Source organism: Styela clava, chromosome 3, assembly GCF_964204865.1.
Source record: "Styela clava chromosome 3, kaStyClav1.hap1.2, whole genome shotgun sequence".
Lineage (NCBI taxonomy): Eukaryota > Metazoa > Chordata > Ascidiacea > Stolidobranchia > Styelidae > Styela > Styela clava.
Window position 1 is genome coordinate 19,079,908 of NC_135252.1, and position 72,089 is coordinate 19,151,996.

Consider the following 72,089-nt stretch of genomic DNA (forward strand, 5'->3'; position numbering starts at 1 on the left):
TATATTGTAACGTACATGGACTGTTTCATGGGGTGGCAATTTTAAGGGTTAGTTTGTGCCTTATTGCCTCTAATGAAAAATGTTTGAAATGAGATTTGAAAAAAACACCCCGTCAAGTTTAAATAACAAATTATTATTCATACAATTTGGGTTAGGGTTAGGATTGATTTGAATAACCCTAACTAGATGAAAACTAATTGTCACATTTTGAGTGTTAGTAGTTTCTCCATTTTGGCGGGGGCTTCGTACAAAAAATCGCAAAAATTTAACAGTATATCTACATAATACGTGAACATGATAACAGAGACGGAATACATTTGCAAGTTCTTACTGGCTTAATTTGTGGACAATTGTGAGACATGTACACTACAAAAACAAGTATAATATATACCATATTCTGTTATTCTACTTTTAATTGCTTATGTTCAATCTTTGTTATCGGTATTCTATTTATTGGAGTTCTAAACAGAGGTAGTCTTCTACACCAATGCAGAAAGGTCTCTGATTTTTCGTATTTTCCAAAAGCAAAGTTTCAGACAATTCTGATAATGTTAGCCTAATCCTGTAATCCTTAAAAAGCAGAAAAGGGTTTACAACAGCCTACTAGCAGACGGGTAAAATTGTAATTCCAGTTACCCTGCGATTTGAATTGACTGATTTGAGATTTGGACTAATCTAAAATAAAATACATCTGGAAAGACATCTCTGGTGAAACTGCAAGAGTAGCTACTGCAGTAGACAGTCATGAACTTTTCATGCCTATATCATTTTCATACATCTTCAATTTACTGATTCTTTCCAAGTCGAAAGAGGAAAAACATATTCTGCCATTTTACCTCTGTGGCATCCGCATTTGACCCTTATCGAGGGTGTCATCGTATCAACACCACAAACGAGTTTCTGGAAAGGTGAGAAACTGGTATTCTATTGGTGTTTCTTTTTTCGATGGCAATGGTATGGACTTAACTGTCTAATAAATCAAAGCCTTGCTTATAAATATGAGCATTTCATATTACTGTATATATTGAGCCTCCTTGCACTAAGTTGATTTTTGTGCAATGAATGGGCAAACAAATTCAAACATAGATTTTTGTTTTTTTATATAACAATTTTCATTGCTTGGAAAGATAATGTTATAATTGCGAGCTTCAGAAAGGATCAATAATAAATTAAACTTCTTCTGAGCATTGAATATAATATGAATCTACCACTTTGCTAATGGAATCATTTTACCCCACCAGATCAAGTTATAACATATGTAAATATGTTGACTTCTCACTCAACTACTTGTTTGTTTTTTATACCAGCTATGTCATTTTTTTCAGCCGAATTGCCAAGATAAACAGCCAGTGAAATCAAAAAGTGCAAGAAAAAGTGAGAGGGGCCACTAAAATGTTGAATCTATTGGATGGTTTCCATTATATTTGAAGAGATGAAATGAACTATTTTGCTGGCGGAGACAATCACTTCTCGAGTGTATTATATACTATTTCGTTGCCGATATTTGATCACATATTTTATTGAAAGTGATTTCTTTTCGATTGTATTTCATTTCTTCAGGTGGTGGCATGAGGGTTAATCGAGTAATTTTGTGGATGTTGTTTTAGTTTATAATTTGTTCTTGTAGTTAAGGTTAGCATCGCTATGGCTGTAAAAATCGGAGACATCCAACCCACTGCTTTTGCCTAGTACATACATTTGGGTGTAAAATTACCATCGCTTGCAACGATCCAATAAATCTGAAGTTGTATGCGGTGTTTACAACGAAGTGCATGGCATCTCTGCTGCCGCGCGTTCGGTTGTGAATCGCCCTTAATATTTTTCACAAGGTAGGCAATATGTCCGAAACAGGCGCGGGTTGCACCTCTCTCCGCTATATAAGCTATGAACCCGACAAGTTTGCAAGCTTTGTTCTTCTAAGTTCGCGTTCGTACTGCGCCATCGCGCAACATCAAACCCAAGTAATCATTTTTTACTGGTACTGTGAAGTCTTCCTATTCGATTCAAAAAAAGTATTCTATTATATTTTGAAATCATCAGGTATTTGAAAACGCCTAATATGGAACATGCTCAACCCGGAGTTCAAAGCATTTTTTATGTTTCGCATCTTTGAAAACTACACCAGTGGTTACATTAAGAAATCTACCTTCGCCATATTTGAAGAAAATCGAAAGAAAAAAAAAATAAACGAAGACCATAATTTGACAAAGCGATTATTAGCTAATGATGAAACAATAGATGCAACAGAAATATAAACAGATTCATGCCTATAGTTTGAGAAAATCAAAGAGCTCTAAGATATGCGAAGGGCGGAATATATGGAAAATATTTGGAAATCACTGGTGTAAAGATCATTGACCACAAAATAAAAATATTCACTCACATACAGACTGCATACCGTATAATATCATCATTTCAATGCAATTACCAGCTTTTCCGACACTTTTAATTCTAAATAACGAATTGACGCAGTTTCACACCTAAAATACACTTATCAACCTATATTGTCAATGTATCCAATTTCGCTTAAGGTTGGGATATTATAGTCAGAGGAACTCTTTTGTTTGTTTCGCTTTTTTATGTAATCGGGAATCGGGAGTAATAACCTCGGGTCGTAGTTTATCATTGACAGATAGTGAGTGGTATGAGTTGCCTTATTACTGGATTGGCCAGGGAGTTCACCAGGTCCAGACGTCAGATAGTTATCAGAAAAAGGTATTCGGGCCAAGAGTTCACGACACAGGTCAAGAGTTCATGACAAATTGTAAAATCATTGGTTCCCAAACTTTTTCGTTGACTTCCTCCTTTCGCCTATTTAAAAACTTTTTATTCCTCCTAGCTATGTATAAAGATGATTCATTCGATCTTTTAATCAATCATTAGCTATAGTGTTATGCGTAAATCGCACTCCAGATATTATACAGTTCAAGTAGTTTATAAGTTGTGCATAAATCAGTATTACGTTACTAAAAATAGCTAAAACATATCAGTAATACCACATCAAATACAAACAAAAATCCTCATAAGAACGAACAAATTCCTTCCTGGGGTAAATTTTTTCCTCGTTTGGGAAACGTCAGTGTTAACAGAAAATTTAGACTGTACGAAATATCAAGTCTACAAATTGCATTGCCGATAAATCCTTATCTTAATCGATAGAAATTATTTTTACCCATACACAAGGACCACAGTCATTTCAGCAAAAAATTCGGACCCCTCTCGAAGTATGCAAACCTAGATTGCGGACACTGGAACGTAGTATGTGTACCAATTTAGGGTTAGGTCATAATTCCAGGTACAAATACTACGGGAGTCACTTGGCTAGTCCCCGAACTCGTAATAGAACTCAAATAATTAAAATTGGAGAAAAATTATGGCCCAACCCTAACTTGGGACACATTCTACGTTCCGGTGTCCGCCATCTTGGTTCACATACTTCGGGAGTACCAAATTCGGTAGGGTTACGGCCAATATTCGTTTCCTGATTCGACTCGGCTGATACTGAAACTACTATACCCAGAGAGTGATTAGTTAGAAAAGGGAAATATTTGCCATGATCGCATTATATTCGTATACCGTAGTGGTTGTTTTTCCACAACCTCGTTCAGTTATTTCAAATCAACAAACAATTCCAAACAGACAGGTTGAGAAATTTTAAAGGTTTTATCAGCTAATAGTATTCTTATTATGTAGTGAGATGCTCACAATCTCATCGTTCATATAAGTAAAGAATAATATTGTCAATCGGATCATGGCACATCAAAGTTCGCGATAGAAGGGGTAAAAATCATAGATATTTAGGTTTAATTCGGATAATCCACATAAGCGCCTTCATATTATGATAACACTGTAAATTTTTCTGAATTTTTCGGCAAATGTATTTTAAATGTGCTGCCAAGTCCCCTAGGTTGAGAAATTTTCAGATGCTATTAGAATTCTGACTTGGCATCGTTTTAAAAAGTAAAGAATATTATTGTCAATTTCGCGATAGAAGAGATAACAATCGTAAATATTCTGGGTTGTTCCCGATTAATCCGCATAAGCGACTTTTTATTATGATAAAACTGTGAAATTTTCGCAATTTTCTGGCAAAATGTATTCCAAACGCTCTGCCATGTCTGCTACTTTTAGAGATTTTCAAAGATTTTGTCAGCCATTAGAGTTCTTACTATGCAGTGAGTGGCTTCCAATCTCCTCGTTTATATAAGTAAAGAATTTCACCGTCAATTCGGATCATGGAACTTCAAATTTTGTGGTAGAACAGACAAATCACAGATTGGTTTATTTTATCTCAAATATTCTGCGAAACAGGCCATGTTTTATCATGAGAATCAGCGATGCTATGGCAAATGTGTTCCAAGCGGACTGCCAACACCACAAAGCTTTGCTTCAGATTTGAATCGTATTTTGTACCAAAGGGTTACACGCGAGTCGCATTGCCGCGTATACCGGAACTCATTACACATTACGCATGCTTCAATACACGACGATCTTCAGTTGCCTCGCTCGTCGATCAGTCTTTGAGTAGCTTCGTCGACGTAACGCTTTGTTTACAACAGCACACGGCGTGACCGATGAAGCATAATATTTAGGGCCTTTAGTATAGCTTTGGTCGACGCTCGAACTAGTGAAGAATACCCGTCTGTTGAGAGATTAGCATCAAATGGAAAAGGCAATATCAAAGCGAAAAGCTTTAAGCGTTATTTGAATATTTTGGCACAAAGTGAGGGTGAAGCAAAGTTTAAATTAGTGGCTATTTTATGGCCACGGTCATCATTGAAACTCACTTCATACATAGCAATATGAGACATAACATGATATCATAAAAAAATCGTAAACAGCGGTTGCGAAATGGACAAAGAACGCGTCGTTCAGTCGTTAATATGTAAGTATGCATATCTGAGTATGGTCTTATGGTTTATTGTTAGCTTATTATGTTACAGCCAGTCTTCAATCTGAACTCAACATTCTGAAATATCGTGGGCGCGTCTTGTATTAGGGTGATTGAGACAACCGGGCTATTTAAAGTCCAGTCAGCGCTAAGGGACTAGAATGTGTCATGTCTCATCATGAAATGGACTTATGGATTTACCAATTGAAGTCCTAAATGTATTTTCAACACTGTCGCATTAGAGTATGTGTTGAACTCAGCTGCCAATCAAATGGTAATTTCAGATCTGTTTCCAGACTTTATATCGTCGCTACCAATCTGTTAATTTCAGTTCCCAAAAGACGTTGGTGCGAGTATTAGTGCTTAAAAGTCGTCCATGTGTTGGAAGTCTTTTTGAAAATCGACAATAAAAATATATACGAAACTTGACCGAATGGTCAACATAACACGTACAATGTTATTTGACTTGCGTACTGTTCAAAGTTAGGAGAAAATAACAGAGAAAACGGTACAGTTAGTTCACTTAAACTGGTGACACGATGTTGTAAAATTTTGTGGTAACTGGTAATACGATCAAAGTTTATATCACATTTTGTACATTTGTTTCGCAATATTATTACCATTAGTTGTCTCAACCGGTTGTGCTCAATAGTAATGACGCTTTTGACCTACGTTTAATTTGGTAACAGCTTGATAATTCCATATGTTTTTTATACGACGGCGTCGAATAGCCTGGAGGTATACGGTCCAGACTGATATCCTATCGCTTTAACAAAGACTTACTTGATTACTTCATTGTTCAGCGATTGAAGATATCAGTGTTACTGTTGATTGTGTAAGAGTGATTTAATTAGGCTGTAACTAATATCGCTAAATAATACTACTTCGCTGATATCGCGATAACTTCAGTTTATATAGCAGACATATAGGTATATTAATGCAAGTTTATATGTTAGACATAGTACGAGAAAAACGTGTCTTCGATAGATATATATATGTGATATTTTGCGACAGTTATAGCCGATATATCAGCTAGTCTGCTCAGCCGACTTTGACCCTATTGTCAGAATGAATTAGAGGTGCTTCCGCGAATGGTACTGTGCAGGAGAGCTCAATTACTTTTTTGTGTGATTTTTCTTGTCGGGAAAGGAAACTATAAGAGCGACTTACCATACATAAGCTTGATATCGACATTTATATTCACCAAATTTGGCTAAAAATCATAGACCGAGGTTAACCTCCATTATCCATGTTTGACGACGAACACCGGAACGCCGTAATTCGATTATTACAATCCGAGTTTAGTCTAAATATCGGGATTACGTTAATTATTTTGCGGAAGATCCAAAGTGCCTGGTTATCAATGATCAGATTAATGTTGGAATCCGAGCGAGAATATTATATTCCAATAACCGTATTTCGTATATAAACCCTCCAACGTGCTATTAGTTGTTCAGGTTACCAACTAATGTATTGAGTTTCCTTTTGTGTTAGTTCGTATCTTATAGTTTGCTATTTATACCACCCCGAGCATGTGATATATGCCCCCGCAAAACTACGTATTTACCCTATTACGTTCAGGAAAAGGCTACTTAGATCAGGCAATTATAAATAGATATCTGGATCTGGAAGTTTTCATTTTTACTAAAGAGAGGTCTGCCATGGCAAATTATGTTCGCTTCATACTCGACGCATCCACGTGCTATGGAACTTTGCAGTTTTAGTGAGTCGATAGAACGCATAGACTAAATGTCGATTAATTTAACACGGGGAAAATGTTCATTAACAATCCTAACATTGGAGTCGCCGAATTGCGTTGATTTACTTTCAAGATTCTGCAAAATTGTGGTAATTTTATTTGTGATGCCTGGCCTTCTTCTAAGCTAAGTGAATGGCTAAAAGTGTCAAGTATATGGTCTTTCAGATGTAGCCATACCCCTACCACCATTACCGATGTTGGTGTATTGTCATGACGAAAATTACTTAAATAATATGTATCGAATCAGGAAAATGTCAATTATAGCTATATATACCTAAAAGGCTTCAAGTGGCATACTAACGACAAAAACCATAACAGGAAGTGGCGTAATTGTTAATAAAATGTCCTAACCCCTTTAGTTGCCTCCATGGCATACCGTAAATGGGCGAAGGGGAAATGGCAAATTGTGTTATCTCTTCTATACTCGTATTGAATTTCAACGCTATCTTTTTACAGATTTAAATCACTTTAGAAATGTCGAATGACACCGCATTAGAGGTGCGGTACACACCTAAAAATCAATCCTCCGGAGTACGTGGTATAGTGGAAAGCAGCAACGTTACTCGCGAATTAATGGACGAAAATTGCATGGAAAATAGAAATGCAAATCCAGAACGTGCTCCGCGCTCTGTAAGGGTTGCAAATGACACATGTGGATATTGTTCTAACTGCAATAAACAATGTTGCGAAAATGGCGCGTGCAAGCGATCAAAACGAGATGACAAAATGCGGAGAAACAGGAATGATGAGACGAAACCTTGCTGTTCAGAAAAGAAGAAAAAATCAATCTTTTTCAGAAAATCAACAAGTTTATTACTGTCTGGATTCTGCATGTTAGGAGTAACTATTATTTCAATCGCCGATATTGCAACAGATGTATTAACAGCACGTAAGTACACTGATTTCTTCTCTCAACAATTGATAAACAAACAAACTCAACAATTGATAACCATAACTGACAGTGACATATTTTATATGTTTTAGAATTTAATATGGCACTTAGTTGTTACTACCATAATAAAGCTTGAAATGTACTTACTACTTGTGAATAACATATGTAATGCGGTTCGGTGCGCCTCGTAAATTTTAATAAAGTTCTATTTATTGTAAGTCAGTTACTAATCAAAATCAAAAGCACTGAATTTGTATTTTAAAAGCATGATCGTTCTCTTTGCTTAAAACTAAGAGATGGAAATATGCTTTTGAAGATGCCATTGATATTATATTTTGGCTTAATAATAGTGCAACACCCTTGGAAGTTTGAGTTTTTCTAGTGTTGATTATGAACAAACTAACCTACCGCTTTTAAGATTCCAGATTTTTCTATCTCTGGCAATATAACTGAATATGCGTGTAACCCAATATGCGACATTTTGCAGCCAAGAATAGGGATGGATATATGGTTTCCAATCGCCATTTCAATGACTAGTGTGGTTTGTTATATATAACAAATCGGAAATTTACATATATACGTATATTCCAATCACAAACATGCACAGTTAGTTCTTTTGCGTCTTTTGTCTATTATGTGTGAGTAATGGAAAAATTCCGAAGTAGCAGTGCTATATAGCCTGCATTCTTTGTGTGACTGGATGTCAGCAAAAAAGATTGGAAGTGGCGTTTTTAAAGCTTGTTGTATGCTAATTGGAAGGTATCGTGGCCCAGCACATGGTTTCTTTTTTTTTTACATCATATGCTTCTAATATAAAAATTGCGCGAGAAAATCAAAATTTGGAAGCTGTACCAGATTATACATACATTATCCGGCTTTTTCAGCTTCATCACTTGGATTATTTTATAATAAAACGTTTGCGTCCACCGCATAAGACCGAATGACAAAAACGAACTGAAAATGATATTTACATGATGTTCTATGTCACAATTATAGAACGGCATGTAATTGAGTCAATGAACCAAGTTTAAGTTCAAGTTTAAATTGAATTTAATGTTTCTATCCATTACTAAAGAAATTGAAAATGGGAATTAAAAATTCTCTATCTTCCAGGTTAAGATTTCACATTTTTTTTTATTGATGCCTGGGTTTGTACAACAGATCAAATTTTCGAGGCAAACATACACAAAACATACATTAACGTACGGTAATGGCTCTGAAGCTTGTCCGGGGAAGGACCGTACTTAACCTTGAAATTGTCGCCCGATGAAATAGCCCATGTTCGTTACATTATACGGGTAATATTAGATATTGTCTTTAGAACTTTACTGAAAGACTTGTTTTTGTCTCCGTCAAACTTTTTCGTTTTACGGACATTTGAACCCATTTTAACCCAAATCATGGGTTTTAGCACCCGCATATAGATTGAACCCGCGGATATACACATGGTACGTGGGTTTGAATGTACGGTCACCGAATGAAATAGTCTCAATTCGTGTTGAGCAACTCACAACAATTAACTTGCTTTGTGTGTTCTGACTGAGTTAACTACGCCGTCTATTGTATTCATTGAAGTTCCGCTTCACTGGTCGACACCAGCTTAAATATTAGTCGAAAGCGTCCGCGCTCCACACGTAACATATAATTGACTTTTTATTTCGCCTTCTTATATAGTCATAACACTTTAAACGAGTGCTTTTTAGGGCAAATCCATTATGCAAAAAATAGATGAACGGGGAACGGTGCATTTTAAGTTCTATTCGTCCGAGCATGTAATGTCCTAACCATTAGCTTGGCAATGTCATCATTGAATGTATATTGCGGGTGTCACGAATATTCGAATTAAAGACATTCAATTCAGTGTTTATAGGGTATGACGGAACTATCCGTGTTTATTATATGGCTTTGTTTGTAGTTTACGGTGTCTACACTACGGCATTTTTTTAACCTTTCTTGCCGTGTGTTCATTTGCAGTGATTGCCGGGTAGTTATATTATAGGGCACATGTAAAGTTACAAAATGTTTGTGTCCGATATGCTTTCAATGTCAATATTGCTCAATAAAATTAAAATAGGAGAGCCGTGCCATAATGCACACATCTAGCATTATCACCTTTATAATTAGATCTTTTTCATATGAATAAACTGTACATTTGTACTTATAATCAAACGTTCGTTCACTGCATCCGAATAGACCGAAGTACAAATATGGACTGAAAATAATGTTTACATGATGTTCCATGTCAATTATATATAGAACGAAATGTAACTGAGTCAATAAACCGATTCGCTGTTGAACTAATATTTTGTGACTTCAATATGTTACGATTGTATATTTTAGATAAAATTGTCCTACAGTTTTATTAGGCCGTGTTTGTTTTTTGTTTTTAAAAAGTTTAAAAGTTGATATATATATTTAACATTTTGTTTTACATTTTTGATTCCGGTCCCTGCTTTAAACACCAAGCAGCATTGTCTTCTGCAAAAGCGTAGCTAGAAAAGCGTGTCCTGATCAAATAGCTCATGTACTTCAAATTGGATGTGTAATGATGGGGTTTGGCATCAGGACTTCACTGGAAAACTTGCTTTTGTCTCGGCCATAATTGTGTGCACTAGGTTGGCGCGACGCCATATTTCAAAGCTATTGAAATAGTTTCAATTACATGTTGAGCAACTCGGCCATCAACTTTCGTTGTTCTATTCAATTCTATTCACCGACGTTCCGCTTCATTAGACAACATATGCTTTATTATTAGTCGAAAGTGTTCACGTTGTACATGTAACATGTCATTGGCATGTCATTTATTTGGCCTTAGTGTCAATAAAAGTCATATAGCATAGCAAGTCATTTCAAAAGTGCTTTCTGAGTCACATTCATTTTGAGGAAATAGATGGTCAACTTGTAATATTCTATTGGTATTGACATTTTGATATTTTTGGAAAATGAGAAACATATTTTAAGTTCTATCCTCCCGATCATGCAACGTCCAAACCATTAGCTCAGCAATGCACACCATCAAATCTATATTGCGGATGTTAAATGTCACGAATATTTGAACTGAAGCATTCAATTCAGTGTGTATAAGCTATGACGGAACTATCCGTGTAAATTATATGACTGGCGAAGACTTTGTTTATCGTTTACGGTGTCTATAATGTCTAACATCTATAACGTCTTTTAACCTTTTTTGTTGTGTGTTAATTTGCAATGAGAGCCAGCGATTTATTCTGTAACTGGGCACGAATGATATTCGTAGTTCTGTTTTTTCTCAGTGGCCAATACACAGCAATAAGATTGTCTATTTTGATATTAGAGCATTTGCCACAATGAACATGTCAAGTTGTCAACAAGCTTGCAAATCACAGTTTTTGATAACTGAGTGATCATCATAATATAAATTCTGATGAATCTCAGTTTTTGTGAAGCATATATAACAGAATCGATGGTTATTGTGTATTGTAGTGCAAACCACCGACACATTTCGACACAATGAATATACCAACAAACTTTTTGATTCACTTAAGAATTATAATATATGATATTGTGATATTGATTGTGTATTTCGTGCAGTAAGAACAACTAATACACTGGCACTGCAACTACATACGTTTAACCATTATTTTAGCATGTATTGCTCTGCAGTGTGTTCCCATAGAAGTTTTTTCCCATTGTATCGACTTTCTTGCTAATTTCCGTATAACAATGACCAGTCAGCAATAAATTATATATGATGTATGGGAATTGAAATTTCTGCAGCTGTTCGGAGACATTTTTCACGTAGTCATATTTTTTAACATTTGCTCGTCTTCCAGATTATGCGTGAATTTGTCGGGTTTTAGATTTTGTTTCCACAATTTATAGATAAAGATCAAACGAGAATATTGGTCAGAGAACGAAGACTTATCGATTGAAAGTTAGGGGACCCCCTAAAACAGCGCTCTTACTACATAGTGACACCTTGTGTCCCATCACTAATTAATTATTACCTCGCTAATTATACGACATAATTCATCCAAAATCAATAGGCTTCTGGTACGACATATGATGAATGCACATGCAAAATCTGGAGCAGATTCAATCTCGCTTTCGTGAGATATCGCGTTCATCTAACAGACAGACAAATACCTATCAACATACTTACCGATTAAAATCGATAAGTAATAACACAACAATGATTTTATTTTTCGCGGCGTTTCAGTTTAGTTGCTGAAATGAAAATCAAGTCCCAAAAAACTAATATAGACCAAACTAAAATTAGTTATGAGTGCTTTCGAATGACATGCAAATAAATATTTTTGAGAATGTTTATAAGCATCAGCTCCAACATACAAAAACGCTATCAAAAGAAGCATCAAATAATTTTGCGTAACTAAAATCAGTCATGATTACATTTTCAAGCTTTGAATAAGTGACGACCCAAGTTTTAACAGAGCTTACGATATGTGAATATAAACATTTTTCTAACATGACATACATTTCTTATAACAGGAGAATACTATCTGACGGACCGCATGGTTGCATTCGGATTATCTCTCGTCTTTCTAATCATTCCTCCCATACTTTTAACCGCCGGTATCATTCGAAGAAGAGATGATAGCATCAGAAATACAACAACTTCAACAACCTCATGTTGCATAAAGGTCGGTTAATTAGTTTATACTCATTTTATTTTGAAACGTAACTAGAATCAATTTCGAAAATAATGAAAATTTGAGAAGCGTATAGGAACATCAAAATTTATTCAAATCATTATGGACGTTGGAAAATCTACAAAACCGTATTTTATTAGATCTTGTGCAGCATCTTTTTGAAGAACGTTTAAAAAATTACGTGCTGATGCTAAATGCTATTAAATATTAGATAAGGTTTTTCCTTTGGCTTGACCTGTGGAATTTTTACACGACGAGTAATATGCCTTTTGGTTTGAAAATTTTGTTACATTTTCAACACACCTTTTAACATATTTTGTTTCAATTGAATATATAATAGGCTTCGGATACCAAAAAAAAACTTTCACAAGAGCATTGCATGTTATCACTTATCTTGTTTTCTAAATTTTAGTTCGTCATATTTGTCGCGAATGTTCCATTGAAGTTGTACATGATATGGCTTCAGATTGTTTTCTCATTCACGTGTTTCAAAAGATTTGCAAAATGGAGGTAAGATAGATACAAATATACACAAAAACCACGTTTGGATAAGACCGATGGTCGATGTATAAGTCGTACCCCAACACACTTTTATCCTGGGTGAGGTCCTTCACAATCGTCCTCTGATATCGCAAGATATGAAAGGAATTACTCTTTTTTTTAAAGTTCCTTTTCGGTTCGCTACTGCCTACCCAGTTTATCAAACACTGCGTAAGGTGGGAGCATGTGATTTGAACCCAATACGTTTAATCCGAGATGCCAACAAAGTTAATTCTAACTCTTTAACCGCTAGGCCATCACTCATTTAGTAGGGTGAATCTTTTCTGCGACTGAACAATCTTAAAATACCAGTAATGTTTCATTCTGGTGATTTCTAATCTTGTATTTATTTATGTGGTTATGTTATTGATAAGTTTTCTGTTTCACAGAAAAAGCGGTTGTCCTTCACAAGAAGAGAAGTTGATGGGGGGATCGTTGTCTCATTTCATAACAGAACTGACTTTGTATAAGTTATGGAATAGCGTCTTCGAGTCAATGCCACAGGTGAGATACAACCTTATAAGTTTTGTGAGAGATTGTGGTTCTGATAGTTATAGTGAATGTTTTCATTATGGGATACTTTTTCCCCTCATTTCGTGGCTACCATTGTCATTGCTAGTTACCGCATTGATTCACGAGTTGCCAATTGAGTATGTTATGCTGAATGGATTTTTTTAGCCCAGTGTCTTTCTCCACTCCGTAAATAAGATGAATTAACGATTCGTACCGGCGTTTCGAAATGTCGGCGTTAAATTCATATTTGACAAAATTTTTCGCTGTATTCTCTTTAGTATTACCAGTATTTTTCTGTTTTTTCAAATATTACTACAACACTGACTTATGAACACATAATTATTGATCGGAATAGAATTATGGCCTAACCCTAACCTGGTACACATACTACGGGAGCACTTATTAAACTACTTGAACAGCACAAAAACAGGAGTGGGACTTGCTCATAACACTATCTGAGGATCCATAAAGATTTAATAAATGAGGTGGAGGAGAGTCTTAAAATAGGCAAAGATAGGAATTTAATAAAAAAGCTTTGGAACCACTGAATTAAATGGTCGCACCACTACCATCTGTCGATACCAAGAAAATTTAGGATTGTTGCTTTATTTTTAATTTTACGATGACTGGTTGGTTGACGAAATAAAGTTTATTCTCTTTCTCTCTGCAGCTACTACTCACAATTCACGTAATCATGACTTCACCGCAAGTTATTTTCACTGAGCAAGGATCGCTATCAAACGAAGGATATCTCTTGATCGCTTCATCATCATTTTCATTTGGTTCACTTTGTGTCGGCATAATTTTTTACGTCATCAAAGCAAAAGAAGCTGAATGCCAACCTGTCAGTTCAAAACGACAAAACCAGCCGTTACGATCGAAGTCAACGAGGCTTAATATTCCACAGATCGTTCTAATCTCGGTAAGTTGGAGTCGTCGTAGTATTTACAGCGGTAATTTTTTTTATGTGGACTATTTAAAGAAGAAGGCTCTTCACAAGCGGTCATTGCTGGGTAAAAAACTACGATAATATTTGAAATCTTCCTTTTCGGCATTGCCTGCCCAATTTTAATAAACTCAATTTAAGGTCTGACGCCTCTGCCACTAGGTGAGCGCAAAATTTGAATTCGAGATGTGTAACCTGCGATGCTATAGCACGTCTAAAGCAGTAACCACAAGGTCAAATATTTATATCTGGCAAAACAAAATCGCGTTTAAAGTTGGTTATAATTGTTGCAATATTTCAATATTGTAAAACAGTGGCCGGCAAACTTTATATACTACTGGGCCGAATATGCATATTGACGGAAGCGGGCGGGACACATCTGGCCCGCGGGTGGAAATTTATAAAGCATAGTCACATTTATAGAATAGATAGACATTTTTGATATAGTTTTCACAAATTCAAAAAACAAAGTTACAATAATTACTGCAACCAGATATATAAATAAATATTCAGTGTATTTTTGTACACTCAATCCCAAGTATGTTAAAGTGTTTTTATCTTCATTATTCAGGTTTACACTGTATGTTTCCTCGGCACAAGAGCACTCTCTCTAAGTTACTTCATAGTATTTTATGAATGGTTTGCGATCATAGTACCAGCTCTTCACTGGATCGCTTTGTTTGTATTCTTTACTTACAGACGTTACATCAATCAGAATAGCGTAAGAACATTGTACATTATTTATTAGCTAAAATGCCTTGTAGTCATAGATACTATGAAGAAAGTATTGTGTATTGTTAATATTTTAATAAAATTAATATTTTCCATATGCTATTCAAATGAGCAAATAAATTTATGTTAGCACTTTTCTAATTTTTCGTCTTTTCAATTTTACTATTTCAAATAGCCAGGGGTTCTCAAACTTTTTAAGCGGTGCCCACTTTTTGGAATTTGTCAAGTTTCGCCCCACCTTAAAAATGATTAGCTACAAATACCACATAGTAAAGCAAAAGTATGTTTTATTAAAAAAACACGTTTGAAATACGTGGATGGAACATAAATATCCTTAAGTAAAGAAATGTAAATATCTAAAATAAGGCGGACAAGATCAAATCTAACAAATGTATTTTTTTTATAATCTTCACGTCCCCATCAAAAAAGTGTCTACAACCCTTTTGTGGGGCGCCCCCCATTGTTTGAGTACCACTAAAATAGTGAGTACGCTATTTACGCTTCGAAAAGAATCAGAATTACCGTTTTATGGGTCATTTTTACATCTTGTTAAGAACAAGGCATTTGAAAAAGAGCCACTGATAGGCCAGGAGCTATCCGGTAAATTGGACCAAATTCAAGCATATTTTAAAATCTCAATATTCGAGCGATAACACGGGCGTTATATAATGAATCAAGTTCACATCCAAGAATTGTTTTAATCCCCACAACCTGCATGAGGAAGTTTACTTTTATTACCATTTACTTCGAGTTTCTGCACCTTTATAATCTAAAATTATTTTTTTTGCATCACACAGACTATGCACCATTACCGAGTATCAACCTATCATCGACAAAGTTCAAGTTTTGTTTACGTTTTCGTCCACAGCATCATCAGCGTTTTTATTCACATAAAACCAGAATGCGAGGAAGTTCTCGATCAACCAAAGTTCTATAAAATAATTTATTATTTATTCTACACGATAGAAAATTGTATAATGATGTTAATGCCACTGATATTAATGTCTTTGCCAGAGTTTACAGTTCAGGTAAGCATTAGTAAACGTGTATCGAAAAATCTGCCTCAAAATTTATATTTTGACCTATTTCTCACGTCTTAACTTACTCAACTTCTGCCAAGATTAGCATGTCTTTGTAACTGATCCGGCCTATAGTTTGAAACGTAAGACTTGGGATAGGATTTACATATTTATCCGAGGGGAGAAGCAAGCTGATAAGACGGCGTAGCCATATGGCGAACCACGTACTCTCGTTCGGTTACTAGTCCATGTCAGGTATAGGATTAGTTGGCCAGTTATCTGTTTCAGATGCATGGACTTGATGGTGGAGGAAGCCGTAACTGACCAGCGGTTACATGAACCACTCTATTTAACTATGTTGAACATAAATTACACATCTCGCGTTAAAATAATTATGATACTTTGGAGGGCAGGGATGTAGCCAGGGGGTTGAGTGTCAGACCACCCCTTTCGAAATGTAAAAAAAAGAATAGAAACCTTTCGTAGCTGAAAGCTTTTTGGACAATCAAGACTCCAGAAAACTCACGTTTCGGACTCGCTAGCTGTTACGGCCTCACTTGGCAATTAGAAATTCAGAATTCCCCTTTCTTTTGAAAATTCCTGGCCGCGCTGCTGCAACCGATATTTCCGAGACACTCATGTTACCTAACATTTAACCTTAGAAAAACTATCAGATCGGTACTATTTTCATATTTTTTCGAAATCACAAAAGTTATATTTAATCTAGTTCTTTATCTTACAGGGCAATTCCTCGTGGATCTCCAATGTCGAATTAGCAAAATACGAATACTACACTGTCACTTATGTCGTGCTCGGTTCCTTAGCAATAGGATGTTTCTCGTGTGCAATTTATCATTTCATGGTTCATAAATCATCGAGTTTCACAAGAGAACAAGTCTTTGGACCCTGCTGTAAATGCTGCTTCGGTCCTGGTGGATTTCTTTGTTTTTCATGCTCGTGTTGTTGCTGCTGTAGAAACAGAGACGAAAGTAAAGTAAGCCATTTCAATATTAACGTATACAAAACCTTTTCTTAATGTGAATTATTTCTTCAGTCGGGTGCACTTCAGTTTAGTCCAAAATAGGGATCTTGCCTGAAATGAATATTTATTAAAATGATACTCATTATTTAACTGCACCTTTCTTTACTCCATTTTTATTGACATTTAATAATGAACAGCATGCAAGTTAGAGCGTGTTTAACGATATTCATTGTATTCATTCATTGGTCATTCGTTGGAACTATTATTACCTGAATTGTCCGCGCTACAGTTTACACTAAATAGGGATGTTAACAAGAATGAAAACTATTAAAATAGTACTAACTTAGTCTTAACTGAACTTGAAGTTTCATTCGGTTTTGTCAAACTGTATTCCCTCACGGGATCCGTCGAACTCGTTAATATGTTATTCTCATTTCTTTTGTTAATATACTTAATCGATAAAGCATTATTGGGTACTCCCGAAGTATGTAAACCAAGATGGCGGACACCGGGACGTAGTGCGTGTACCAGGTTAGGGTTAGGCTATTATTTTATTCCACTTTCCCTTTTTTTAGTTCTATTACAAGTTCTGGCCAGGGGCGGACACTTTCCATAATTTTGGGGGGGCGAACTTACCGCCTACCGAAAACTGCTACTCATATATCGATTACCTAGGCTGCTTTGCTCGGACACAAAACTTGCGCGTCACTGAACCAATTTCTTGAATTCCGCGAGAATTAGCCCACGGCTCTTGCTAACAAACAGAAAATAACAAATTTGAGGTAGGAACTTCCCATTGCCGTCTGCAACAAGCACCGCGATTACGCGCTCGTTAAAAGAGCCGCCTATTTAAGCGTATAATAATTTTTCTGTCGATCCATGACAGCCACGAGATTCTAAAATGTCCTTACATATTAATTTAATTGTGTGCAGCGTAACTCGCGGTTGCGACTTCTTACGTCAAAATAAAAATATTACTAAACTAAAGTACCACGGCGATATGGGGAAATAAAAATATGAAAAAAAAAGCTGCCTGATGTATTTAATTTTGATACGTATTTTTGCAATCTTCCGAACTCGTTATCGCCGTTACAAAAATCTCGATATCTGATATAAAATCCCATGTAATACAATGTTAATTCATACAATGAAAATAATTATAAAGTATACTAGTGAATCAAAAATACAAATTCACCGCCTCGAAATCCACGCGGAACAGTCGCCGCGATTACGCCACTTGTTAATAGAGCCGACTTTATCAACGAAAAGTGATTTTTTACTTGCGCAAAGTAATCAATCAAAGACCGATACGTTCATATTCAAAATGTCTTGATTTATTAATTTAATTGTCTTCAATTTACACTGCGGTTGAGTCGACAAAACAAGAGCCACTCTAAAACACGACGGCAGTCCACGGACATAAAAATGTGTGGTAAACTGCCCGTTTATATATTGTTTTGATGCGTATTTTTGCTATTTTGCGAATTCGATAAATTTGAGATGTACTTATCACACTGGCTCCGCTCAATCGCAATGTTGTCACTCCGATTATTTTTAAAGATAAAACCTTTCGAAAAATCCATAAATTTTCTGTCAATTCTGACGTAGTAAAAGTTATTTCAGTACAATGAAAATACATAAATAAATACAAAAAATAATCAAATATACTTTAATTATCTTATATATCATCACAAACCGGAGAAAAGTCGCGTTGTCAGCTTTGTTTAATGTTAACACGAAAATTTTCGGCGTCATTTTAAAAGTAATGGATAAAAAGGCAAATCCCGCTCACAATTGACCGTGTTTCGATTTTAGTGACGAAATGTTTTTAAAGGTCAAGCAAACATAATTTGTGAAATTTTGCGATTTTCGATGCCTAGAAAAGCGTTTTTAGACTGTCGCGGGCCTCAACAAAACTTATATTATTTACAGTTTTATTTTTAGTATTTTATATTGCCGCTTTTCAACTTTTCGACATAGTAAATGCTTTGATCTTTGCCCGCAAATTATGCTGGGCCTTGCACGAAATCCATAACGTGAAAAGACACGTCCAGCGGGGAAAATTGTTTATAACAACTTTAGATCTAGTTAATTTTTTAGCGATAATAGTTAATTGTTGTAATGAAACACAGTTTGCCTCTTTCACTTCTCTCGCAAGTGCCAACAATAACACTATAGAAAGATTTTGACAATGAGAAAATCATATTAAATTGTACAAAAATGAATTAGTTGTGCAAAACCGTGGCGCGTGATCGGCGGTGCGTTTGAAGACGGAGTATTACCCGTGCGGGCGCGCATGTTTCACGAAAATGTGAGGTGCTCCGAAGGCTCTGATGCACATTATTGTAAGAAAACAGTTATAATATCGGTGACTATTAACCGTTTAATTGCGCTTGACTATTGCACTTTTCGGAAATGATAATTTTGTAAGGCGGAAACAACATGTATTAAATTTTTTTGCGAAATTATTGGGGAAGGCGACCGCCCATCTCCCCCCCCCCCCCCCCCCCGGGTGTCCGCCCCTGGTTCTGGCACTAGTCAAGTGACTCCCGTAGAATTTGTACATAAAATAATTATGTCCTAACCATAACCTGGTACACATACTACGTTCCGGTGTCCGCTATCTTGGTTCACATACTTCGGGAGTACCCATTATTGTGGCAACGGCTAAAAAAGGATCCGGAGTATGAGGTAAACAAAGAGAAGATGTCAGCAGCTCAATAAACCATACATATTCCTTCCTTCTTGATCGTTATGCTCTTTTCATCAACATTCAACTTCTATTTTTTTTTCTCACACAGATATTCATTGCTTGCAAGAACCTCCACACTCACGAAATTGTCAAGACATCCCTGAAAGATATGAAGTTGTGGAAGGAGACAACAGAAAGCAAATTATTAAATAAGAAGCCACTGAGATCCTGGAAGAAATTACATAACGAACTGAACGCTTCTGCAAGGAAAGAAATAGAAGCAAACAGTGAAAACAGCAAATCTGAAACAAGCGTGGATATAGAGCCCGATCCAACATGTCCTTATACAATGCGTCGTTCTGGTCTTCATATTCTATCTGATCCCCAAGGAAACTTGTTTTATGCACCAATAGCTGACATTAAATTACGAACAGAGATAATTACGTAATCATTACGTTTTCTGATCTGATTTCCTTTGTTCGTGCTTTTGCGCTATAACAGATCTTAATTCATCTAGCTTGGGCGTGATTGCGCCCAAAAGTGGTGATATTCGAAGATGGTCGTTATCTCTCATAAACTACTTTGTGTTCAATTTAGCACTCGGCCTACACGCTCTTGAACATATAATCCGACTTTATTCCATGGGGTATTATTATCTTTGGTAGATGCTCAGTATTGTTGTCTGATCGATAGCGGACATGAAATCTATATCCACATTTAAGGCATTTAGAGCTTGCCCAAATACCTTGTTTGTGATCTTAGGCGGTCTTAGGTCTTTCGCAAGGAAAATGTTTAATGAAAGTGTTTAAAAAATGATTCATTGCTTTTAACAGTTTATATTGCAATCAGACGGTTTTTCCCGATTTCATACATTTTTCAATTTGCAATTTATTTTATGAAGCACTTACATATCGTTAGATACCAGTGTGAGCTGGTACAGGGCCTACTTGTTCGTAGCGAAAAAAATCATAAAAACACTTCTAACCACTGTCTTTCGTGGTAGTATTTATATTCCAGTTTTATAAAATAACTCATTGTATATGATAAAAAATGACTTCCTATTTGTGTAAAAATAACATTTTGTGCATCATCGTGTACTTATTGAAACTTGTATTGATGTGATAGGCTTTTAGAAACACATTCTTCCCTATATTACTCCAGTCATGGTAGTAGTTATGCAGTTTGATGTTTCAGTTAAATAGAGGAGGCTTGCAAAACTCCAGACTATTTCAGAATATATAAGCGACCATTCCTTATGCTGTGTTATACCGAGTATTACCTGCGTTTTTTCACATTTTTCTTCATACATTTTCCTGTTATGAACTACTTGCTTCTGTTTTACTTCACATTTTCTCATAAATATTTGTACCCTCTCGCTTGCTTAGTCCCTCTGTCATGCCTAACCCCCACCTGATTTGATCTTACTTGATCTCAATATATTTTTAACTGCTGTTACTGAGGATACTAGAGTATTGTGCAAGAACTGCAAGTCACGACCTTGTCTTTTTTCAAATTTTCCATATTGCTCACCCATTCCGTACGCTTGTTCCCGATTCCGTCACAACGAGTGCTGCTGTTAACTAAACCAGTGGTCGGCCACCACCGGGCCGCGCCACTACATTTTCTAACGTATATAATTTATTACATTAGACCAGGGGTGTACAAAGTGAGGCCCGCGGAGATGTGCCAATTTTGAATGGTGTGCGGCAAGCTAAACTAGTTTTTTAATTTAGTTTTATCCGATTCCCTTCACGTTGCAAATCTTATATTCGAGTCCTATTTATTATCTATGCCTATGACGTTACAACGTCCTAACAGCGAAGCGAACAGCGCGATTCACAAAGCTGTTACTTTTCGAGCAGCGAACAATTTAAAGAAAAATGCGGAGCAGATGCTAATGGATTTATAACAGTTGATTTTGTCTAAATCTAATCTAGAATAAGATTTGACAGCAAAGTATTTGGAAATGAATCTTGGCGTGTTGTACCAAAAACATCTCAACTAAGGTAACTTTCCACATTTGAAAAAAGTCATGGCTTCAAATATGGCACTTTTCGGTTACATAGTTTTTCTAAAATAGGCGTCTCATCGAATTGCTAGGACCTCCCTTTTAAGCAAATTTGGATAAATGTAGTCTGGAAAAGAATCCAGCAGCAAATTTCTCACTGAATTCGTTTAAATTGGGCGTGACAATATATTTGATTTGTGGTTCTATCAAATTCGTGCGTCTTCTGCAAGGACCCCAAATGATGACATGAGATCAATAACAAAAATACACTATTTTTTGTCTGCAACTAATAGATAGCCTATGTTAAATAAAAGTGGGTCCGCGATTTTACCCGGTTATTGATATTTGGCCCGCCTGCGAAAAAGGTGGCACACCCCTGCATTAGACTGTTAGTTTAGTTCGTCTGTAATTTGTATAAAGGTGGTCCGCCAAAATTTTGGTCAGGCCGACCGCTGAACTAAACGACACGTCAGTTGCAGTCTGGCCGATAAAAGGCGAAGCTATACCGAAACGATGATTGGTGAGACGGATGCAACTGGGGCTAATCCTAAGTATCGTGCAATTTGTCTCGAGTGTTTTTCTTTGAAACAGAATGTTATTTTTTATATTGTGATTAAAGCTTAACGGACTAAGATAAGTTCTCCAACAAATAAGACCCGTTATTGCTCATTTCCAAAACAAGACAGCGTCGCAGTTCGAGGCGAGATTAATTCGTCTGTGTCACTGACTAGTCGGGATTCTGAATACCTTTAAAAATCTCTGCCCGACAGGTTTCTTGATTTAATATACCTTATTCTTCCCTGTGAGCAAGATCGTGGGCAAGCTGCCGTTGTGTTGTACAAGACAGTTTGTTAATTCATTGATATAAGGGTACAGAAGCCAAGAAATTATTCGTGCTCTAATAATAGATGTTAATATTTAAAAAATTATACCTGTTAGAAAAAAAATGGCATAAATGAAAACAATTTTCAACAGTGGGTCTTACGCAGAATGCCCACACATTTCCATTCAACGTCGTTTGGACCAAATTGAGTCCTATTTGCCAGGCTGATCAACAATATTGAGATATTTTAAAAAAACGAGTTTGAAAGGCAGTGGGAAGCTTTGTTTGACATTTTTATATCTGCCAATATTCAGAAAGTGTTTCACATTGATTGGTTTAACTTATTTTTGTCTCTTTTGTACCGGCGTTGGTAAAAGATATAGAATAAGATGGAAATATGATTATATTGTAATATATTAGAATGTTTGTGAGTCTGGGGGAAATTTTATGTTTGTATAATGATGATGTCACTTGACGCGTAGAGAGAATAAATTTTCCCGCGAAATACCTGATTCTCAAACCTGGTAAATCCCCCGGTCATGCAATGCTAATTTCTGTCAGACCATCACACGAATATATTTTTTTTGGTGGTTGCGTATAGCTATAATGGCCTGGCGTTAAAGCAAAGATATGTTGTTAGTTCTAGAAAGGTCAACTTATAATAGTGACGACAACGTTTCAGTTGTTAATGTTATTGACAGTAGGTCAGAGTGTAATTGAGATTAGAGTAAATATGACTTTTACGGTCTATTCTATAGAAATGAAATTGTCAGAAAATCCTATGATCGCATTCGCATCGAAAGAATTACTTTAAATTCTGTAGCTTCATATAAGCGGTAGTTTCTTCGTGTGCGTTATCGCCAGGACTCTTTGTATATACTTTGATAGTACAATAGAAGGGGAATAATATATCCCTGTATACTGGTATATGTTTGATGTAAACTATTCAAAAACATATGTGCCACTCGACAATGAGGCTGCGAGTCCGAAGGCAGAAAAGCAAGTAAATCGGTAAAACTTGCTACTTCTTTAGAATGAAATCTCAACTGAGTGATGACGAAAGCTCATTGGCATAAACACTAGGAAATTAGAATTTAAATCTGAGTCATCAAAGAAATATTCCGGCGTCAGCATGAAGTTAGTCTTGTATTTTATATCCCCCAAAATTCAGTTTATAAGTAAATGATTCAATAAAATTATGTATTGCTGTTTTTATAACATTGTCAACAAAAATGTGACCTTTGATTTCGCTTTACTAGTGCAGATATTTCAAAGGTTTACTGTTTAATATAACAAGTCATGCCTACGTCCGTATCGTCCTTCGCGAGTTCTGTTGGATCAGTTACGTCAAGACTTGAACGGGTGAGCATGAATTGCGTAAAACGTTTTCAACTGTGGTTACACTATAGGCGAGTAAACTGACACATTTCGACGGATAAGAATAATAGGTTTCGCTGAATGATGCTTAATAATTTTTCCCCTTATTCTTACGTATATTTTACTATTATTATCTAATGCCATAACCCTGCATACCCGGCCGGATTTGGACCATGAGAGGTCCTAGGCTACGCCATCTTTAAGGCCTTTGTTCTATAAATGACGTCACATAGCTATGTGGAATCCACTATGGCGCCATAATAGATCATTCAAACATAGGTAGAATTTATCATTACTACTTTTATTTAAACTAAAATTATTTAAAAGTCATGGTGTCAAAAACCAGACGTCATAATAACGTCATATTTTAAGTATTTTTTGCTTGGATCGATTTTTTCAAAGTTCAACAAAATTATTCATTCGGCCTTTTGATTTTTTATTCTGTCTAAGAGAAAAAAATTGAAATAAAAAGACAAAGATTATTTATCTAATTTAAAAAATTTGACAAATTCCAGTTTTATAAAATGTTAACCCGGTTATCTACTGAAACAAGCTTTTTAAATTAAAAAACGACTTGAAAGGTAAAAATTGAATGTTCAGCCCTCTCAAGCTTAAATCTCCTAGGATTCAGCCTACCTTGCCTTATTACATATCCGACCTGTCTTTATATAATCACACTGAACTCACATGATGTACTCTAGAGTTATTTTTCGTTATGACGATGAGAAAGTAACCGCTCCATAAAGTTGGACTACTGTCTAATAATTGTAATATGTTTTTAGGATTTTAGTGAACTTTTCAGCAGCAAACAGTCACAACGAAATGGTTCACTGCTCGATGTAAACCTTGGCGAGTATGATGAACATCAGTGGAAAAATAGACCTGACACTCCTTTGTTGGGGGTTTGTATTAAACATGAAAGATTACGCCCTAATATAGATATCCTAAATTCAAATTTCAGAGGTGTACTAATGAAATGTAGCCTGTCGCTTTTTTCTTTGCATTAAAAAAGCCACAGCAAGCTTGAACAAAATATACTTTCAACCTATGAGGTGCTTGACAATTTTTTGATAACGGAGCCATTGGACTTAGACATACGTACAGTCTATCCAGTACGATTTATACGAAAACAACAAAAAAATTGACTCGTTAGAAAAAACCGAAAAATCGTTCACGTATCCGCGTGGTCGCAACAGTTCCCAAACGTGAAGTCATTGTCCTATAGGTTACCAACATGCAGAAACATGAAGTCATTGGATCATGACCAGTCTATGGACCTTTTCCGACCTTTGACCCCCTAACAAATCTTCCTATACTTCACCATTGTATAATTTTCGGGGTCATTTTGAGAGTGCTTTTGCGAGCTGACGCCTGTAAAATGTGGTATGTGTTTCAAACCAGATTTATGATTCATCGCATACAACAATCTGTTTTTTAAAAGTACCGGTAAAGAATTTTACCCTGGTCTATCTCAGCTATTTCTACACTAATTTTTTATTACTGCAATTAAATTAGAACTCCTAGGAAGATAGAGTGTTATTGGACTATCTGATTTATATTTAGGTTTCCGAAACACAACTGAAAACTAACAAATAGAGTTCAAAAACGCAAAAACGAGGTATTGTTTACAACCGCGCTTGAAAATTTGTCTGAGGGAGAAAAGTGTCTGGGCGGAGACGAAAACGGAGCATTGTTACGTCACTTTTTGCATCTTGCTGATTGGCCAATGTCACGAAGTAAACGAGGAAGTCGATGCTCGGGGAAAGGTCCATAGGTTACCAACATGCAGAAACATGAAGTCATTGTCCTATAGGTTACCAACATGCAGAAATATGTATATGAAATATATACATTCTGAACCTGATTTACGTTTTATGTGCTTGATTCTGGATATACTCCAAATACTCATTTTAGAGAAGCTATTCTGGATGTCCTATTAAGCGACGTCGTTGGATTGGTTCATCTCATTTGGAAGATATAACAGACGACATCAATGGCAGTATTTCCAAGATAAGATTGCCAATCTTTCGGTACCTTCCTCAGGTCAGTGTAAAACCTACCTTTGGACCGTTAGGTCGGTCATAGTGACCGTTGTTTACATTTATATATTTCTTGAGTCTTGAAAAGTGCCTAAAAGATTGCCAAGAATAAACCCATCGTGTATATGGGTGCATGTGAGGTTAGAAATAAAAAACCAATGTCTCAAAATGCCCTATTTAAACAACTACCCTGGTAATTTTATTCATTAAATAAAATGTAAATGCCATTCACCTCTGGTAGCATTTACTTATATAGCCTTTGCTGGTACAAGAAATTATCAATTCAGCTTATTTATACAAATACACCAGTAATTACATCGATTAATTTAATATTAATAAAATTTCAATAAAAAGCACAATACGCCCATGTAATTGCAATGTTTAAGATCCTAAACGCGAAGTTTCCCTTTTTTGCCTACCTCGTCACATAGACTGCCTTGTTATATAGATTTCCAACATACTGGGAACTTCGCCAAAATTGTATCCACTCCTTCCTATTTCATGTAATGTATTATGAACATACTCTTACTGATACTCACAGCGTCGTAGAAATTCTTTATCTGATCTGAAAGATACTCTGGACGGCATTCCTAAGAGAAACTTATCTTTGTCGGTACGTATTGGCATTGCTATTTTTATGTAGGCTCTTTACTTTTTCGTTGATCTCGGGTGACCAAGGGCGTAGTCCGTCAAAAATTTAATTTTTTTGAAGCAAAATTTATTTGTTTGGCAAAGGGCTTGCTCTCACCTTTCGCTCTAGGTACAAGCGGCCACGGATATTCAAAATCATCCATAAGAAGCTCTTTTCAAACTTCGCTGTAGAAGCTATTCATCTATCTCGGTTGGTTCGTTTGGAGAATGGAATCATATGCCCAAAATATCGAATTGTCAGTAAATGATACAGAAATATAGCAAAATAGTGTTAAAAATCTACATTTTATCTTACTGTAAATGCCTTTAAATAGCTCTTCAAAAAACATACATTATCCTTTTAATATTATTCTTTGGGGGACTGGCTGTCTACGCATATTCTTCAGTCCTTATAAAGATTAGCGAGCCAATACAAAATTATCAAGGACAAACCTTGTCTGTTTGGGTGTGAGGTGAGAGATAAAGATACACATAGTCAGTCTGTCTGCGTGTGAGGTTGGAATACAAAACCGATTCTTTGATATTGAAGTTTTTGAGTAGGGTTCTTTAAATTACATCGCTGACACCGGAGCACAATTTGAGTCATGATACATTTTTAGTGATCAACATAATTACTCTCTACTTACTTGTTTTTTTTTTAGAATTCGCGTGCTGCTTTGGATGATGAGTATATTTTCGAAGACGAAGATAATAATGAAGCGGCGGTGAGTTGAATTGTGTTTATTAACTAAATCAAATTACCGTGAATGAAACATTTTCAGATGAAAATCAGGGTTCACAAACGAGAAGTATTATTATATAAACAGTGGACTGTTTCGAATGTAACGTTTTGTGCTAGGGAGGCATCAAGAAATTGTTTCATGCGAAGGGCCGCATTGGGAGATTGACTTTGACGTCACATTAACTATTCCCATTCGCTGGGAGTGACGGATTTCATGATGACTGACATTGTGAAACCGGAGATGAAGAAACACGAACAGTATATTAAAGCATGCTGTTCGCATGCCGTAGGTTACCTAAACCGTCCTATATACCAGGGCTACTCAACTGACGGACCGCGTACGAATCCGGACCTTTCGAGTATTTTGATTCGGACCGCACCTAATTCTTTATTTTGGATCAATATCCCCACTTTTAAAGTTTCATTCTATAGAATGACTTTCATTGTTTTGAATATACATATGAAACGAACTATAAGACCATAATAAATAATATTGCTAATCCGATAATCTTTAACCGGTCGAGAAAGTGCGCGTTTACGGATGCCGAAATATAATTTCTGAAAACACCGGACCGAAATAATTTGGAAGTTTGTATGCGGATCTTCGGTAAAATTAGTTGAGTATCCCTGCTATATACTATCGCAAGAGTCAAAATATAGTCGCTGTAGTAAATCTATAGCCACTATAGCAGATAAATGTTATGAAGAATTCAGTTAATCTTGTTTAGACATTTATAAATTCAAATAAATAATAAGTGTTACTCGAATTTAAACGAGAGTAACCCGAAATTTTAAATTCAAATTTAATGTAATTTCAACTGCAGGGACTGGTTTTGGAAACACTTGAAGACACGAAGCAGAAGATTGATCGAATTCGAGATTGGGTAAATGAAGCATCACGTGTAAGTATAATCATACTTGGTATGTTTCATTGAAATCTAGCGTTTTTATTAATTTATTGTCGTGCGCTCTTGTAATGCCCATTCATCTCTACACGTCCGATGATCGGCGGTGTAGTGCATCGTGCTCAGCGTTTGGAATACGGCAGAATCCGCAGAGTAATCACACATCTCTGATACTCTGCGCGGATTCGCATGTTCTAATCCTATGCGGCGATAATTATGTGCGAGAGGATTGCTGGGCTCCTCGTCGCCTTAGGGTGGTTTACGTAACCTATGGCCGGTTTCGGCTTTCTTCACTATCAAGTCCTTGGATTTAAAAACAAAATAACTGTCTAACTAATCCATACATGACATGGACTGGTAACCGGACGAAAGGCCGTAGTTCGCCATACAATTGGAACGTCTCGTCCCCTTTCCTTTCCCGTAATTGATATGTTCCTATCATGGTGACATAATAATGATAATCATGATTCTTTTACTAATGCAAAGACAGACAGGGATAATTTTTAACTAGACGTTACTTACTGACCAAATCACTATTTTTTGTTTGATTTGTCTAGATCACAAATCTGAAGGTTGTAGCCAACAACTCGACATGGACAGAAATCAAGCCCAAGGTTTCCCTTATGAATTATTTAATAGACAGAGCTCACGAGGTGCGTTTAATAAAAGTCGATATAACCACATTCAGTTTATTTATTCGCAACAAATAAATTTGTTCAACTCAAATATCCTTTCAGATTGTCATGGATGACAAAAAGCAAGAGTTATTACGTTCATTTCCGCCGAGAAAATGCGATTTTGATTTCCAACCAGTTCCAGTGGGTATGCAACATAGGCGCTCTCAGGTATATTACGCTTTGTTTGTCTTTTCCATCTACATGTAGTTTAAATCTAAAAGTTGTATAGTTTATGATATAAATTGAAAATACTGTAGCAATTATGAACATTGGTTTTCATTGATTGAATTATCGTACTAAAGGTATGACATGCTTCTACTATATTATCGACAAATTATTTATATAGATCAATCAGTTGCTACCAATTTATTTTAATTAATAACCGAGTTAAAACTTCAAGATACATTTGTTTAGTTTTCTAATAATGATTCCCATAGACATTGAGGTTATCTTAAAACATAAATATCCTGATAGGAAATAATTGTGCGAATCAAATTGTATGTAATAGTATGGTATTTTATAGGAGGAGGTTGAGAATATTTGCAATCCGGAGAACGCAGGGTGTACACGTACAGTAAAGAAGCATACGAACATTCATCAGACACCTAAATCTAAAGCTTCAGGTAAGCATCCCCGCTTTATCTTTACTTTATAATGTTCTCACCAACTAACATCTACCTCAAGTCTATATCACCATCTAATATAAATGAACAGTTCCATTTAGGCTCGTATTAACTTAAGCTTGTCGTATATATCGAATTAGAGTTGCAATCTTTTTGGGATCCAAAGCTCTAAATTAGCTTTACTTATTCAAATTGAAAAATATTTATAAACCCATGATTCGAATTGGAGATAACGCTTTCTAATGTATTTCGATTTGACATAGTTTTCACAATAAAGTTTGTGTTTTTCGTAAAATAATTTGAAAAAATGAATCGACAAAAAGTTTATGTAGGTACTATTCATGTTTTGTGTTTTTATATTTGCAGCAAATATAGGTCCCGAAGGAGGTGAATTACGTATTGGAAACTCAGCAATTCTAAAGATACCTGCTGGCGCCTTGATTGAACCAACGGAAATATCAATCGAGGTCATAGATCCAAGATACACAACCTCAGAAGAAGGATTCTATGACATTACACCAACAGTTCGTTGCTCTCCCGATGGATTGACTTTTCCCGAAGATAAACCAGCTCATTTAAGTCTTGCCACATGGGCTCAGAAACCCATAAATATAAAAAACATGACTGTAACCGCATTTAGCTATTCAGACAAGTCAGTAGACGATGCTTTTTCACAAAGTATTCCCATTCACAAAAACAAAATGGTCGAAATTGAATGTCAGCATTTCAGTCGTAAAAAGGTCGCAATAAAGAAAGATGAAAACTTTGATATCCGTTTGCAGTATTTTCTATGCTGTGATTCTCACGATAACTTTACCACAGTTTGCATCGTTTCCGAGGAATACCACGTTCAAAGCTTCCTTGACAAACATCGATTTTGCGAGATTCTCATCCCACCAAGTTCTGAAGTTGTGCTCGAAAAAAACCAACGTTTCACTTCTTTACTGGAAGTTTTTCAACCTACAACGTTCAACTTCTTACCAAATCATCACCAAAGCTTGGATATCAGTGATAAGTTCCTCAAAGAGAAAGGCGGCTCAATCAACAGTATATTAAGTTATACGACAGATGATCCGGCAAAGATTATTTACGACTATTTTGTCAACGAATTCCACCAAAAACGATCTTTGAAATGGCCGGTCCAGATTTATAAAGGTAAATGCAATATTTGTGTTATTTTTTGAAACGTGTAGTCGTTCTCCTCAAAGTTTTTTTGCATGAGAATTTATCCTCGATTTTCTAATAATTTATATGCTAATTAGATTATTTCAAACTGAATTTAAAAAAAAAAAAATGCTTTTGCCGGTTGTACTATATACTTGTGCTTATGATTTTGCTTTTTGTAATTGAACGCCAAACTCAACAATTGTTTATTTAAATATCTGTTCATCGTTCTGGTGGAATATTATATTATAGTGGCATTTATACCAAATCCCGATATGTTCAAAACATTTGTAGTCAACAACGTGAAAACAAAAATATTTGTAAAATAACTTTAGAAAATAATGGAACCAGGAACAACGTTAAGTTTCCTGAAGTGAAAAGTAAAATTACCATTGTGGCCCTTCTCTGCTCGGTGGCACTATTGGCGGCTACAGGCCCCCAGTTGGGAATTGTTGAATTTAACTATCACTCAAAATGTTGGGTCTACTTTCGGATAATCGCAGAAAGATATAATAGCATTCTGTCAACTTCTTCTAAGCAATCAAAGTTGCAAATCTAGAGGTCTATTAGTTGCTTATTATAACACAATTTGTCACAAAACAACAACATTAAGTCTCTTCCATGCTCAGTGAAATTTGCTATTCATTGTAAATACTGTCGCTTCGGAGAAATAAAATATGCTCATTTTCTTTTGTTTCAGGTCCGATGACTGAAAATCGCAACATCATAAAAGAATGTAAGGACTTTATTAGTTTATTATTACTCCTGCTTCAATATATTATACAAAATTTCGGACATATGATTTAATCATAATTATGCTTGTGAATTTGTTTCAAATATTAATCTATATGTTTTGTTTTTGACCGATTGTTTTGCCAAATTCGACTTCGTCGAATTTATACAGTAACTGGATATCAATTTTTTCTGAATTGTTTTTTCTAATACCTCAATATTGTGACTTGTTCTCCAATCAATGTAAAATAGGATATATTTTTAATCCTCAGTGAACACGATGGTTTACGGCGAAACGTCGAAGATAGATATCGCTGGCGGAGAATATCAGATCGGGGGCCAACATTCGTACAGGTAATTGTCAGACTCTTTCAATTTTTTTTTATGCGATATCTTACCTTTTTGTTTACATGCCGGATTTGTTAACAACCTCACCACGTGGATTTTCTGCATGATCGATTCTGACGGCAATGTAAACAACAACCGCCTTGTCCTGTGTTTGCGTGAAATTAGTATAAGGGTAATGCTGCAATATCTTGTATCTATTCATACATCTGAACCAATTTTGAGCAGGACTTTTGGAGCGGTGAAGCGAAGAGAAATAATCGAAGACAGCAAAGAAAGTGGAATGTCAGAAGCTACAATAACAAACACAGAAGCATTGCCATGCAGGTAGACTAGAATTTATTGGTTGATTTGTTTCTGCCTGATCGATTCTGGCGGCAATGTAAACAAGAACCGACTTGCCCTGTGTTTGCGCATAAGTAGTAATATCTCGTATTTATTCATAAACCTGAACTTTTCTTTTTTTCTCAATTTTGTGGCGATTACCAATGACAAATAGAAACAAGAGCAAAGAAAGTGGAATGTCAGAAGCTACAATAACAAACACGAAAGTATTGTCATACAGGTAGACTAGAATTTATTGGTTGATTTGTTCTGCCTGATCGATCCTGGCGGCAATGTAAACAAAAACCGCCTCGCTCTGTGTTTGCGTGAAAGTAGTCCACTGTTAATGCTGTAATAATATCTATTTATATGTATTTATCTCTTATCCTGAACTCTCCTTTTTCAATTGCCGGCAAAACCCTCGTGCCGAATTGCCTACTCAAAATGATTCGGCGAAGACAATAGAAAATACGGAAGTATTGAAATGCAGGTAGAATTTATTGGTTAAAGATTGTTGTCTGGGAGAAATACTTGCACCCAACACGGAGTGTCCAAAGCTCTACTTCCTAATCCCTTTTCAAACTCCCTTTGAATGGCTTAGTTGACTTGGCCATTTGCATCATAACTTTAGTGACTTATGGTAAGTGTTACAATATCACCAAATTTTGAGCAACTATTATTTTACCTCAGCTTACCACCAAAAGTCAAGTCGAATGGCATCATCATAACGAACGGTCCTGAACATTTAGATGAGAAAGAGAAGAAATCTTCGAGATCAAAGTAAATTATTTCTCAGCGTTTCCATTCATCTTGTTGTTATAAATATTGATTCAAAACATTTTCCGGCCGTAATATTCTTTTTTCGCCTTCTTCCTATTCAACAAAAAATAAACGTTGTTCTTTATATAGTTTTTGCCGCCGAACCCAAGTATACTTCAATTCCCTATACTTTAACTTCGGCGCTCCAGTAGTATGTGTACCAATATGGAGGTAAATAATTTTGTTCGCCTATTTTAAATTAAGTTGTGTAAAGGGGCGGAAGCCTATGGGACGGGGGGTATATTCACTTGACTAACACAAACAGTCTCCAAACTCGTAATAGAACTAAAATAAGGAAACTCGGAATGAAATTGTTGCCTAACCCTAATCTGGTACACACTACAGGAGTACCTCAACTTCGAAAAATTTTAATAACAATCTCTGGTTAGGGATATAAGAGAGTCTCCTTATAGGTGTTTTACGTTCAATGGCTCTGTTATATTATTGATCTAATCATGAGTATATTATTTCTCAGCGTTTCCATTCATCTTGTTGTTATGAATATTGTTAAAAAGATATTTTCCGACCGTAGAACTTTTCCTTCGCCGTTTTCTTCCTCCGAACCCAATTATAATTTAACTTCGAATAATCTTGATAGCAATCTCTGGTTAGGGATACAACACTTCTTCCGATAGGTGTTTTACGCTTAATTAACTCGCTATTTTATCTATCCAATCATGATAGAAGTTCTGCTGATCCTAATATCGGCATTTAACGATTGAACAAAAGCTTGACTATATTAATAAAGTATAAGTATAATAAATATTTTGTTGTATCGATTGGGTTTCTGCGGGACCAACAACTTAACTTTTCGGCTTTAGCGCCGGTGGATCCGTATTGCAAATATTGCAAGGTTGCTGTAGCAAGATTGAAGATTACTATCTTATAACCTAGGTCATAGGTTATCAACGTGCTCCATACGGAACCCAAGGGATGCGCAAGAGAAACCAAGGGGCTCCGCGAGCTATCCGTTTACTTGATAAAATAATTACTTGGCTAATTTTGTTCCTATTCAAAAGACATTTTTATTCACCTATTTTTGTTATTCTGTTTGTATTTCAATTCCGAAATCATCTTTCTTGATATCGGTATCACATTTGATAAATAATTAACACAATATTTTCATGATTTAGACATCACAACAAAAAAGCAAATTGCGTGATTCAATAAAAGGATTCCATAGTTGATACTTCGGATTCTAACCTGTAACACCTGACTCGTTCTTACATCTTCGACATTTCATTTTTGGATACGAAGTGAACCTACAAACCGTTTTGCTAATTATGACATTGTTCCAGTATAATTTCCCATGAACTATGACGTATTGTTCACCAGCATTGACATTACTTTTGAAATCAACATATTATTTTGCAACTAACGTATCATATCATCACCCTCCACTGCCTTGATAGGCAATGCCCAAACAAGAACACCATGGTCATCTTGAAAATGTTGGATTTTGCAAATTAGTTGCACTTATTGAGATCGAATATGTCTCATGACTATTCAATCTTTCCATGTTTGCACAAATAAGGAAGGGGCGATGACTCATAATTATATCATTCATATTATTATATTATTCATATCTTCAGAGAATTTTGGTGTGAGATAGAAGGCTATTTCTTGATTTACTTATACTCTACACGCTGCTACTATTGTTCCTTTCTGTGAAACATTCACGTAAAAAACTACAAATGTAATATTTCTCCCAATTGTCAACAACTAAAATCGATTATATATGGCACCCTAGACATCTCTGCATAATGTATCTTGCGTTGAATTATAGATAACTTTCAGTTTTATGTTTGTATATACCAGTAATAGGTGCCTTGCTTAACTTTTTATGCTATATACATACAGAATATATATATGTACAGCATACAGGCCCAATTTTTGTTATATCCGGCCCGTTGGGTAATTCAATCTGATCCGCCTGTTGCTGTCACAACCAAACTGAAATCAAATTTTGATGTTTCAGCTAAAATAGATGGAGGAGAATAGAAGGAATTTGTTGAGATTGCGCTTAAATTTAGTTTTGGCACGAGGCTTATTGTTTCCACCTTAGCTTTGTAACACTGTAAATATTGTTCATAAAATGAAACTTCCACGTCACACTTACATGGCCCGCCATTCTGAGTGGGCAAAATGTTTGGCTCTTGGTTCAAAAACCTTGCCCATCCCTGGTTTATACCAATGTGGATTAATTTCGTTCGCCTACTTTACATCAAGTTGTGTAAGGGACTGAAACCTATGGGCAGGGCGTACATTCATTTGGCTAACACAGACAGCCCCGAAGTCGTAATAGAACTAAATAAAAAAATCGGAATAAAATTATGGCCTAACCCTAGTCAGGTACACACACTACGGGAGTACCCAGGGTAGTATCATTGACGAGTCTTAACACCCAATAAAATTGGGTATTAAATTTTATTTTAAAATTGAAGCGGTATAGTTTTTCGAGTTTGGACAAATTCATTTATTTGACTGTATTTAATAATATACTTTTTCACCGAACTTCAATTTCTATTTTCATGTTTTCGAGATGCATAATTTAGATATCGGTAATAACTTACGCAAGCGCAAATGTTTGTGGTTGCTTAGAGATTCGTTCCAGCCATTGGGATTGAAGTCTCATTTTTAGTATCTACCCTCTTTACTCCAATTCTAATATTAAATAACATAAAAGTACCGTACTTATCGAACACGCTACTTTTATATTTATTGGCCACAACGCCCAATTTTTACCCTTCATCTGTCTGTTTTTGGTCACTAGCTTTCTACTACTATACTACTTTCGGTACTCCTGTAATATTCAAACCAAGATGAGGGACACCGGAACGTAGGATATGTGCCAGGTTAGTGTTAGGCCATAATTTTATTCAAATTTATTTTAGTTCTATTACGAGTTCGAGGACTAGCCCAGTGACTCCCGTAGTATTTGTAACTGGAATCATGGCCAACTCTTAACTAGTACACATACTACGTTCCGGTGTCCGCCATCTTGGTTCACATACACCGGGAGTACCCTACTTTCCGTTTCACTCGTCAAAGCATACAGTAACGTTGTTCTGGTAGTAACTATGAAGCCAAAATCAATATGTGATTTACCTATCAGTTTGTGTAATAATTGTCGACTGCAGTTCAATTAATCCATCTGAAATAACCCTTTCAAAACATATCCGTATCACTACTGAGCCGCGTTATATATTGATGTTCAAAAGTATGTTGTTTAGTCGCATATTTCAGACTGAATCTCAATTGGTTCACTACATTCTTCGTTCCAAAATTCGATGCTTAATATTTTAACTTTTTGAGTGCAATGGTCTAATCCAGGTGTGTGCAAACTTTAATGCAGCAGGGCCAGATACAAATAACTGGGTGGATCCGCGGGCCGCACTCCCTTATAACATAGGCTTTCAAGTAATTGCATGTACAAAAATTAAACAAAATTAAAAACTCGCTTCATGGGCGGCACACCATTCAAAATGATCACAATCACAATTTTCCCTTGCGGGCCGCATTTAGTTTTTTTTTTTTTTTTTCATTGTTATAACTTTATCGTGAGGCTCTGTAAATATTTGTCAACCTCTTCACGCGCTCCATAACTCCAAAAGTTTGAACCCCTGCTAAACTAAAGTTGCCTCGTGGAAGTAAAAACAACATTTAACCCAATTATCTGACATGATTGGTATGACGTGTCCTCATATTAATTGTGCAAAGTGTGCCTCAACATAACATAACCATACTAACAATATACTTGAATGAGTTGACTCGTAGACAATTTTATTAACATTTGTACATCAATGTCATTAAAAAGTTGGGTAAACCCGTAGTGTGCAAATCAAGATGGCGGACATCGCAACGTAGTATGTGTACCAGGTTAGGGTTAGGCAATAATTTCAGGTACAAATACTACAGAAGTCACTTGGCTAGTCCCCGAACTTAATAGAACTAAAATAATAAAAATTGAAATAAGACTATAGCCTAACCCCAACCTGACTACGTTCCGGTGTCCGCCATCTTGGTTCACATACTACGGAAGCGCCAAAAGTTGAACTTTTCTGCATGAAATACTGATTGAATGATTAATTCTGGCCCCGAATAAAATACAGATAATTTGGTACAGTGGGAAAAAACAGCTGTCATTGATGATGTGACACATATATTTGCTTTCCACTTTAGTAATGGCTTGAGATAACAGACTTGATTAAGTTGGATTAAATTTTCTGCTTTGCTGGGTGTTCATTTACTTGTCAATATAACCAGAGTCTACGAGATTAATTTACTCAGTTTACTTTTATTTTATACTAAAATAAATTAACATATTTAAATGGGTTGAGAGAAAAGGGAAGTTGATTAATATGTTTTTTTTCTTCAGTAGTTATAATGTTACAGCTATGGATACAAGTATGGCCGATAACAACTAAGAAATTAAAATTAATGAAATATACATACACAAAGCATACACAAATATATGCGATAATTCACAAATTATACAAGTAACGTGTTTCTAGTGCACACAATTATCATTATAATACTTTAAACTGTTCTGTTAGAGTTTCGACATTTTCATCTCGAAGTTGTCCGTCTGTTAACCTGTAAACCTCGTAATCGTCATCTGCAAATATTTCTTTCTAAATACAGAAAAACGTTATTTAATTTGTTTGAAATAACTCATTAACACGATAGTTCAATATTGAATGAATAAAAATAAAAGAAATAAATAATAAAATCCAAATTAACAAAATTGTTTTTGTTCATTCTACTTTATTTCAACAACTTTTGGGAATTTTGAATCCAAAAAAAATATTAAATTTTAAATCACCGATCGCATTTTCAAGAAACTCTGGGCTTAAGTCTCAAGAAAACGTTTCGTCAATCAGATCAAATACATAAAATAAACGGTTTTAGAACAAGTTTCAATTTTGCAACGTAAGTCATTATATGATCGGTCGAACATTCTTCAAAAAACTTCAATTTGCAGTGACGAATTTTAATTAAAAATATGGTAGAGATTTATGATTGAAATTTTTATCGTGCATCTGATAACTGGCCCAATTTAGCGCAATACGGCTCGACTGGGAGATGTAAATGTTTTAATTAACAGCTACCAATGCCGCTAGAACACACAAAATAGTTGAATTTGATAAACTTTCCAAAAGTTTCATCAGTGAGTATTTAGCTTTGTGGTAAACAAGGCACTACTAACAACCCCAATAATTAATTCATAGATTCATACTTGACTGATAAAAATGGCAATTATATAATTCACCAAACTACATAATTGAAATATCGAATCGCTTACTTTGCCGATAACGTTCATATCCATAATTTCCTTTTCCGTGTAGATCTGTGAAACAAAAAATATTTGAGTATTCAACCACATGTTTTGGTGAACCATTGTGAAAAATCCCTATAAATTTCAAAAGATCGGTTTAATATTTATGTGCACGAGACTAATTTGAAGTAAGGGATTGTATTAGCTAATGTGGGCCCCACTTAAAAAAAATTGCGCTTGGCTTACTTTTAATAGAAATATAAATAATGACTGAAATTTTATGATGGGAAATCAACTTTGTTTTTACCTTCTACTTAAGTAGACTACAAAATCACGATTTCAAATCTAAATGCTTTTGAATTCTCTATTTGTTGCTATTAAATACTATAAGTCCTTTTTCAGCTGTTTTTACTTATCGATTTTAATCGATAAGTATGTTGATAGGTAATTGTCTGTCTGTTTGTCTGTTTGTTTGTCTGTCTGTCTGTCTGTCTGTTAGATGCACGCGTTAATTAATTAGTTATTAATTAATTAGTGATGGGACACAAGGTGTCACTAAGGAGTAAGACTGCTGTTTTGGGGGATCCCCTAACTTTCGATCGATAAGTCTTCGACCTCTGACCGATATTCTCGTTTTATTTATTAGCAATAAAATAATACGTATTTGACGTTTTGATTCAGGATTCAAAAATTCGGCATTCGGGAAATTTTGAATGATATAAATTGATAAAATAAAAATTGACCTCTCATCTAAAAGAAATGTCACAATACTGTTGAGCTTCACCTGAGAAAGCTGGCGATAAAGAAGATTCTTTGCTGTTATCTGAAAAAATATTAACATCAGATATTTTCTTGTAAATTGAAAAATAGGGAGAGTATCAGAAATGTCTTGTTTCACATGGTCAAATATTATGAGAGAACTTGGAAATAAATACAAACTTCTACAAAACTATAGTTAGAATTATATATTCATTTCATATATCATGTTATTGAAAAATATCTCGACTTTCTAAATCCACTTTTCCCAACGTGGTAGAAATTTCCTCCCGGAGAGGAATTTTGTTGTTCTTGTGGCGAAATTTCGCTTAGTATTTGCTATATTTTCGGTACTCCTGTAGTATGTGAACCAAGATGGCGGACACCAAAACTTAGTATGTGTACCAGGTTAGGGTTAGACCATAATTTCAAGTACAAATACTACGGGAGTCATTTGGCCAGTCGTCGAACTCGTAAAAGAACTAAAATAAGGAAAATTGGAATACAATTATATCCTAACCCTATCCTGGTACACATGCTACGGGAGCGCCCATTAATATAATACCTATTTATGAAAACAATATAAACCGTTTAAACAACAAAATCGGACGGGACTTGTGTATAGAAACTAGTTAAGTGTCTATTAAAAATAGAACAGATCAAGTATGTTTTATGCATAGTGAGGCAGAAGTAGAGAGTTCCAATATAGACGAAAGAAGGAATTTAGCGATAAAGATCGGTAATTGGATATTGAAACATTGTGTGGCGCTGTACGATAACCAGCTTTCTTTCCGCTCACCGCACAATTTGTATTTTTATTTATTTTTTATTTTGCCAGCTGGAAAAACTAAACTTGACAATGAATATAGCATATCTAGGACAAAATCAAAAAATATTATATGTAATATTTTATTGTAAATACGGTTTAGGCACCTTAATGTCGAGTCATATGACTCGTCCACCATAAATGCAAGTATATATCAGCTCTTCGCGCTTCCTTAGGGTGTTACTTAGCTTTTTATATATTCTTTTAACAAATGTTAAAGTGTTATTTATGTGAACACGAAATCGTAGTAAACAAAAAATTGAATTTAAGAATTACATCCAATTGTACCCTCATCCGTATAACAAATTCAGGTATGTGCATATCAATTGCGTTCAGTAAAAGTTTTCAACAATCCCCAGCCCAAACTCAAGTGAAAAAAATGAATATATATGTTTTTGGGCACTCCCGTAGCATGTGTACCAGGTTAGGGTTAGGCAATAATTTGCCAAGTAAATATCCCTTCTGCCCATATGTTTCAGTCCCTTTACACAACATGATGTAAAGTAGTCGAACAAGCTTAGTTACTTCCATATTGGTACACATACTTTCGGAGCGCCTGTTATTGTGCAATTTTGAACTCTCGAGAGAAATTTGGAAAAAGAAATAAAATGAAAAACACATGTAACATGTAGAACTAAAATAAGGGTCAAGATAGAACTAACGTGTGTTGAGTCAATAATCCATGCTTTGATCCGATAATAGTTTATTTCATCAAAATCTCCGCATTTCTGCAAAAAAAAAACAAGAAAAATGAATGTTTCAGTTGATACTCGGGTATTTTACAATTAAGATACGACAACAAGAAGCATCACTGATATCCAAGGGTTAGAAAAATTTTTAAACAAGGAATTGGGATTAATAAAATATCACACGCAGTACATTGTAATGTCCGAAACTGTTTATTTTACAATTTAATACATGAGACCAGTTCAAAAATATTTGTAGTATCTAATTTTCACAGAAGTTTATTTTTAAACAACAATTGGTTTTAATTAATTTAAACATTTCTTTGTCTAGTCACAAATAGCAATTGTCACACTTTACCTTGGTGCCAGATATTGAATATTTATTCATAATTCTCCCCCTCGAATGAAACCTCTTGCTTTCTAACGTAATATAGAGATTTCTTCTTAGAAATATTGATAATCGAGATGAATAACAATGTACAAATACTAACGATGAACCAAATATTTTATTCAAAAGCAATCGAAGTTATGCAAAATTAATTGAATAAATATTATTTTGCGGCAACTAGACCAACTTTAATTGTTTATCATTTATACCAAAACCCTAAAAAATATCGCATCTTTCGTATAATATATTCAAACAATTATTTAAAAATCAGGAAATTGTAGATTTGGCGCTTTTCCTTCTTATTAAATGAGCATTACTTACTTCATATTGAAAAGGAAAAGAATGCCCTCTAAATATGCTGTTAAATCTGTTTAAAAATTTCACTTTTGTAGGAAATTTACATGAACATGTAGTATACACTATTAAAATCGCTTTGATTAATGAAAACATCATATTTATTCGAAAATTCAGTGCTGAGCAATGTTACATTACCTAATGTTTCGAAATGACTAAATGAGTATTTGAGTTAATATTATCTAGTTTCTAGGACACTGCACGCTTGATCGCCACAGGGTGCTTTATACGTCGAAATACAGTATAGTCGGCCGCCACTAAGCTTTCTGACAAACATAAATAAAAGTCAAATACAAGTATTTGAATAATATCCATAGTTAGCTGTGAAATTCTACCATACAATCGACTAAGGCAGCACTTTTATATTGCAAAACACTGCATGAAAAAGTTTTGATAGGGCATATGTTGATCGACCAGTATAGCCTTTATTTAAGAGATATTTCACTACACTGAATGTTCAATATCTTTACTTACCAAAAAATGGGTTTTTTGTTAAATTTTATCTTAGTTTTTATACGGGAATTTACCGAAATAAATTAGGCGTTGTTGAAATATTTGAAATCGGTGGTTCTGCATCGGAGAAATATTGTTTAGAATTATTGTTTGTTGTCGTCGGTATTATTACTTGAAGAAATCCAGTTGTCATATTTTTTTTCTATTAGCCTTATTATTTTGTTAATATAATAAACAAGGTGCGTGAATTGCAATTTTGATGACGTCATCACACACAAGAAATGAATCACATAGAAGCATAGAATCACATAGAAATCTTTGAATAAATATAAGGAATAGCCTTTAACAATCTTTAACCACTTGAAGTTTCAAAGCAATTGATCCAGTAATTGAAGAGAAGTGATTTATTCATAACAAGAATAAAAAGACGTCTAACAACAACATAATAACAAAACTATCCGTAGGTACAATTCGTGGAAAAAATCTAATGTGTACAAAATACAAATACTTTAAGGTGACAGTTCTCGAAAGCTTTTCGGGGAGTTGACTTGCTGTACCAGGGTTTCAACCGTGTGATATGCATGAAGTTTTTAGTTCATTACGCTGTAAATGAATCTCACTTCACAACACTTATATTATTGAGAAATCCTAAATAAGTAAGGTTGCCATACCTGTTTTCAAAGGTAGCCTAAATTATTTTCTAATATAAAACAAAATCTTTTGTGTACAAAATACAAATACTCTAAGCCTAAGGGAAGGAACATCCTCTAATCCTTTTCGGGGAATCGACTTGCCGTACCAGGGTTTTAACCGTGTGATATTCATGAAGTTTGTAGATAGAGTATTACGCTGTTGATGAAACTCACTTCGCAACACTTATATTACCGGGATATCTTGAAGAAATCGTGTTGTCATACCTGTTTTTACCATTAGCCGTATCATTTGCTAATATAATAATAAATCTATTGTGTACATAATGTAAATACTTTATGGGGAGATTAAAAAAAAAAAAAAAAAAAAAGGGAGATTGCTCCTCAAAACTTTTCGGGAAGTCGACTTGCCCTACCAGGATTTTAACCGTGTGATATTTATGAAGTTCATAGTTCATTACAATGTTAATGAAACTCACCTCGCAACATTTGTAGCACCCAGAATTCTTAAAGAAATTATGTCGTCATACCTGTTTTTAACGATAGCCTAAATCCTAAATAATTTTTAAATATAATAAAAAATCGGATGCGTACAAAATACTAATATTATATGGGAACATTCCATACAACGTTTTCGGGGAGTAACCTTTTCATATCAATGTTTTAGCCATTCAAGGTTTAGTAATATTCAAGGTTTTGTAATATTCATAAAGTTCGTGGTTACGCTGCTAGCGAAACTCACTGTTCATTGTTTTCAGGGCCTCTGCAGTATGACAGGTTATTTTTATATGGGTCGTTCGATAATATAAAATTAATAGAAAAAAAATAAACAGGAAATTGTTGTTAAAGTTCGCTGTAAGTTTACAAATTTCAATGAGCAAAAACAATATTAAGAATAACATGATCCCTCTCCACAAAAGAGCAAGTATATTTGTGAGATTTGGTTTGATCATAATCTAACTTTTTCAGACGGAATAACATATGGCTTTAATAAATAGCAAAATATACTTGCTATTTTTTGGAAAAAGATTGCGTTATTCTCATTTTTCTTTATAATACTATCTTTTTCAAGCATCCTTGTGGAAATTTACACGTACGGATCCAAAGTTGGAAGTAAACAAGGAGAAAGGACTTGCAGTTCAGTGCAAAATACCCTGATAGCCCCCAAAATAATAAGGTAAAATATTTAATGATCTATTGGAACTGTTTTTCAGTTTCTATTAAATTGTTTAGCTTTGGCGTTAATACAGTATGTCACCTTCATCTAGAACAAGACAAAATTTAAGTATTTTTAAAAGAATCCAATTGGTCTTATTACACTATTGCTTATTCAATCTATTCGATGTGGGTTAGTAAATAGAATTGAGAATTGAGAACGACAGCTTGAATCTGAGATTTTTAGTCTTTGCAGACATCCAGTCAATTGGTACTTTGAACTTCGTATCATTGACAGATTTTTAGTTGTGGGATTCAAAATTTCAAGAATGGTTTTCCTTTTGTGTTAAACCATCCAACAACGAGATTCGTCCTTTTTACTAGTTTATGCTTTACATAAACCTAATACTTTTAAATAGCCAAATATTACTCTAGTTGTCGGCTGCAGTGCCTAACCCATTTGATGCGGTCCTTTAGAGTCTAAAAACAAGAACGGGTATGTCGCTAATAAAGTAATAAACGCGACAATCTAAGAACGGGTTCGTGGAAATATCTTCGAACCCGCTAGGGGTTAGGAAGACATAACGGGTTTGTATCATTCTTTTGCATTGAAATTAGGTCTTCCCATCATCTCCAGATTTCCTATTTTTTTAAGTTCAGAATAATGAAATGGGTATAATAATCTTTCCATGAACGGATACGGTCTTGTTCGACAGGATGACAAAAACGCCAAAGGATTGCATGATCTTGTTACAGTGCCGTTAAATATCATTGAAGGAGTTCGATGTACTGGGTATGTGGTTTGCAGCGATGTTGGTGTTTTACTTGTGTTATCTAAAAAAGAGAAAAGTTCTTTTTATCATCGTCTACAGATAAAGCAAACATTAGAGGGGGTCAATTCCCATGCCTACCACGTACCTTACCGAGGGTGTAATGGATTGGTAATTAATGCCGAAATGGAAATATTCCGGTCATTCCGATCTATAGTAACACCTTACTTAACACTGAATGCTGGTACGAAGCATTTTTACGAGTGGAATGCGTATGTTTACGTCGCTGTGCCTCATTTTTTATCATGACAACTAATTCCCTAAATTCAATTTCACAACTATTCAAGGACAGTAGGGTGACGATTGACGACATTTGCTAGTGTGAGTTCAATGTTCGGTGGTGTAACTGGGGCGAGGAAGCTATTGCACGTGTCATGGTCGTCGTTTGCATAAGGGCGCAATGAGGACTAAAATTCCTAATTTCGAAATATTTCAAAAATATTTTTAGATTGGACATAAAAAGAAACATACAAGTATCTCAATTCAACAATAGTCGTTGAAAATTGTCAGTAAGCATTCAAGGGGGACGCATTTGTAAACTTTGTCATGATCGCCATTCTAAGTAGATACACCAATGTCAGCTTTCTCCTATTGGTACCAATAATAATGTTGTTTTCTTAGAATAAAAAGCGGTTTACCGTTACTTTGTCTTCCATTGATATATCTTCCCCTGACTTTTACTTCCACAGATTTATCACATTTTCGGTTATTTGAAGTTTTCCTCAAAATCTTAAAAAAAAAGATTCAATACCTGAATTACAGCTTTGTTCATATATATATATATATATATAATTCATATTTCGATTTAACAGATATGAAATGATAGCATCATTTTTAAAATAATACTATTTATTACAAAAATGATACGGATCTAATTCAAAATGGCGACGCTTGAAAAAATGTTTTGAGAAAATGACGAAAATATATAATTTTGACCTTCAAACATTTCTAACTTTTTATTAAAATACTCTGGTGAATATGGTTCAAACTTTTATTAGAAGATCAGCCACAAAACAGCTTTTTTTGTAAATTTTTTCCCTAATTTTTTTTTTAATTTCAACATTCGCCTTTTTGCTTCGGAACCGTTTTGCCTTTAATTTTTTTTAGGATACAATTTAAATAATTTACTCCACTACAAATTTTTGCAATGAAATGTTTTTTTGCGAAAGCCGCGGGTTTAATTTTGTAAATAGCTAAAACAATAAACAGTGGTGTCATTTGGGGGTTCGCACAAGCGACCCCGTTCTAGATATGTTGCGATATCAACGAACCCGCTCTTATCTTGAAGCTATATATTCAGCATGGATTACTAAAATGAGAGAACCGGTTCCTAAAATTTAAATTTAATGTGGTAATTTATATTGCACATGTTGGTATTTTAAACTTAACTGTTTACTGGCATCTAATGAGTCATATTTGGCATACTTTTATCTGAGTAATGTTTTGTTGGTGCTTTATCATTTCGTTTGGTGATTCTAATGTTTGAGTAAATTAGTACTAGTATCTGTGATACTCATAGATTTGTTTGGAATTAATGAACTAAAAATAGATTACGACAGTTATAATCATAAAAAGACATTCAACACACCTTGTCTATCGTAAGTGTGACATCTTCTTCGCAATCTTGAAAAATTGATTTCATGTCATCTTGCTCAAGCTTAGGAAACAGTCGGCATATTAAGTTGAAATTGGCTGAATCCTCATGTTGGTCTTTATTATTGTTTAAATGTTGTGTTTTCGGATTGTCTTTTTGTCTTCTTTCGCTATCTGAATGAAATGTACATCTCAAAATATGGAGCTTTACGTGTACGTTAATATAAAAAAAAAATTTCAAAACCTTATGAAATACAAAAGCAATCAATTTTCTCCCATATAGACAAGGAAGTCAAAACACATAGTATCAAGTCTCTTACAGAAGCGGTAGTCTTCCTTGTCAAAAACTTTTCCCGCTTTGCCGACCACCAGATGGCTGAAATGCGATCGCGGAACCGCCGCATGGTGCGCATTTGTTATTTTGATGACGTCAATACACAACTCCGTGGGTAAAAACAAATCCCAAAAAGCCCAAAGCAATTTTTAAAATAAATAAAAGTAATAGACTTCTAGCGACAATAACAATATTTAATCACTGAAAATTTTAATTGGATTGTACATGTATAATGCAAGAATGGTGAAGCAAGAACAAAATAGACGACTCTGTGTGTTTCAAGAGTTTTGCTGCAAAATAACAAAATGTATTTCAGTAATATTTTGTCAGACTCATTTCTTCATATTTCTCGCACTATACAGAAATACTATATTGTTTCTTCGCACTATAACGTAATTGTGCTGGTGTGCAGCAAGAATCATGAAACACATATAATTCTGAATATAAATGCAATATTTTCATTACTTCTGTAATGATTCTATCAAGCTAAGGGAAAAACATAGGTTAGTAGCTTTCATGTTGGCTCCGCTAGTTTGCACAATTGTATCCGGAAAACAAATCATTAACACATGTGTACAAAATACGCCATGTTGCCTTTACAAAGCGTCAAGTTACAATATTTGCGAAAATGTGTTGTTAACTGAATTGCCCCAGACATTTCGTAAAGTAAAACGAGATATGCTTACCGATATCATGTTGTAGTATTATTTTTCTATCTTCGTGTTTTGTCTCTTTATTTGAAATCTCAAATCGTTTATTGGGCAAGTCACATGTTGTACAAGGATTTGTCATCAACTGGAGTTGTCTGGCATCGTTTTCCTCCTGTGCCTGCTGCCGTCTGAGAGCCACCTAAACCAGAGTCAAAAAATATTTGAATTGTTATTTTTAAATGAAATATACATTTTTATGCAAACAAATATATATGCAAAATATTTGGTACTGCCGTAGTATGTGTACCGCGTTAGCGTTAGGCCATAATTCCATTCCGATTTTCTCTATTTTAGTTCTACTAAGAGTTCGGGGATTGTCTGTGTTAGCCAAGTGAATACCCTCTGCCCATAGATCTCAGCTCTTTTACACAATTTGATGTAAATTAGTTACTTTCATATAGGTACACATACTTCTGGAGCTTCGAATACTTTAATCGCAGATTTTTTTACATGCTTTTCACTTCGACCAAGCAGACACTGCTATGAAGGCAAATCTAGTAAGGTTTATAAAAGCAGTTACAAATATCTCACGATGTGTTAGAAAATAGATTTGTTTGGAAGGACCTGATTCACCACCCTAATATATTTATCACACCATGGTTACCGACATCGCTTGGTGACTAAGCCTTATTTAACATTTTAACTGCTAGAGACCCGACCAGTGATTCTCAAACTTTTCAAGCAGCGCCCCCTTTTTAGAATTTGTGAAGGCTCGCGACCACCTCAAACATAACTAGCTAACAATATTCTACAAATACCATATAGTAAGGCAAAGTATGTTTTATTCTAATAACAATTGCATCTCTAAACGATATAAAATTGCAAATGTCCAAAATAAGACTGGCAAGATAAAGTCTAACAAAAACCTTAATTTTAATTAGCTTCACGCCTCCTCAAAAAATCGCATACGCCCCCTTGTGGAGCGTGCCCCACCGTTTGAAAACCACTGCGCTAGACCATCACGCCATTTAAATGAATATGAACAGGGCAAAGTCAAATCATTTCTTTGTAAAAAGAGAAAATACATCAATCTCAGACAACACAAATTGTTTATTTATTACTTATCGATCTCGATCGGTAAGTATGTTGATTGGTATTTGTCTGTTTGTTTGTTTCACTTCCGTATGTTACACGATATCTCACGAAAGCGAGGTTAAATCTGCTCCAAATTTCGCACGTGCATTCATATTCATCATATCTCGGACCAGAAGCCTATATTGATTTTAAATTAAATATGTCGTATAATTAGCGAATTATTATTTAATTAGTGACGCGGTGTCGCTATTGACTCAGAGCGAAGGAATCGAAACCGCAGATGGATGAGTCGGCGGTCTTTGATCGTTATCTAGTTTTTGAAATAATTTTTAAAATACTCCAATCAATCATAACCTAAGGCCAAATATTATTGCCAACGAGAAAATGATAATGCCAATAAAAAGCTCTTTTCTTCAGTCCCGGTATGATTTTCCGCAGAGCTGCCAATTACTTTGTCTCTAAAAAATGAATGGTTAATATTTCCCTTACCTGAGCTGCCATCACTCTTTGCCTTTCCGCTATTAATGTACACTTGGCACAAATGCAATCCTTCCATTGGCAATAACGTTTGTGACCCTTCAATGGACTGACCACATTATGATTCCTACATCGAGCGCACTTAGGTGTTCTCGGATTTCCACTTCGAAGTATAAATGAAGATCTAGCGGAATTTGTGATCACAGTTTCTGACTGGCAGAATTTTTCACCCAGTGTAACGGTGTCCATTTTCAATTTATTCTCTGTTTTTTTTATCCCTGTGATTACTAATATACCAATAAAATTCAAATTATAACTTAACGATATTTCTGTTTAAAAAAAAAATTGAATTTAGGCTATAAATGTCTCCAGATATTTATTAGTGTACCTCACTAAGGGTACGTTATTTTTTAAATTTTACAAAGGCGAAGTACGGGCTTCCTGAATGCAGGATTTTTTAGAAACTATATTCTGAATTACAAATAAACCAGTGAAAATAATAGTTTCATCATTCTTCATACATACAATATTTTCTATAGCAAAAACATTTATTCCGACGTAGCATAGAGCGTTGTTAATTCTAGAAATTTAAGCCAGACTATGAATGCTCAAGAATCTTTAAAATTACCGAAAAAGTGTCAAATAATTGCGCAATGTAATCTCAACAAAGTGACTCAAGGATGTCACGTGTCAAGTACTAGTTGAAGTAAGCGATTGACAACTGTGTAGAGATTTGAACTTGATTTCAAAACACTTGCAGTAAAGTTAGCTTAAAAAATTAGGATTAGAGCTATTTTCATTCTCGCCCATTTTTCTCAGTATTTTATCTTTATAGGAATCGATTGTTTCGTCAAGTGTACGATCGTCGGCTCTTTTACTTTGAACTAAAACTTTCGAATACATTACAATAACAATTTTGTCACGAGCACCAGTAAAAGTGTGTCTGAGTATTCAATCGATAAGAAATTGTCGGCTATGCTTTGATGTGTGAAAAAAAATTCTGTCGTTATACAATAACATTCTTGATCTTGGTTAGTCTGGTGTTGTGGTTTTCAACCTCTTTCATGAAGCGAAACCTCAATGAAACATTCCGGAGGGTGGCCTGAGTAACCCCTGTGGAATTATTTAATCTTTTGTGCTGGCAAATCAAAATGATCTTTATAACGTGTCACAAGTCCAATAATAGTGGCGAAACCTAATATATATTTGAGTACTATGCAATTCAAGTGTACTGCACACTAAAACAAATGTATTTCTGTAACGTTTCGTCTGACCAAAATCAGACTTGCTCAGACAAGCAGTTTACAGTTTATTTTTAAGCATCCTTGCATTATACGCATGAGTAACCACTATAGTTATTGGGTCTCGCGTTACTTCTACTGGTAGTTATATTTCAGTATAATAAAACAATATACCTATGAAAATATAAACTCTCAATTTTGAATTTATATTTGAGTAATCCTCTTGATTGTATTTGCGAAACTACGAGGTGTTTGAAACCCACTAGTCCAGTGTGTAGACAAAAATGCCACCATGTTGTATTAGCTTTGTGATCAAGCCACGTCCTATTCTGTCGTATTTTGATCAAATTCAATGACGAAAAACTCTATTTAGGTCAGTTGTTAGATTATTATATATTAAAAAAACCTGCTCTAGTGTTTTAGATTTTGGTGTTGTAACTTATTGCACGGAAGTCCGGGTTTGTAATCTTATATCCAAAATTATTTTAGTTATAAATAGGACCTTTCTACGCGCTTCAACAACGATATCTTGGCAGCTCCGTAAAGAATAATTTTTTCTAACAATTTGGCACTGTTTCAAATGGGCGCTTTTCTTATCAACTTCATTGATTTTGTATTCCTTAGATGCATTTTTTTGGCTCTGCTCTTTCATATTTGCTGCCAATATCATTTTTAACCTGGTTTTATAATTAATGAAAATTCTCATCTGACTCATCCTTACTCATTTAGATTGTTGATTAGTTATTTAATATCGCCAAAAGCTGGATTAAAAGTATATTGTTTATATTTTAGATGTCAAATACCCATTTTCGAGACACTTTGGCTATTCTGAAACTTGACTTTTTCAGGAAATATATAAATGCATATATAATATATTTCCCTATGTTTTTGCAAGTTTCAAATTTTATTAATTCAATATGCCTATAAGAAACACAACATATATACCATGAGACAGGTTGCGCTTCGGGTTGTGTTGCGTCTATTCTTTATGTTATACCGGAAAAATCTATGTTATAAATATAAAAATGCCTTTATATTTTGCACAAATTACTAATTAGACTAGAAGTATTCACTACGTCCAGAAATCTGTGCAAAACCCGAATGCAACAAAGTTCTTTGTTGAATGAATATTTAATCCCAAAAGTTTACAATATCGGAGGTAGAAGCAATATTAGCAATAAAACAAACAAAATAAAAACACAAAAAAATTAAATAGGTCATGACAAGCAAATGTATTCGCCACTAAGAACCAGCTCAGTGGCATCTACCCCGACCGAGAGAAGTTTTGATCGAATCTCATCCGCCAGTGGGCGCTCCACAGTCACTTTCTTCAATGATATCCAGAACAGTGGCGGACCTGAATGAAAATGCGAATATTAATTTATGTTCAAGCAGCCATTGATATCTAAGGATCTATTGTTATTGGAAAGATCGAATTTTTCCCAGGGCATAAATAACAAGAAAATGATTGAAGAATGAGAAAAAATTAGATTCAAAAGACAATACATTTTAAAAACATGAATTTATCTTCAGAAGGAAAAAAAACATGTAGAATTTTGTCTTTTGGTAAATATTATATAAGCTTATACACTCGTTGCCTTTACTAGATTTTTGTCAAAATAGGAGCCTCTACCACTTTTGGAACGGCCGGAACGATTCTGGTTAATAAATACACCAAAATAATTTTTAGGAAAAAATTATATTCAAGGCGATACAATTTAAAAATATCAAATTGGGTGCCGTTTGAATAAACATATATATATACCTGTGAAGGTATTTCATTTTTAATTGTTACATATACTTTGAATATACAATTCAGAATTGAAAGCCTTACCGTATGCTCGACACTGAGACAAAATCAGGTAATTCGTATGATCTGTTGCGATGGCGGTGAATTTCGATGCGTTGGACGTTGATACTGAAATAGATAGAAATGGTAACCTTTCTGTGTTCGAGAATGTAAATACTTTCAGGAATGATTGAAATTGTATTTGTGAGAAATTAAAAACATTAGGAATTCATGAGAACAATTAGAAATGAAAAAATCTAGGCGTGGATAAAAAGATGATATTTCATCCAATGACTAAATATTAGGAAAAAGTCGAATGAGTTTTGACTCGTTCAAATTAAAGCAATTAAAAACTAAATCCATTCGTAAATATTTTTGAGTGTAATTAACTCAAATAAACTTACATTTTGCCATGAATGACTTTTTCCTCAGTTGCATTTTACTGGGTGCTTTTGATCTGATATCTGAAAGTAAACAGGATATTGTTAGTACTATTCATAAAAGTTTTATTTATGTGACAATTTCTTGAGATTTATTCAAAATTCAATAACTTTAGGAGGATTGGTTAGGATGAAAATATTTTCTTTTATGTGACATTTGAGCAATTGATAAATTGAATCATAAAAATGAGTTTCTACTAGATTTTAGGCATTGCATTATATAATTTATGACCTATGTTGTTTCATTATTTGGACGAATATTACAACTAGATCCATAAAATACTGAAGCTTCTAGCCAAATCCATCACACATTTTTTTCGCTATCGTGACGTAGCAAGTAACAAGTGATCAAGAAAGTGAGAAATTAAATAATCGTATTAGGATAGGATGATTATCTTTGGATGAACTCTAATTTACCGCCCACATATTTCATGATAAATCCATTTTTAAATGAAGAACTGTTTTTTAAATGAACGTTTTCAATAACATTACAAATCATGGCTATGTATGATTATAATGTGTCATATACTAGTAACCATATAGTTGGCGATCATTATTGACTGACGAAGTCTGATATTTTACGTTAAAGCCCACCTATGGCATTTAGGTTTTTGTTTTTGAAACTTATGTATTCATATTTCACCGAAGGAGTTTTTTACATGACGATGGCAAGTATTAAGAACATATTTAAGTATTCGTGTTAAGATGATTTACTTTGGATAAGCTATAAATTTAACGCCTACATAATTCTCAATATTAAATCCAATTAAAATGGAGAATTTTTCATTTTAGAATGACGAAAACTTCAACAAAAACTCTTTTAATCACATTACAACAAATCGTGGTCTTGTGATAATATTGTGCCGAAAACTTGTAACCCTATAAATGGCGAGCGTTTTTGAGTGACGGAATATAATATTGTGCGTTTAAGTCCATCTACAATTTATATTTCTTGTTCATGTAACTTATGAATCCATATTTCACAGAAGAATGGTAGTTGTTCCTCCACATGAAGGTGTGTCGGTTTTAATGAGTTTATGATATTAAAATAAGCTGATCTTTGACATGTGCAACTCTCACACCTGACACTCATTAACTTGATTAAAAACGTTAATTGTGTTTTCTCATTATCAACACGAAAATTAACCCTTTGTTACCGCGTTAGATATTTTCACATATTATTATTGTACTATGTGGGGACATTCAGGAGTGTAGCTTGAAATTTTTCCGAAAATGGGGGTAGATATTTCATTACATCACTTTTATTGTGGTTATGTAATTGCCAATAACATCCACCAAAATTAAATCTTATTGTCTGGTTTAAGCTTAACCAGAAAGTGTGTTTGAGTCCAGATAAATCCGATTATCATTTACATAACAGGGTTATTTGTCGTTTGCGCTCAACGATTTGGGCTAAAATCTTGTCTTGTTTATTTTGTGAAAAGTTTCAGAGCTAATTTACATCGTAGTTCTCTTTAACCGCGAATAAATGAGGTAAAACATACTTGCATTTGAAGTACTTTGAAATGCATTCTGTGTTACTTTATGCTACAAGTTAACACTCCATAAATGAAATTAATTACGCAAGGCCATAACTTTATCGAGTGTTTATATTAAGTACTTAGATTCTGGCGATGGAATTCAATTATTTTGATTATTAATTGTGTTAAAAAAAAACTTTAATGATTGTTACCGTTCACTAATACTTCTAACACTTCGTACAGGTCACAATTGATTTTTATGGTATTTTTCTATTACCTTCTCGTACAATGTGCAACATTTTCCACGATTACACTAATTGTTTAGGCCGTCTAGACATCGCTGAGTAACTTTATATTTTTAGTGACAATACCATGCGTTTATAAAAGCCTGATTACATGGTTTATATTTAGACTGATCGAAAGCCGGAAATCAGAAATTGACATTTTGAAGTTTTATAAATATCAAAGTTAGGACACGAAAAATGACGAAACCGCATAGATAAAAAATGATTGAGTGAGTGATTGTTCTGTCGCCTAATGTACTCCGGTCAGCTCATCATTTTAGTGAATAAATGAAAAAAATTGAAAAAATAAAACGTATCGAAGTTAGTCAAATTTATTGCTGTCTGTTATCATTTGCAAACAAGTTATGCTGTTTGTTTTGGCAACTGGTGATGATGAAATAATTTTTCAAAACATATTTTTGAAATGAATGTGACTGTGCAATATAAATGTGAATTTTCATTTTATATATGTCCTACCTTATTTGGCGATCATTTGGTGGAAGTTTGATTTGACTAGTTTCGGATGCCATTTTTCACACTTGGATAATAAATATATTGTATTGTACACAAAATCAATTTTAGATGTCATTCGTAACTCTATTTTGCTTATATAAATTTGATCCGGATTTTTGTGAATGCGCCATTATGAAAATCTTTTGTAATATATCGTTATCTGAAATGATTTGAAAAAATTTAAGTCTAAGGTTGCAAAAGATCTGCACTTTATTCATAAAGTATGCTATTTTATGCTCTTTACGGATATTCAATAGAATATTTACTCTCATATTTCATTATTATTACTATTTATTAATGAGTGTGCAGACAATGAATTTAAAATCCTTGAAATAAACGTGGTCTGGGTATTGCTGCTATTAAGTTATTTCCAAACCAATGTTGTTAATTGGTTTAATTTATGACGCATCAGACGCATCAGATATTTTTTAAATTATTATATATAAACTCTAACGTAAATTGCAAATTTCGATCATACGTCACCTTAAAACTAATTAGGTTTATTGTCTGCTTTATTTTCTACGTAATTACGTTTTTGGGGAATTTAGTTAATCGAAATAAAATTAACATGAAAATTCATGTCAGTTTTACGTAATTCCTAAAGGTGATGCCACATTTTAATGAAATACTTCTCATTCATTATTTTTGCTGAAATTACCAAAACTGCTTTACTCAGATCACGAACACGGTATATTGGTTACAGAAAGTGAGATACTTTAATATAGCACGAAGTTTTGTGGCTCGAAGGTATTTCATTAATTCGTGTTTATTTCGAAACTTCAAATTCTCATGATATAGTTAATTTTGCCGTGAAATATCAAAATACAATATCCAATAATTTAAATCGCAGCAAAACATGAATACACATATTTCGATTTTTATGATATTTTTCTAGTATTTCCGATATAAGTATCAAAGATTGAGACTTTAAAATCGAATCAATCAACCGCGGGGTTGTTTCATCGTGCTAAGCGTTAAGAATATGCTCAATTGCCATCGAATCTTTGATTAGCCTGCGTAGGTTCGAATCGTGTGACGCGTAATTATGTACGAAGGAATTGCTGGACTCGCCATTGTAGGTTGGTTCACATAATTGCTGATTGGTTAGGCTTCCTCCACCATCAAGTCCAATCGTATGAAATAAATAACTGGTTCACTAATCTCATACCGGGATAAATATAAAATCCCATCCTATCCCGCGCTTTGTAATATATTAAAGAAGTTTTGTAATATATTAAAGTTCGTATCAAATCGTTTAATCTTGCAAATTGAAATTTTAAAAACGCGAGAATCGTTCTGTTTAGGATGGAACTAAAATTTCAACCGTTGAAAAACCCTCACCGTATTTCATTGAAGAATGAATGACTCCAGGCTGATCGAACCATTTGTAGAATATCGAATCATCGCGAACTCGTTTTCCAATTCCTTTGTAACTGAAAACAAAATTAAAGTTTATAGAAAGTCACTCTGATATGGATAGTTTCGATAAAATTGATTAGTTGTATCTAAACGCATATATGTTAATTAAGTACATAATACGAGTATATACGCTATAGTGTCCTTTCCATAGCATATCCTGATGAATATTTGTCTGAATAGAAATTCGAAACGTCGGCAAATTTCATTGTTTTGCTTACACCGGTTGTGCTTTATTTAACCTCGACATGAATATACCTGGTGGAAATCATGTGCTAATTAGAGAGATATCACTTTTATCATCGATACGGACCAATTCAATACTGTCAAACGACAGATACTCCAATATTTCAAATTGCCGAAATTATCTATATTCCGATACTAATATTACGATAATATGACAATAATGATTTTAGTTATGAATATGTATATGTATACTTATACTTCAGAGCATTCTAGACCAAAACAAAAGGCTGAACATATGAAAAATATCGGTCTATTTTAAACCGATAAAAATCACAATACCGATATTACCAGTGCCGATACCGATACATCTTTAGCGCTATAATCATCGCGAATACTCACGTTCGAAAATTGAAATTGAAATCCACTTTTTTCTCAGTCATGTTAACGTTCGCAATTTTCATTGTTCTGCAACTCATGAATCGGTTTCCAACTCCAGGAATGAACATGAGATGAAGCCAGTCTCCTTCAAGCTGTGATAATCAATGTTTAATAAAAATTAGCCAGAATTTCGTCGTATAAATTATGAAATATTAATTTCTGTTTCGCGTTTTTATTAAACTACTAAATTATTATATTTTTTCAAAATACCTAATCCTTCAGATAGGAGGATTTTTATGAATTAAAATTATCAGAATGGAAAGAGAAGTATTTATTAATTTGCAGCGCACATCACAATTTGTATCATTAAAACAAGGTTGTTAGAAAAAATAAAATCGGTCGTTCGACAGTTTCCTTCGTGGTACAGTGAATTTTCGATGATTATCCACGACTTCTATGACGCTAAAACTCATTTAAAACACAAACTTTGATTTGTAAAGAATAGACTATGAAATAGACATTGCCTTCGGTCGGAACCGTTGATGGCATAACCAGGAATAAGAAAGTCTTTGGATCGACCGCGCCTTTCTATAGGTAAATTGAGCAAACATACCCTTGACCAGTCAACATCCGCTTGTGGAACTATAGAACTACATTGCGGATTCTGCCTTATCGTTGGGATAGCGTGAAACGATTTGCAAGTCACCAGTATAACCTGGCACATCAGAAGAACAAAGACTTTCATTTTTGTTATCAGAAGCTTTATTAAAAGATAAACTGAAATTGAAAAAAAAAACGCGTTAATTACGTTTGTAACTCAATGTGAATTTAAGGTACTACCGAAGTATGTGAACCGAGATGGCGGACACAGGAACGTAGTATGTGTTTTATTCTCAATTTTCATTATTTCAGTCTTATCACGAGTTCAGGTACTATTCAAGTGACTTCCGTAGTATTTGTATCTGGAATTAGGGACCTAACCCTAACCTAGTACATATACTACGTTCCGCTGTCCGCCATCTTGGTTCACATACCTCGGGAGTACCGAATTAAGTAATACTTTTTGAATTTACCAAAGATATTAGTAGTAATATTAACACGTCTTATATTGCCGACTTCATATGCCCGTTTCTTCGGTTTGCAAACTAAAAATTGTTATAATAAGCGGAATGAAAGCAGGCGATAAATAGAGACCAGCGTCAATTTATTCACAACATTTGAATTAAACTGCTAGTTTCGGTAATCAATATTTCACTACTATTTGATCACGTAGACTAATGTCCGAATCACACAAAGCGAAATCTCTCTCATACCTCCTATTTGGATTATCTGTTGGTCGAAATATGCGCAACTGAACATGCTGTGCTAAATCCAACAGTTATATATGAAACTCTTTTTTCTAATCGATCTTTATGACGTGGAAAAATAACAAGATAGCGACGGTATCTCTCGCTACATTGCACGCATCATATGTAAAAATGCCGTTTTGCACCATTTCCAAGAAAAACAGCTCAGATGAGATTTTTATCGGACTGGAAGTTCAAGATCGACCCTTTCACTTTCATTCTATAGATTAAAGACAGTAAATGATTTCATCTTGACAAGTTCAAGGTCTTTGCTGATAAAACAGAAACTCAAAACACCGAAATAAGTTTTATTTTTACATTTAAATTTAAGGTTTAAATTATCTGACTTCAGATTGAACTGAATAGATGACTTTATTACTTATCGATCTTAAGATCGGTAAGTATATTGATAGGTATTTGTCTGTATGTCTGTCTGTCTGTCTGTCTGTCTGTCTGTCTGTCTGTCTGTGTGTCTGTTAGATGAACGCGATATCTCGCGAATGCGAGGTTGAATCTGCTCCAAATTTCGCATGTGCATTCACCATAGCTCGTACCAAAAGCCTATTGATTTTCGATGAATTATGTCATATAATTAGCAAGTTATTAATTAATTAGTGATGGGACACACGGTGTCACTATGGAGTAAGACCACTGTTTTGGGGGATCCCCTAACCTTCGATCGATAAGTCTTCGGTTTCCAACCGAATTCTAGTATTAACAAGTTGATGATCCTCATACGACATAGCCATGCGCTTTCTGTTCAAGCATGACTCTACATAAGCACCTACATTTTGCTATAATATCAACGCAAAGTAATAGGTTTCACTTTTACACTTGATTTTAAAATAGAAATTACCTGAATACCGATTGAAGCGAATCATATCAAAATATGCCAATCTGATGAGATATATCCGGGGACTCGTTTATTGCACGGTTTGTTTTGCCCTACACTCATAATTTCTTAATTAAATCAGAATGTTAAACTTTCTCGGTAAGATTGCTGGCGATTCTACATAACAGATACATTGTATCTGTATTTAGTGGGCAAACTATTTTGAATTTAAATTATTTTTCTCTGATGGGCATATTTTTTATTTAGATTATTCGATGTTTTAAATATTTGCTGGTGTTGTCGGTTTACCATTGGTTTTGAGGTGTGTGCTATCAAGTCGAGGTTATCAGTAATCCCTACTTATCAACGATTTGCTATATTTTTTGGATATCATATTATATTGCGGAAATAAAGCGGTTTACCTAACTCGTGTATACGTGGTTCCAAAATATTGCTGTGGGATGTCATAGTTGCATCATGATAGCGCAGGTTTTACTGCAATTTGTAAATAATGGTTTTGCATATCCGATTAACAGATATTACCATGTTTCCCGGTTCTTGGTAAATCTCCTATATGAAAAAATATGAAAACTAAACTTGCGTTTTTCTTGTTTATAGAAATCGAAAATAGATAAAGAATCGTAAATTCAGATTTTTAGAACAAATCTTTGAAACTGAAAACATATGTTTACCTTTGTTAATCTGTCGTTAAATATTTTTTATTTTATTCTTTTCTTGTTCGATTTCCTATATCGAGGTTCAATTTTGTCTTTGCAGTACCATCTCCGTGCGTTACAAACGGTTTAAAATTGAAATTTGGACAAAAAATTTCGACTCAATCATATAAATATCTTAACAGAGATACCTTCTAAGAGACTATGATTCTATTTAAAAAAAAATGTGGTGCGAATACTAAAACCATAATTTAAAAAGTATTGATTTAAGAGACATTACATTTTTCAAATAGTAAGAGCTAAAATAAATTCTTTCATATTTTCATCATCTTAAAGCCGGTTCTCAAGCTTATGTGCAGGTATGGGCGTACCCTAAATTTCATATCTTCGTAATATTAAATTTCATTTTAGATGCTTGTATAAGTCGTAATAATATATGCAAATAAGTAAAGCCATTTGTTGTGTATACAATTAATTCTTGCTATCACCATAATTCAAAATTCGAATATTTTATGCATTTTTCCTATAATATTTGTCTCCAAATATAAGTTTAAAGTAAATGTACGAACAAATTGACATGTGTCAAGCCAAGATAATCCCCAGCGATTAATGAATTGTGTCAAAATTTCTGCCACAAAGTATTTGATAAATTTATAACATAGTCGAATGGTGGTAAGTGAGAAATCTCTTAAATTTTTTCATTTCGCCTTTTTGTCTCACCTTTTGAGGGTAGTACCATTTTCTACAGTTTTCTGTTAATTTATCTGTTTTACTTATAATTTGAACATCTTATTAAATGACCAAAGCGTTGCCCAAAACTAGAAAGGTCTCCTGTGGCAAAAAGCGTTCTCTTCACAGAAATATAACCGTTGCCAGTATTCAGAAACGCCCTAATTATCTCTGATAGTTTTTGTTTACCTGAACTCATCCCACAACGTGTCGCCTACGCATTTTTTTTACAACCATTTCATAGCTTTACTATTCGTATCTTGGGGTTCCAACATAATCGCTTATTTTCACTACAAAAACCCGTCAAAAGTCGATTCTTAATCAAATGTTAAACTAAAACAATCTCTGGTAATCTATTATTTTCGATTTCTGTTAAACTTTTAGTGACATCGTTCAAAAATATTATTCTAACTGAAGTCACGCAAATTCTTGACATTGTTTTCAACATGGACGCCTCCTAAACGCCGTGCATGTCGTAATTCCATAAAAATATTCCTTTCACTCATCATTATCAAGGTAATAGTGTTATTTGAGCCTTTTTGTTGACCTCCATCATAATACAAAACCTTAATTGCATATGGGACGTTATCTATCAATCAATCGAATATCAAATTACTTGAAATATATCGAATCGAACACGGCTTACAGCAATTTGTTGCTGAATGTGTACGTAAGTGATGCAATATATACATTCTAAACCAAAAATAAACAAACTCGTACGCTTTAGCCTATTGGTTAAAGGGTTAGACTTAACTATATGATGACATCGCAGGTATAAATTTCAGGTTCATATCCCATCGACGATACAACACAGGGGCTTGAGTACACCCCCGATACAACAAATTGAGTAGAAAATCCCGTGCCAAAATGATTTCTTCCAAATTCTATAGTAGCTCTTCCTAGGCATTCTCTGCTAGCGCACAGCAAAAATCGTATAAATAAATCGTAGGAAATCAGCTTTAGAGAATTTTTTAGAAGACACAATTTTAATCAAACACAATTTTTTTTATTTTAGCTCAGTAAAAACATTGTTATTATACTAATTTACTCAAACGTAACAAATTTGAAATAATGTTCAGATTAAGTATCTTTATAGTCGTCGTTAGTTAGCTAAAATGTAAAATACTAAAAAAAAGTTCTATGTCATGCTCAGTAAAAATTTTGAACCAAGAGCCGAGATTTGATCAAGGTATTTTTTTGTTGCGTAAGTCACTAATGCCGTAGTATTTGCTGATTATTGTCTTCCTACATTTAGGAAGAAGAGTGTTTTTGATTAATGCTTTATATTGCATTTTAAAGAAGTATGTGAATGATTTGGAAAATAGTTGTACCCGTGCAAAGGAGAAACTAGATCTTTAAAATTCAAATTATAATGTTCCAAATATTTAGCGAATAAAATTTCATGGTCATTAGTAACACTTGTGAAACAAACCACAACGATTATTGTGATAAGCACGATATCTCGCTCGAGATAATATTTCTTAAAATAGATTTCTTGTATATAGAGAGATACTTAGCTATGCCGCATTCTTTAGCACCATCAGTCGTATGATAAATGACTATTCAATAGAATAATTACAATGATAAGGTTTGAGGTATTTTGTCTTTTAACTTGAAACCGTCGTGAAAACAATTAATAGAAAAATGAAAACAAATGTCGAAATTTAGCGAAAGTAGAGGCCGAAATATAACCTAAAACATATTGTTATTCTTAGATGAATCCACCATTGGTAAGTGTTTCGTAATGCTACCATATCTTATAAAACTCATTTAGTCCTCAAAAATAATCCCAATTATATTTATAAATAAAAGAGAATGTATACTTTTGGCAATGGCAATTCGAATTATTTCGGTCTACAAGTACTATATCATTTAAACAAGGTCAAAGATTAAAGAATATGTTAATTTACAAATTTGTTTTATATGAACCTACCTCTATTTCTACCATTTCATTAAGACAAGACAAAAGATTAAAAAATATTTTGATTGACAATTTTATATATTTTATGTTTTATTTTATGTTTTATATTTTAAATTACAGGTATGTATCAACCATATGGGCATTCGTAAATAGCATTTCCCCCCATAATTCGCACATATTTTCCCCGTATTTGACACCTGTTTTTATGTATTTCACGTCCCGGATTTTGGCGCCAGAAGTACCAAAAGAATTCGCGACACTGATTGCAATCACATCTAACGGGAAGTTAGGCGGGTCAAACTATGCGAGTTTATTTTGTAAGCAAACTCGTGTCAAGTTGTGACGACTCTGTTTATCATTGTTGTTGTGCCAACTATTGTTTAAAAATTTATTTCAAATGACAGGAATTCTATAGAAACAATAGTGTTTTTGTAATATATTTAAGACTTCATAAAACTTGGCTGATTTTAGGAAATACCAACACGTGAAGATAAATACCGTGTATGTTCTATAGTTAGAACAATGTACTTTATATCATAGGACAGACAGAGGCACGCCAGTTGAAATTGCTTGGTTATAACTTATTGAAGATATTTTGTACCAAGCCCACGTCGAAAGAACACCCCCGCAAACGCTAAAAATAAGAAAATTAGTAGTTATCCAGTTCAAATTCAAATTTCCAAATCATTCCTAATCATAATCCTGGATGAATAATTACTAATTTGTTATTTTAAAACATGGCGTTGGGGTTTTTATTAAATCTCGCGTTATTGCCTTAGTGGCGGACTGGTTGGACTTCCTTGTACGTGAGATCGTATGGGCTGTTCCCTCGCGCCGTTCGTTTCACAAACGATATGCAAAGAGCTAATGTTTATTGGGACGACCGAAACTTCCCGATTCGGCATTGTCACCCAATTATATTAACAAAATTTATTATGCTAAGGTCTGTCTGCTTGGGATTTGATTCGAGATGTGTAACCTGCGATGCAAATATAGTCGAGTCTACGCTCCAACCACCGGGCCAACGCGGTCAAGACTTGGGTTTGAATATTTGTATTAGAATTAGCAAAGAACAGTGTATCAAATCTTGATTCATATTTGTACTCCAATTTTCCATAGTTACCAATTTTGAACAACATATAATTCCACTCAACGTACTTTTTCTTATGCAGCTGTCATATGTGCTCAAAACGAATGCTCTGTAATGTAAATGTTAGATGTCGTCAACGTAAGAAATACCGAAGGATATAGTTGGTGGCTCTTGACTACTCTATACTACCCGGTATAATATAATATGTTTATCTTAGAGAAAATTATCTCCGTAGTTCACATTTGGAGGCAAAAATTATTTGATACAAAATTTACATATTATGGTGGTACAAATTGTCCAACGCAAATGCAGATCTGTTCGAACATTTTAGAAAGATTCTCCGACCAAGTAAAACAATTTATAAGTCTAAATACAGACAGTTATCTTGATTAAAATCTAGATGTGACTGTGAAGATTGATGACATTAGTTTGACCTCATAATAGACAATATTCGTTCGTTTTTTCGATTGTTCACAGACAATGTTTCAATGGTTATAAAATACAACAGAAATGACACGCAAAAGTCATAAAACGTCCGGTTTTTGACGTCAGTTGTCTAGTTTATGTCACGTTTGTATAATGCGACAAGACGATCGTCGTTAACTACGGCCACCAATTTGTTATGAAGTATCACAAAGTATATTAAATATCATTACATAACTTTGTATTTAAAAAGAAAACTAAGCTGACGAATTTATGGAGAAGTTAACGTGTTATGATACCTTAGTGCTGACAGGACTCAACTAAAAAAACACATAATTATTGAAAGGAGTAGACTATAGGTATGGTACGACACAATTTGAAACCTATCAGACATGTGACCTGAATATAAACGCATCAGTATTGTGTATGTAAAAATTCCCCATTTAAGCGCCATTTTCGTTCGTATTCCCTTTGCTTCTTATCTTTCGCTTTTTATTGCTTTTAATATGCAACGAAATAAGTGCAATCACCAGTAACACTGGCCTCTCTCACAGAGAAGTACAAAAAGTACGTATTAAATAAATACAAATAAAATCTCAAAACCTAAATAAATAAACAAATTGAACCAGTAAATGATGTCAAAGTCGGTCCAGAAATTGCAAAATGACTTTTTGTGTTTATTCAATATACTTCATTATTTAGGAACCGATATTGAATACAAGGGTGTCCATAAAGTTCCTTTACAATTTCAATTTTGTTAGGAAGTCAATTCTCGACATTTTTCAACGTGTTGGTTTGTTGCTTTTTAATCAGTAATTGTTTAAATATATTTACTTCATATGAATACATCTGTGAGGCCAAAACAATATTTGGTATCAATAAATTCTCATTGCAATTAAAAAATAGTTAAGACTTTATGGACACCCTATATGTTTATTCAACACCTCACTTAATAAGGAATGACTACAATAATTAGGTTCAATTTCAAGATCTTTTTTCAACTTGTAGATTCGGTGGTGGGAATCTGACTTTCGTGTAAGAAAAGTCAAGAAAACAGCTCGCTGAAATGATTCAGGATAAAACACGACATAATTTTTAACGTTTATTTAATACAAAAGGCAGTAAGTTGGTAAAATATGTTGGTATATATTGACCACATATTGGAATTTATTGAAATAAATATACGATATGTCCAACTATTTTTTTTTTCATAGCAGACATCCATCCAACGGATGTACCGTCTGGTATCAGTTCACATAATAGAACTTTCGATTGCTCTTCATGTTCTAAGAAATATTATTGCCATAGACTTGAACGACTAGAACATCAATCGTTTAGTGTTTATTTTTACATGTCATTCATTTTGTAATTATGGATGTTAACTATTAGCACGTCAATGTATTTGTTTCTTATCCTATTCTAAATCTTTCAAAAGTCTGAGTGAAGGTAATTCGTGGGCTTTCCATTTTTTTCACAACTTCTCGACGTTTTCTCGGCAACCAAGTTGAAAAATGAAATTCTAAGAAAGTTACTTTCCGCACGGAAAAATACTTCTTCAAACAAGTCGTCTCGATACTTCATAAACTGGAGAAGCTTTTGGGATTTTAGTGAAGATTATTTTATTGATTTTAGCCATGTATATCAGTCATGCGAGTACGTCTACATAACGCGCAGCTCCTGAATGAACTGGCGTTTTTGGCAACACCCTCACTTGCTTTAATCGCGACGCCGATAAAGATCCTCAAGTTTCTATGGTTGGCAACCGATTACTTGAGTGCAGGCCTCAACTATCAGTGAAGATCCTGGGCGCCTACCGGCTTGTTTTATTTTTGTTTTTGCATATGTTAATCAAATTTCTAATTTTCAAGACAGCAATGCTCAGATATATGAAAAAGAAAACCAAAACGAATATCAAGTCTTTTATAGTACCGCGGCTGCGCGCTATCGGAAATGTGTATATTTAGTACATTAGTACATAACGTTTGCCGACCACTGGAGATTTATCACGTTTGGAGAATTATCACCAACTTTTACACCTTAGATTCCAGTACATTTCTTCGAAAACACATATCGTCATGAAGGCTTTACCTTTGGTCGTACTTATTTAGAGTAGCGCTTTTAGGTGCTTTCTGCTTGATATCTTAATAGCACATTTAAAATTGTAAGGTTAGCATTGCCTGATATTTCGACTAGCCAACTAAGAGGAAAAGTATATTGTGCATGCTAGTCTGATACTCATAAATTATTGATATTTTAAATGGTAAACTGAGATAAAATTAAACCATATTTCTGGTATCTTAACAAATTGTAGATTTCAATAATCTGAGTGGCATTACGTATACAGTTTCCATCATAAAAATCTCACAATAAAACTACAGATTGCACGAATCATATCGCTTTAAACCAAATACATATCGAATCACAAAAAGTCTGCATGCGGAGACAAATTATTATATTCTATCAACATAAACATCTGCAATCATTCGGATTAGACTTAGTTTAAACTTATATGTCCACAGCGTCCTTGAGAATTTTATAATTAATATTGGCAGATATTGCTGACCAACCAATTGCGTGCAATTTATTACAAAGGGCATTATGAAGGCTATTCTGATATTCTTATTAATATCAACCATTAGAACAGGAGAAAACTATTTATATTTTTTCATTTTAACAAACTTTAGAACTTGGTCATAAGTGGCCGTGGTTTTGTATGAAAGTTTTGTTAAATAAAATTACCCCAGCAAAACTACAGATGGCACGTGCTATATGACCTTAAAACCAAATTCATAATGAATTATAAAACTTCCAAATACAGATACAAATTATTATAATTTTCAAACATAAACAAGTTGTTTTTGTCATAGTAATATGTTTATAACACCCTCGACAAGTGTAAAATGGTAATTGTCTGGTATTGCTGGCAATCAAATTACGTGCAAAAATCTATAACGGGCAATACGGATATGATCCTGATATTCACAAATATATGGCCACATAGGAAATGAAAAATTGGGAGTAAATTAACTATATCGTGACAATATTTAGATCTCGATAATTTGAATGACTTTGTGTAAAGATTTTGTTGAAATATTTTGACATTAAAACTGCAGATTGCACGTGCCAAATGGCCTCAAAATCAAATTAATATTGAATTACAAAACTCTCAAATACGGGGACAAATGATTATATCCTATCATTATTTGCATAGGCTTGCACAGGTGGTTGAAATTATTCTGTCACCATTGTGTCTTATCTCTGAATATCAGAATCATTTTGCACAATTTTGGATCTAGCCAAGCTGCTGAAAGCAAAACTAAATGTCAAAAGTATCTCGTGTGTATATTTTTTAGAAAGGTTGCATCTGTTGGACGGTAAAAAATTGCAATTTCTCACGCACCGTGGATCCTAAATCGTTTTTATGTTTGTGAATAATAATTCTCTACCTACCATGAATATAAGTTTTATTATTATTTTTCTCGGAAAATTTAAGGGCCTATGAAAGAAAATAGCTGCAATGATTTTTTTAATGTGCTACACTTATGACTCATCCGTATTATCGGTCAGATGTTATAATAGTCAAATGATTGTACATGGACCATAATTTGCAATAAATATCAGCGTGATATTTTGAGAAAAATATCAAATTTCAAAAAGAGGGTGCACATTCACTGAACAACTGTGGTTCATGTGAGGAAACAAATCATTACACCAAATATTTATATATTTAGTTGCAGGTGGGTGGGATGAAAGGTTTTACATATGTGTTCCAATGACATTGTCCTATATTTTTAACAGCAAATTGTTTCAATCAGAATGAGAAAAATTAGGAAAATAAGTAAATTATAAGTGCTATTGTTTTTATGTGCGATTATCGAATTAGAAATTTCTGCAAAGTATCGAGTAAATTTCCTTTCATCCTTTTTAGTTTTCATTCTAACCCTTCCCAATTTAGAATTATTTGCTGATTCAACGTATTTGAAATTGTTTGTTAGTTGGTATAAGAACCAATATGAACAACTCAATAAAATTAATTGAGTTACAATCCATCTTAAGTTTTTCTACTTACAAAGCTGATATTAATAGAAGTATATTTATTTTAGTTACAATGATATATTTATTTAAAAATTGCGATTGTAAATATAAGATATTTATTTTACAACGTTTCTCAATACAAAGAATTTGCATCATATCATTTTACAGATCGTGTTGACATTTCGACTTGCTGCAAAAGGAAATATTATTCTACCATTGTTGTACTGTTCCTTTTATCGGACAAATATAATGTAAACAAAACATCTGTTATCGTTATAGAATCTTAAATTGGAGACTCTATATTGTTATCATGTGCAAGGTATGGACATTATTTATTTTATTTTATCCTGTTAGAATAATCGGAATTTTCTCAAAAGATATGATTTCACTATTTGCATCTTTCTGCAACCAAACCTCAGCAGCTGCAGGACTTCGAGATAAGATGCATGGAATCTTTCTAAATAAATAAATGAGAGCCGCAAAATATACTGCGTAAAATCGATGCTTTTTGGCTTCTTACCGCATATATAATTTTGTATGCTAAGATTTGAGAAACGTATTTTTTATATCCAACTTATATTGTTTTATCGTTTTTTGAATATTTTGAACAAAATTCGAATTTCTAGATCATCGACATACACTCGATGGAGAAATTTCCTTTTGTAGAAATTTTGTCAAGTCATTCTAAGATATATTTGAACGGGCCGTTAGATTAATAAATCATTGGTTCTCAAACTGGGGTCAAAGGTCGCTTAGGGATCCGCGAAGCGATTTTAGAGGGATCGCGAGACAACTCGGCACAGAATCACTTTGATTTGAAGTAAAATTTTGATATCATGCCTTTACAGTGCACGATTCTCCAATGCACGACACGTTCTACCGAAGACATTATCACCTTACAAACGTTGGTGAGCGTGGTAAGCGTAAATCAGAGCGTATTGTTTACGGGAGTCGTGTGCATCTGATTGTAAATTGATTGTTTTTCGGGTAAATTAAAAAAATGCCCCCGTCACAAAAAAATAAATTTAGATATAACGATTTATATGTAAAATTTGGTTTTGCTGTGATCAGTTCTGGAGGAAAAGAAAAACCACAGTGTCACCGTCCTATCCCGATGTCGCCTAAGATGGCACTAAAATTGCCCATTACATTTGCAACAACTTACGCATGTGAGCCAGCTTTTTCTACGTTACTCGCTAATAAAACAAAATGTTGAAACAAAATGGACCTGAGACACGATATGAGAGTTGCATTATCCAAAACAAAACCCAAAGTAGAAGAACTAGTAGGAGCCAAAAAGGCGCACCTATCTCATTGAACTTTTTTTTATGTCATTCAATAGATATACCGCGTTGTTATTTGCTTTCAATTCTTTAGTGGACCGCGAGTCATCAGAAAAATTGAAAGGGGACCGTTATGCATAAATTTTCAAACAATTTGGGAAACCACTGTAATAAATAATACTGAGAAAATTTTGAAGAATCACATAAACAAACGACACATTTTATACAAGAAGATTTGTGTTAGAGTTTTTACACTAAAGTTAAAACATGTTAAGATTTTGCATTTTTTTGTTGTTGCCTGAAAAAAGGCATCAATTGACAATGTGAGAAACTTCATTGTCAGTTTTGTGGACGATTCATTCTCCACCGCAACCAAAATGCAATAAATTAGATAAACCATGTTATATATACAAGACAAATGATTTAAATAGCATGAACCAGAAACCTGCTTGTCAGTAGTTTTGTTCACAAAGTCGCAAAAAAAAGTTTGAACAATTAACTTTGTATTTTTGGTTGTATGCCAAGTGCATCAGTTAGTTGAAGCTGTGAGAAACGTTTAGTGTAATTTTGCCAAAAACTGAAGAATTTCAATGAATTGATCAAATAGAAAAGTTCTATTAATTCAAATCACATTAATAAAAATTTAACATATCAATCACAGCTTACTTGAAGTTTTGTTAATAAAGTCACAACATTTTTTATAACAATCTTAACATCTCGAAGACCGGACGCATTTACAAAAGGGCCTGAATAGGGCGTCACCATTCAACATTTATTTATAAAATAAAAAGAAAAGAAAATATCCCAGTAAATGACTAATAGAAAGGTCATCATTTAGGTAAACACAATTAATCTTATCTTGATGCAACTTTCAGAAAAAATTGCACTTACTTAAGTATGTTACATTTGAATCTTTGTTACCGAAGTTTAAAAAGGATTGTTTTTCTTTGTTATAACAAGACAAAGAGAGAAAAACATGTTTGGACTCAAGGATACAACACGGTCTCATCGTGACACGATCGTGTAAATCAAGTTGACGGGGCATTGTAAAGTAATAAACCACCATGAAATTGATTTGAAATAATATTTTTCTCGTTTCAGGGGCGTTGGCTATAAACAATAGTAATCCCAGAACATGTTTTGCAATTTTCTAGAAGTTATGCGATCTTCGCAGAATCTTGTCACATATGACATCACATGAATTTTTGGGCGTTAATGTAAAACTGATTTTTGTTATCATAAGTCTTTGTATGCTCCTTTCTTTAGTTTATATTAGGGATTTTTTATTTATTCTTGAGAATAGGTAAGCCGACAAGAAGGCCTTATCATATGGCATACTTCAGCCTCTCGTCAAGATACCAGTCCACGCTGGGTATAGGACAGTATTTGTTTTCGCTACATTGACTTCAAGGCGAAGAAATTCGTAACCAATCAGCGTCGAGGAGTCAGCAATCCTTCACTATCACATGATTACACCCACAGAATTCTATTCTACGAACCCGCGCAGGTAATCATGTATCAGATAAAGTAACTTTGCGGGCTTTTAATAACAGAATGTCCCTGTATGAAATTATTAATTTCAATTAATACTGTCTTTTACTAAAAGGATTTTATAAAAAAGAGTAGAAATTCTTCTTTTTTTCTGATTGTTATTGACTTCAAATGATAAAATAATTGAATCATTTTAAATAAAATATCAGATTCAAAGAGATAAAATTAAAAGGTCGCGTTAGCAAATAACAAGCGCATGCAAAGAGCGGCAAACATCACAAAGGGAGAAATCTGTTTTGACGTAGAATTGGTTACTCGTGTATACAAATAATACTAACAACATCCATTCAGCAAAAATTCAGTCAAAGTTTGTCCGAATATGACCTAATTTTAATAGTTTAAAAGTAGTTTTAGTTCAAGATAGTTCATTGTAATCATGCAAGTAACCTAACGCTGATTAGTGTTTGTTTGTTGGTATCACACTTATGAAAACGGTATTATAATTTAGTATAAATGTCAAATCTTATCTTCAATTGTTTCATCGATCAAACTATGCATAGAATTTGAATAGTTTAGTTTAGAGATTTAAAAGAATGTGATCCACAAAAAACAGATTTTTGTGTTTTTTGAGATCCATGTTTTAAAGTTGCGTAGGTTAGCACGGTTTATCCTATTAAAATGATGAAAATATGCCGAATCATTCGGCTTCATTGTAATGAAACGTAATAGTAGTATTGTTCAAATATATAATAAAAAATTATTTTTAATTTCATTCATTCAAAAAAATGGTGTCTAGTATATTCAGTTCTGGCAAAAAAAATGCAGTTCAAATGTGTATTGCGAGTACCGCTACAAAGTTAAATAATATATGTAATTGTTATGATTTTGAAAGGCGGCACAAGCTTTGTTGGTTCTAAAGCGTTTGAATATAATAATGTATATGTGAAAATAATAAAAAGTATTTCTTTTATCATTAACTTACAAGTATATGTTTGTGTTAAGATCATTAATTAAGAATATTATTGCAATAAATCATTAACACGATACCTTAAAAGAAATTTGAAAACTTCATTAAGCTCTTTCTTTGCAGAAGATTGTGATAAATTTATTTTGATCGTTCAGTATTGATAGTTTATTTCTTCAATACTAATTCTAATAATTTTCAGAAGGGTAACGAATATTCTATCATCTTATCAATTTGAACTGAAAAACAATGATTGAACTCATTTCAGATTTGAAGATGCAACAGACTGACTGTCGTCAAGATCATATTTGGTGACAGACACAGCTCATCATCATCAACTAAGGGAAACATCTCGAAAGATTATTTCCAAGTGAGAAATGTACTTTTTACGTAATATTGCAGAAGATCGCCGGTAAAACTAATGATAGCATCAATTCTGCGGCAATATTTCGGTTTCGCTAATTAAAATGTATCAAAATTAGTAGATAAAATCAATGTTAGATATTGATTAAGATAAGATTAATGATAAAATATCAACTATTCAGCAAATATTTGATTTTAGCAAGATTGCATGCAATGTCCGATCTTTGAATCAAACATGGACGGCATCGTTGTTTTGTGTTATTTTCAATTGTTTTAAATACCTAATATGAAAATATTGATCTTACTTCGCTCTGTAATTTATACATAAAAATGGGCAATTTTTTATCATTGGTTTATGTCAAAGAATTCGATGAAATAATTGAAATATATTTTTTGTAGATCTATAATCGATGTCATCAAAAATTATTAGCCAAAGACATCTGATCAACATCAACTAAAGGGGACATCTCTTTAGAATATTTCCAAGTGAGAAAAGTGCCTTTTACCTAATATTGCAAGAAATCGCCGGTAAAATTACCGATAGTATCAATTCTGCGGCAATATTTCGGCCTTGCTAATTTAAATTATTCTAAAATAAAGATAAAATTAATGTTAAATATTTATTAAGATAAGCTTAATAATTGAATATTAACTTTTCAGCAAAAACGGGATTTTAGCAAAATTGTATACAATGTTCGATCACTGAATTAAACATAGCTGGCATGGCGTTCCAAATCTTTCGTAGGTCTAAACCAGCGTTTCCCAACCTTTTTTGGTCGCGGACTATTTTACTCACCGGCGAAACCTTTGCGGGCTCAACGTGCGTTTATTGCAACCGTACTATATTTGGAGAAGTAATAAA

At 34.1% G+C, this 72,089-nt stretch overlaps 4 protein-coding genes and 1 long non-coding RNA gene across 6 annotated transcripts; 2 read left to right on the forward strand and 3 right to left on the reverse strand.

Annotated features, from left to right (window-relative positions):
• Positions 1-7,087: 7,087 nt before the first annotated feature.
• Positions 7,088-20,702, forward strand: LOC120342295 (uncharacterized). The gene is made up of 9 exons (XM_078110825.1): positions 7,088-7,539; positions 12,031-12,182; positions 12,604-12,701; positions 13,121-13,235; positions 13,915-14,166; positions 14,762-14,911; positions 15,720-15,950; positions 16,684-16,935; positions 19,725-20,702. The coding sequence occupies exons 1-9, from the start codon at positions 7,125-7,127 to the stop codon at positions 20,061-20,063; spliced, it is 2,004 nt and encodes a 667-aa protein (XP_077966951.1). The 5' UTR covers positions 7,088-7,124; the 3' UTR covers positions 20,064-20,702.
• Positions 20,703-23,703: 3,001 nt separating this feature from the next.
• On the forward strand, positions 23,704-35,337 carry LOC120343360 (uncharacterized). Of its 2 annotated transcripts, XM_039412512.2 has the most exons (17): positions 23,704-23,808; positions 24,606-24,725; positions 25,738-25,866; positions 26,404-26,475; positions 27,155-27,217; positions 28,059-28,136; positions 28,697-28,792; positions 28,877-28,984; positions 29,340-29,439; positions 29,806-30,594; positions 31,304-31,339; positions 31,608-31,689; positions 31,909-32,007; positions 32,180-32,244; positions 32,416-32,494; positions 32,695-32,784; positions 33,957-35,337. In XM_039412512.2, the coding sequence occupies exons 1-17, from the start codon at positions 23,746-23,748 to the stop codon at positions 33,991-33,993; spliced, it is 2,106 nt and encodes a 701-aa protein (XP_039268446.2). In that variant the 5' UTR covers positions 23,704-23,745; the 3' UTR covers positions 33,994-35,337. The 2 variants fall into 2 exon arrangements, with proteins under 2 accessions (XP_039268446.2, XP_039268447.2); XM_039412513.2 differs by lacking the exon at positions 32,416-32,494 and having other exon boundaries at positions 32,180-32,245.
• Positions 35,338-35,777: 440 nt separating this feature from the next.
• On the reverse strand, positions 35,778-38,550 carry LOC144421008 (uncharacterized). The gene is made up of 2 exons (XR_013474870.1): positions 38,129-38,550; positions 35,778-37,457 (listed from the first exon to the last, which is right to left on the reverse strand). It is a non-coding gene; the product is annotated as an uncharacterized LOC144421008 (long non-coding RNA).
• Positions 38,551-43,964: 5,414 nt separating this feature from the next.
• On the reverse strand, positions 43,965-48,665 carry LOC144420907 (uncharacterized). The gene is made up of 5 exons (XM_078110745.1): positions 48,361-48,665; positions 46,813-46,975; positions 45,788-45,966; positions 44,838-44,928; positions 43,965-44,203 (listed from the first exon to the last, which is right to left on the reverse strand). The coding sequence occupies exons 1-5, from the start codon at positions 48,595-48,597 to the stop codon at positions 43,965-43,967; spliced, it is 909 nt and encodes a 302-aa protein (XP_077966871.1). The 5' UTR covers positions 48,598-48,665.
• Positions 48,666-50,549: 1,884 nt separating this feature from the next.
• Positions 50,550-56,841, reverse strand: LOC144421104 (uncharacterized). The gene is made up of 6 exons (XM_078111331.1): positions 56,690-56,841; positions 56,098-56,228; positions 55,438-55,529; positions 51,783-51,842; positions 51,424-51,507; positions 50,550-50,946 (listed from the first exon to the last, which is right to left on the reverse strand). The coding sequence occupies exons 1-6, from the start codon at positions 56,819-56,821 to the stop codon at positions 50,807-50,809; spliced, it is 639 nt and encodes a 212-aa protein (XP_077967457.1). The 5' UTR covers positions 56,822-56,841; the 3' UTR covers positions 50,550-50,806.
• Between the last annotated feature and the right edge of the window lie 15,248 nt (positions 56,842-72,089).

Bases quoted from the DNA above. Each gene is read 5' to 3' on its own strand.
- LOC120342295 (XM_078110825.1), top strand. From the start codon at position 7,125: ATGTCGAATGACACCGCATTAGAGGTGCGGTACACACCTAAAAATCAA. The intron at 14,912-15,719 runs GTAAGAACATTG...TGCATCACACAG, and splicing joins GTTACATCAATCAGAATAGC to ACTATGCACCATTACCGAGT. The intron at 15,951-16,683 runs GTAAGCATTAGT...TTTATCTTACAG, and splicing joins TGCCAGAGTTTACAGTTCAG to GGCAATTCCTCGTGGATCTC.
- LOC120343360 (XM_039412512.2), top strand. From the start codon at position 23,746: ATGCCTACGTCCGTATCGTCCTTCGCGAGTTCTGTTGGATCAGTTACG. The intron at 28,793-28,876 runs GTGCGTTTAATA...ATATCCTTTCAG, and splicing joins TAATAGACAGAGCTCACGAG to ATTGTCATGGATGACAAAAA. The intron at 30,595-31,303 runs GTAAATGCAATA...CTTTTGTTTCAG, and splicing joins GCCGGTCCAGATTTATAAAG to GTCCGATGACTGAAAATCGC.
- LOC144420907 (XM_078110745.1), bottom strand. From the start codon at position 48,597: ATGGACACCGTTACACTGGGTGAAAAATTCTGCCAGTCAGAAACTGTG. The intron at 45,967-46,812 runs GTAAGCATATCT...CATTTCATTCAG, and splicing joins AATACTACAACATGATATCG to ATAGCGAAAGAAGACAAAAA. The intron at 44,929-45,787 runs GTGTGTTGAATG...TTTTTTTTTAAG, and splicing joins TCACACTTACGATAGACAAG to ATTTTGAGGAAAACTTCAAA.
- LOC144421104 (XM_078111331.1), bottom strand. From the start codon at position 56,821: ATGAAAGTCTTTGTTCTTCTGATGTGCCAGGTTATACTGGTGACTTGC. The intron at 55,530-56,097 runs GTGAGTATTCGC...TTTTGTTTTCAG, and splicing joins TTCAATTTCAATTTTCGAAC to TTACAAAGGAATTGGAAAAC. The intron at 51,508-51,782 runs GTAAGTTTATTT...TATCTATTTCAG, and splicing joins AAAGTCATTCATGGCAAAAT to TATCAACGTCCAACGCATCG.